The sequence below is a fragment of the Panthera pardus genome, unplaced genomic scaffold (genome assembly GCF_024362965.1).
Source record: "Panthera pardus isolate Hobbes unplaced genomic scaffold, ASM2436296v1 HiC_scaffold_12, whole genome shotgun sequence".
Lineage (NCBI taxonomy): Eukaryota > Metazoa > Chordata > Mammalia > Carnivora > Felidae > Panthera > Panthera pardus.
The window spans coordinates 3,926,133-3,994,788 of NW_026526677.1; the positions used below are offsets into that span (position 1 = coordinate 3,926,133).

Below are 68,656 nucleotides of genomic sequence, written 5' to 3' on the forward strand. Positions count from 1 at the left end.
GGGGCAGTGAGTGGGTCAGGACCTGCTCTAATGGGGGCTGGGCGGCTAGAGGCTGGGGTAGGCGGTAATGAAGGGAGGCCCTGTGGTCTGGGGTGGCTTTCACATCTGCCCCTTAGAAGCCACGTGGCCCCCTCGCCCCCAGAGCCTCAGTGTCCCCGCTGAGTGATACTGATAACATCCCCCCAGGGCACATTTTTAAGAATTACAAGTGATAACCTAAGAAGAGGTTCTGACACACAGATAAGTGGGTCCTTATCGTCATTATTGTGGCCTGGGGAAACGGAAGCTCAGGATAAGAATGTTCTAGCCCCGTGAAAGGGCCGCCAGTAGGGATTTCCCGAGCCCTGCGGCAGGTGGCCCGGAGCCGAGCTGGGAGGCGCGGCCCGAAGCGCAACGGCGCCCCCCAGTGGCGGGTGCGCGAACGGCCCGCGCGCGGCCGACTCTGGCCTCCTGCCTGCCGGGGTCCCCGTCCACCTGCCCGGTTAGTTTCGCGAGAACCTCTGATTCTGGACCCCAGGAGAGCGCGGAGGGAGGGGAAGGCTCCTTCCCTTCTTCCACCCGCTGTTAGACACGCGCCTGGAAAACAATACATAAATATACACGTTTATAGATATAAATCTTTATATTGACAAAAACGAACATATATGTGTGTATATCTATGAATATATTTATTGCACTTCCTGCATGCCAGGCACCCATCGTCCCATCATGCCTGCGAGGCGGGGAGGGGACCAGTATTCTTCCCATTTTACAGATGAGCAAATGGAGGTGATTCCCACTAATGCCCGGTGGGCGAGACTGAATTTCAGACGCTGAGAAAAGCTGGTTTCCTCGAGCAGCACCACACACCCGAGTAGAGGAGGGAATGGAAACAAGGGTCTGGGCTTTAGTGCTGCAGAGCTCAGAGTGAGTGTGCTCAGGTTTCGGGAGCCCCAGCCTCGCCTCCCGGGGTCACTGTCCCGTTGGGAGGCAGATCTTCAGGCCGGGAGATAGAAGAGCTCTCCCAGGCTGGGCAGGGGAGCGAAAGCCCAGAGAGGGGCGCTGGGGCCAGAAGGCCCCTGCAGGCCGTGCTCAAACATGCCAGGCAAACAGGGCCAAGGGGACGTCTGGCCCCTCCTCCCTCCCATGGCCCCGGCGGTGGAGGGGGGGGGGGGGGGAGGGGGGCCTTCCCAGCCAGCCACCTGCCAGCTGAGCTCTTCCGCTCATCCCTTCGACCCCATGTACGGAGCGTCTACGCTGCGCTAGACCCTTGGCAAAGTAAGCTCGCAACTTTGGCACCTGCAAAGATTCAGACGTTCGTATTTTCTTTGACACCTTCGCCGCCTTTGAAAATCACAGTTTGGGAGACCCCCTCCTCCTCCTCCTCCTCCTCCTCCTCCTCCTCCTCCTCCTCCCCCAGCCCCGGCCTGGCTCATGCTAGACTCCGTGCAAGTGGGAAGCAGCCAGCCCTTCGGGGCAGAAGCCACTGAGATGTCAGGGTGTGTCTGTCACTCAGCGCAACCGAGCCCGAGCTGACACAAGGGTGCGCGGGAGAGGTCGGTCCCCTCTGGGCGGAAGTAAGTACCGCTGCCGGATCTTTGTGCCACTTTACCCCCGATTGTCTCTGCCTCTCCATACGCGTATGACTCTCCCTCTGAGACCGGCCGGCCTTTGAGGACTTCTGGGGGGGGGGGGGGGGGGGTGCTGCCTGCCCAGACTCTCCTTGTCTCCTCCTTGCATTTGGAAGCACTGGACGTGTCCCCGTGGATCCCAAAGCAGTCAGGAAGATGGAGGGATTCGGAGCTGGAGGGCCTGGGTGGTGAGCTCCGACCCAAATCTCAGAGCGGGTGGGCCCCCCAGGGGTGGAGGCTGACCCCTGCCGGCCAGGGCCCTTCTGTAGGGCGGGAGTGCTGGGGGACGCCTCTTGGTCGCGGGTCACAGCACCAGACCCCCAGTCTCTCTGCATGTCTCCTGGCTTGTGGCTGTCAGAGGCTCCGAGCGGGCAGGTAGAAAACGGCCCTTCCGGCTGGGAACGCACAGGGGTGCGGCCACTGGAGAGAACAGTAGGGGGTTTCCGCAAAAAGCTAAAAATAGAACTAACCCGTGATCCAGTTATGGCGCTGCTGGATATTTACCCCTCGAAATACAAAACCGCTATTGCAAAGGGGTACGTGCGCCCCCACGTTTATAGCAGCATTACTTACGATAGCCAAATCGTGCAAGCAGCCCAAGTGTCCACTGGCTGATGAATGGGTAAAGACGACGTGGTATATATACACGATGGAATATTCCTCAGCCATGGAAAAGAATGAAATCTTGCCATTTGCAAGGGCATGGATGCAGCTAGAGAGTATAATGCTAAGCGAGATGAGTCAGACAAAGGCAAATACCATATGATTTCATTCATATGTGGAATTTAAGAAACAAAACAAATGAGCAAAGAAAGAGAGACGCAAATCAAGAAACAGACTCCTCATTATAGAGAATAAACTGATGGTCACCAGAGGGAGGTGGGTGGGGGGCATGGGGGAAACAGGTGATGGGGATTAAGAGTACACTCATGGGGGGGGGGGGGCGCCTGTGTGGCTCAGTCATTTAAGCGTCAGAATCTTGATTTTGGCTCAGGTCATGATCTCACGGTTTGCGGGTTCGAGCCCCGTGTAGGGTTCCACACTGTCAGTGGAGCCTGCTTGGGATTCTCTTTCCCTCTCTCTCTGCTTCTCCCCCCACTGTCAAAAAATAAATAAACTTAAAAAAAAACAAAACAAAACAAATAGAGTCCACTTATCATGACGGGCACTGAGTAACGAATGTATACAATTGTTGAATCACTATATTGTATACGTGAAAATTACATAATGCTTTACGTTAACTATACCAGAATAAAAATAAAAACTTAATAAAAACAATAGTGGGTTAAAAACAAGAAGAAAAAAGGAAACGGTCCTTCTGAGCAGGCTCCCGCGTTTTCTCCTTTGGGGAAGGAACAGAGGGGAATTAGCCGAAGAGCCTGCCAGGGACCCAAAGCGTGGATTCTCTGTCTCCTGTCCCAGGGGTCAAACTGGGATTTGAAAGCCTCCAAAATGCCTCTTTTTCCAATTGTGTCTTCCTTTATTTTCGATGAATAAAGAATGAGAGGGAGATTTATTTCCTGGAAGTCGTCGCCTAAGTGACTTCCTTTTAAGAATTTGAAACTGCTTTTTTTCCCTTCTGATTATACAAGGCACATTTGCTCCACGACGAAAAGAAAAATCAAACACAGAAACACATCAAGGAGAAGATAAAGATTACTTATCATCTCGTCAACCCATTAGCCAGAAATGAGCACTCCAGCTCTGTAGCGAAGCACAGAATTAATCTGTAATGGGATGAGGACCCTATGCTTGCAGGTTATTATTATTTTTTTAAAGTTTATTTATTTTGAGAGACAGCGCGCTAGTGGGGGAGAGGCAGAGAGAGAGGGAGAGAGAGAGAATCCCAGGCAGGCTTTGCCATGTCAGCACTGTTAGTGCACAAAGCCCAACACGGGGCTCAAACCCACAAACCACGAGATGGTGACCTGAGCCGAAATCAAGATTCTGACGTTTAACCGACTGAGCCACCCAGGCACCCCTGCAGATTTTTTTTTTTTTTTTTGACGTTTATTTATTTTTGAGACAGAGAGAGACAGAGCATGAACGGGGGAGGGGCAGAGAGAGAGGGAGACACAGAATCAGAAGGAGGCGCCAGGCTGCGAGCCGTCAGCCCAGAGCCCGACGCGGGGCTCAAACTCACGGACCGCGAGATGGTGACCTGAGCTGAAGTTGGAGGCTTAACCGACTGAGCCACCCAGGCGCCCCACCCCTGCAGATTTTGAAACATATATTGAAACTGGTCGAGAGGCCTGAAGTTTTTTTGGTCTTTTGTTTTTTACTGCCTTGGGAACAAATGACACATTTTGTTTTTATCTCGCCTTTTTTTTTTTTTTGTCTTAACAAAATGGATGTGTTTCCAGGTTAACAACTGTAAATCTGCACATTCAGGTTCATTTTGCTTAGTTTTGCAGGCTGGCGAATATTTTGCTGCAGATATAGGTAAAATTAAAAAAAAAATCAATTCCAGTAAGCGAATACTTTTCAATGAACTTGGATGAATTTCGTTTTTCTCTTATATTGACTTGGTTCCGTTTGAACCTGAACAAGAATACGTGAAACGTTACAAGTTTTTAAAGTGTGTTTTACTTGTTAATACGGTGGATTCCCAGGAGTTGATTATACTATCCCCTTGATATAAATTAAATATTTAATAATTTCTACCTACTTTTTAATGGGTTCAGGTATTGAAAAGGACACCACATTTGAAACTTATTTAAGAATTTTGAGGGACACCTGGGTGGCTCAGTCAGTTAAGCATCCGACTTTGGCTCAGGTCATGATCTCATGGTTCCTGGGTTCCAGCCCCGTGTCAGGTTCTGTGCTGACAACTCAGAGCCTGGAGCCTGCTTCGGATTCTGTGTCTCCCTCTCTCTCTGCTCCTCCCCAGCTCACTCTCTGTCTCTCTCACAAAAATAAATAAACATTTTAAACGATTTTTAAAAATCAGCTGAAGATAATCCTTATTAAAAAGAAGAATTCCGAAGTAAATTATTTGTACTTGAAAATTGCCTTTTTCTACCTTTGAGGCCATGTTTTAAAAGTCTTGTCCTTGTTTGAAAATGAAGCTACTTGTGAACAAGTACTGAAAATCCAAGATAACAGGGGTGCCTGGGTGGCTCAGTGGGGTAAGTGTTTGACTCTTAATTTTGGCTCAGGTCAGGATCTCACAATTCGTGGGTTCAAGCCCCGCATCGGAGCCTGCTTGGGATTCTCTGTCTCCCTCTCTCTCTCTCTCTTAAAAATAAATAAATCAACATTAAAAAAAAAAAAGAAAAGAAAATCTAAGACGACATAACCAATCTCTGACCCTTTAACGTTAAAACGGTCTGGGTTCAAGACAGTATTTTAGGAACATAACCATGGAACACAGTGGGGGAAGATCTCTCCAAAGTTGTTTTTTTTTCTTTTTTTTCCCCCCAAACAATAGTTTGAATCAAATTGTGTTGTTTCTGTAGCACATATAATCTTTCAAAGCTGTATAAAATCATTTAAAAGTTTGAAATGAAGATTCATACCGTTCTGTATACGACTTTATGCCCACAAATTTTATTCTGTAATTGGTCTCTTCCTCATCACGTATTCTTTTCCCATGGCAAAAAATATAGTTTATTTCATTTTCTTTCAGCTGATGAGGTTTATGTTCAAAAAACCTATTTTATGTATGTAACAATGAAAGAACCACTCCCTTATTTGGGACATATTTGTAATATAAAGTTTTATTACTCATTAATAGGCAGGGAGAAGGATATGAAATTGTGTGTGTATTGCCATCTTCACCTGAAAATTCGAAGAAAATAATGTAACAAAATTAGCAAAAATTAATTGGCGGCCAGAGTGCTGGGTGAGTGGATTCATTTGCTTGCTTGTTTTGTCCCTTTTCCTACATCCCAAATGTTTTGTGGTTTTATTTGCTGATAAAAAAAAAAAAAACAACCTAAAAATGAAAAGATATTTAAAGAACAAACTCATTTCATCTTCTGAAAATCATAGTTCATGGGGCTCTCTTAATGCTCTTAAGACTTATGTTCACTGTGCAACCACGGACACTCAGAAAAAAATATAAAAGAGGATATTTTAAAATTACCGTGATTCCAAAATCTAGATCTAGTCCCTGTGAACATTTTGGTGGCGTGCTTTCATTCTTTTTAAAAGGAGAACCGCTTAACGTAATTGGAATTGGAGGACACGTGGAATTCTTTTTCCCCGTGAACCTCAGGAGCATTTTCCATGACCTCACTTTCGCTTCCAACATTATTTCTGGCGGCCGCTGGAGTCGTCACGGTGCTGCGGGGAACATCAGTGCGCGTCCTGGAGGCGAAGTGACAAGGTCTCGGGCACAGACCCCCCCCGTTCTCCACACTGCCCGACCAGTGGGTTCCGCCCTCAAGCCCTGCGCCCGTTGCTTATCCATTTTAGTAAGCTCTTTACAAACAAGAAACGTGATTGCCTTAGTCATGACGTTCATGAGACACACACCTCTGGATTGTTCCTTAGCTTTTAACGCTATCGCCACTTTGGGCATGCACGGATTTGCATTCTCACGGAGTGAAATATACTGCTTTTCCCTTTAGGATTTCCTCCACGGCTCCGGCGTAGAAACTGCAACTCGCGCTCACCTGCAGTCGCGTCCCACCCAGAACGCGAAGCCTTGGGGCGCGAAGGGGCCGCTGGACCTCGCCGGCCCCGGCCCCGCCCTCCCGCGGCCGGCGCGCATGCGTCCTGGCGCCCCGGGCGCCGGCTGGGCCCTCCCGCGTGCCGTCCTTACCCGGCCTGCCCCGCGCCGCCGTCCCCGGAAGTGGCCTCGCCTCCGCGGCGGCGGCGGCGGTGAGTGGGCGCCCGGGGCGCGCGGGTGGCGGCCGCCGCGCGAGGGGCAGGGCGGGCCGGGCGCGCCCGCCATGGCCGGGAGTCAGGACGTGTTCGACGCCATCGTGATGGCGGACGAGAGGTGGGTGGCGGGGCCGGGCCGGCGCCCGTTCTCGGCCGCGGAGGCTGCGCGGGCCTGCCGGGCCGCGGGCGTCGGGGGGAGCGCGGTGGGGCCGCGAGGCTGTGGCTGCCCCTTTCCCGCTCGGCCGCGCGCCACGTGCCCAGCTGCTGCCCCAGACCCGCCTCCCGCTCCGGGGCGGCCCCGAGCATCTGCTCGGCCTGCTGACTGCCTTCCTCCGGGGACGCCCCGTACTTGGGTGGGACGGGCCTTTGCCATCTGGGCGCTGCCCCCTTTCCTTGTTCCGTGGTGGCGGGACATACGGCCGCATTCATGGGCACGCTGATAAATGTGTCAGACGTCATCCCTTTGCCTCCAGAGCCCCCGGGGGAGTGCCGAGGGCTGTGACGGCGGGGACCTGTGCGGCTTTGTGGCCGGCCCACTGGAGACACCAGTAGACCTCAGCCCCGAAAGAGAGCGGACATTGAACAATCAGCCGCTGACGTTTATTTAGAGCTTTCTGTGAACCCAACACTGGGCTAAGTGTTGCATCCGCGTGTACTGTTTTAGCCCTGCTTGTGAGTCAGACCCTATAGCTCCCCCTGCGTCGCGGAGGAGGCGAGGGCACTCCCCGCGGTCGCACAGCCAGAAAGTGGGAGCTGTACGTTGCCTCATCGGGGGCTCCAGCAAACTTACTTCGTTCTTGGTGATCGCAGGTTAGGATGATACCAGTTCCGCTGTTGAGCCCTCAGGGTCAGAGCCTTGACTGTGTTCCAGGCACCGCTGCGGCGGCGCATTTTGCGGTGATCTGATGGCATTTCTCCCTCCCGGTGAACTGGGTTGTGATGGAAAGCCCTGTGTATTCCGTAGGGTGTTTTGAAGCAACTGAGCTCATAGACCCACAGAACTGACCTGGCTGGAGACGAGCGTCACCTCGGAGGTTTCAAAAAAGTAGATTCCTGGGCCTTACTCCAGATTTACCAAATTATCGGCGGCGGTGGGGGCCAAGGCTCTTGAATTTGTATCTTTAAAAATTTCCTGTGGGGGCGCCCGGGGGGCTCAGTTGGTGAAGTGTCCGACTTCGGCTCAGGTCACGATCTCACGGTTTGTGGGTTCGATCCCCACGTCGGGCTCTGTGCTGACAGCTGGGAGCCTGGAGCCTGCTGCCGATTCCGTGTCTCCTTCTCTCTCTGCCCCTCCCCACCTTGTGCTCTGCCTCTGTCTCTCTTGTCTCTCTCTCTCTCAAAAAAAAAAAAATAAGCATTAAAATTTTTTTCCCTCTGTTTCTGGTATCTTACCAGGTTTGGGAATCACAAATTGACCCCCCCCCCCCCTCCACGTAGAAGAGGCAAATTGGGTTTCAAGAGGGGCAGTGACTTGGAGCGAGAGACCGACCAACTTAGGATTGGAACCTAAGTCTTCTTTTTGTACTATTTTAAACAGTTGCTCTTTTCTTTTCTTTTCTTTTCTTTTCTTTTCTTTTCTTTTCTTTCTCTGCTTTCTTTTCATTCTTTTTTTTTTTTTACGATTATTTATTTATTTATTTTGAGAGAGACAGTGAGCAGGGGAAGGGGCGAGAGAGAGGGAGAAAGAAAATCTCAAGCAGGCTCTACGCTGTCAGTGGGAAGCCCACCTCAGGACTCGAACTCGGGGATCACGACCTGAGCTGAAATCAAGAGTCGGATGGTTAATCAACTGAGCCACCCGGGCGCCCCTGGAACCTAAGCTTTCTGACTTACGTTCCACATTGTCTCTATTATACAGTGTCTCGCCTTGCTGAGTCTGGGTAACGTGGGAGAGAAGGATTTGTCCAGGAAAAACACTCTCCTTCCTGTTTGTTTGATCCGGCTGGTCTCTCCCTTACAGGTTTCATGGGGAAGGATATCAGGAAGGCTACGAAGAAGGCAGTAGCTTGGGTATAATTGAAGGAAGACGGTACGGCACGTTACACGGAGCCAAAATTGGGTCCGAGGTAAGCGAGAACCCCCCATTGAGAAATGAGCCCTTTTCGTGTAGTTGATAATTCGCTTTGATGTTCCATATGGTACAGCCAGAGCATCAGGCCTCCCCAAACAGCAACGGTCTAGACAGTGCGGATAGAGAAATGTTCTTGGTACGGAGCGACAGAGCAGATTGCCGTACAGGGACGCCTGGTCTCCTTGCGCTCTGCGGGTACCGCGGCTCGTACAGGTTGGAGTTCTGCGGCAGCCCCGGGTCGGGCAGGTCTGCTGGCGCCGTTGTCCCAACAGCATCTGCTCACTCCACGTCTCCGCGTCACACTTCGGTGGTTCTCGCAAGGTTTCGAAGCTGTTCGTTATTTTCTTTCAGGTTTTTAAGGTTTATTTAATTAGAGAGAGACAGCGTGGGTGGGGGAGGGGCAGAGAGAAAGGGAGAGCGAGAATCCCACGCAGGCTCCGCACCGTCAGCACAGAGCCGGACGTCACAAGACTGAGATCGTGACCCGAGCCGAGATCAAGAGTCCGATGCTTAACCGACCGAGCCACCCAGGCGCCCCTCAAAGCTTTTCATTATTGTTATTTTCGTTTTGGTGGTCTGTGGTCCGTGGTTATGCCTTGCTGAACGCTCAGGTGTTGGTTAGCATTTTTTAGCCATAAAGTATTTTTAATTAGGGCACGTACATTGTTTTTTTTTTTTTAAGGCAAAATCAATTGCACACGTAATACAGCACAGCGTGTTTTGCATAACAAGTTAATACATAACTTGCAAATGCACTGGGAAAGCAAAGCATCGTCTGTTGCGGCGGTCTGGAACCGAACCTGCAGGGTCTCTGAGGTGTGCCTTTATAAAGACAATGAAACTGCCGCCCGAGGAATGAGGAAACAAGTCCTCGGTCGCCTCTGTTTATGCCGGAGTATCCCGTAGTGTCTTAAGCACCCTGTGTCTTAAGCCAGCTGAGTCCTTACCTTGTGTCCTATGACAGCATTCCGTTTCCATTCCCCATAGTTTTCCTTCTCTTCTGCCCTTCGTGGCGGATGACCGGCTCTAAATGGCCAAGCCAGTGGCAGTCATGACTGCATTAGATGTCTGTTGCGGTAAAGCTGATCCCCACAGGCGCTGTGGGCCGCAGACAACACGTGCTCATCATGTCACGCGCATTCTGAGGGTCGGGAGTCCAGGAGCAGCGGGACAGGGTGCTTCTCGCTCCAGGCCGCATGGCGCTGGGGTCAGGATATCAGCCAGGCCTACAGCCATGTGAAGGCTCGACTGGGGCCGGGAGCCCCCCCCTTCCAGGATGGCTCGCTCACACCGCAGTGCCGGCCACGTGGACCTCCCCATAGGCTGCTCGAGTGTCCTGGTGACGCTTGGCGCGAGCGATCCGAGACAGCAAGGCGAAGCGACGCTGTCCGTCACGCCTAAATTCAGAAGCCGTGTGCTGCCTTCTCTTCCGCGTTCTGCTGGCTGCGTGGGCCGGCTTGCTGCCGTTAGAGGGGACCACACGGGACACGCCTCCCAGGGTGTGGGGCCCGTGGGGCCTTCTTGGGAGGCTGCCACCCCGCTGATGGCTCGGCCTCTTGACTTCCGTTGCGTGAGGCCCAGCAGATGCTTCCAGAACCTGTGGCGCAAGAGGCACCACTGCCCTCCGTCCCCCCCTTGAGTTTTGAGAGCGTGAAGATTAGATCAAGTGTAGCTGGTTGCTGATTCATTTCACTCTTAAATGTTTTTATAAATTCACAGATTGGGTGCTATCAGGGGTTTGCTTTCGCTTGGCGATGTCTCCTGCACGGTTGTGCCACCGACAAAGACAGGTAAAGTTGAAGATTTCTTTCTTTTCCAGCACGTGGACCAGGAGTCCTGGTTCCATAGCTCACTGTGACTTTGGACAGTTAATGCGTCCGTCTCCTCATCTCCAAAGTGGAAAAACAATCAGGCAAGACTTGAATGTTGTCGCGATATTTACAGGGAATGGTAAATAGAGAGTGCGGGCCCTGTTTTTGGTGTTCGATGAGCAAGGTTCTGATTACTTCTGAGGAGTTTTTGGCGCCCTCTGCCTTTTCCTGGAATCTTAGATACCCGGCCAGTAAGATAATGTTCAAATTGATGACATCTTCTTGCTCATCTTTCCCCTGGGCTTCTGATAAGCGCTGTAGGATGTTCTTGGTGTGAACGGGGCTCAGGAATGGTGACTGTGTTGTCATTAGTTTTTTTGATGCAGCTGCTAGGTCTGCCTGTGTGATAAGGCATTGAGTATGTTTGACCTGAGTCTGGCACTTGGAGGCACCTAGTAAACGTTGGCCGTGTTTTGTATCGTTCGTACTCTTTTTAAACGCTCCCTACTGTGTGCTACCTGCTCAAGCCCCCGCGGCCCCGTTGCACATCTGTCTTTGCCCTAAGCTGGAAACGAGCCTTAAGGCAAAAGGCACCCGTGGTCTGGCCGTCCTCCTGCTCGCGGGCCCCTGCGTCATGCTGTTGTCTGGTGGCTTTGCCTGGCCTGGGAGGGGCCCTAGGACAGTGGATAACAGAGCAGGGAGGGTGGCATTCCCCCGTCGGAGTGACTCATTGTCTCATTTGAAATAACTTTGAACTTCTAGAATTTGGGCCGCCTCCATATCCGAATGTGAGGAGAGGAATGCCGGTGGCTGACCGTGGGTGATGCCGAGATCGCCCGCGGTGGGCTGCCTCCATTGAGTCCCCATGAGTAGCCCAGGGTGGACCGGATGTGGAGTTAGCCCGGGGCACCTCTCCGGGGGTTGGGGGTGGGGGGGGGGGGCAGGGATGGTCCTCTGAGGACTGCGGGAGCAGTCGGGAAGCGAGCGGTCGGCGTCTTGTGGCACCCCTGGGCGGCAGTCCCAGCTGAGCTTGGCTCTCCGTCTGGGTCTGGTCCACGAGAGGACAGGACGGGGAGAGGCCGTGCTTGGCGCTCTCCATCAGTCTCCCCTTCTCTCCAGCTCCGACGCGTGCTGGCTTCCGGAGGAGAGCCGCGCTGTGTGCAGGGGTCCCACAGCCAGGGCCTGCCGCCCCCGCCCCCCATGGGGGCTCCTGAGTCCTTCCTTTTTGTTTTCTTAAAGTTTATTTTGGGAGCGAGAGATTGAGCCTGTGCGTGGAGGGGAGGGGTAGAGAGAGAAGGAGAATCCCGAGCAGGCTCCACACTGTCAGCGCAGAGCCCGGTGTGGGGCTCGAACTCACGAACTTTGAGGTCATGACCTGAGCCGAAATTGAGAGTGGGACGCTTAACCCACCGAGCCACCCAGGCGCCCCTAATTTCTTCAAGCCGTGCACGCAGCCCCTTGTCAGGAGAAAGCCCTTGCAGCCCCCTCGCTGCCGCCCCTGCTGCACCAGCACAGCCGGAGGGGCTCTTTGAAACACAGTCTAAAAGCCTTTCTCACCGAGCTGTGGTTCCCAGGTTTTTGCACTTAAAAGAAATTTTTTTAGTTTATTTTTGAGAGAGAAACAGAGCATGAGTCGGGGAGGGGCAGAGGGAGGGGGAGACACAGGATCCGAAGCAGGATCCAAGCTCTGAGCTGTCGGCACAGAGCCCGATGCGGGGCTTGAACCCATGAATCGCGAGATTACGACCTGAGCCGAAGTTGGGTACTCAACCCACTGAGCCACTCAGGCGCCCCCGCAGGTTTTTGCATTTTTATGTCAGTATGATTTTAAAAAATTTAAAAGTTTTTTTAATGTTTTATTTATTTTTGAGAGAGAGAGAGAGGCAGAACATGAGAGGGAGAGACAGAGAGGGAGGCCCAGAATCCGAAGCAGGCTCTGTGTAGGCTCTGAGCTGTCAGCACAGAGCCCGATGCGGGGCTCGAAGCCACGAACCACAAGACCATGACCTGAGCCCAAGTCGGACGCTTAACTGACTGAGCCCCCCAGGCGCCCCCTGTCAGTACAGGTTTTAAATGGTTGTTTCAATGTGCACACGTGTGAACAGTCTCCCCCAGCCCCCGGGGGTGGGCCCCGGCCTCCAGGGTCCGGGGGAAGCGGAGAGACTTAACCCTTGCAGAGTCCAGTACTTTCCCTCCGTCCTGGGTACTGAGCTTTATGGAGATGACTGTGCCCCAGAAAGCCTGTGATGCGGCCGGCAGGTGTGCGTGTTCCAGGCGAGGACGCCGAGGCTCAGACACGTCCCACAGCCGCCCCGCCTCCCGGCAGAGCTTTGTCTCGCCGGGAGAGGGGACCGAACCCGGACCCCTGACCCTGATGCCTGCCCTTGGGAGGGAGGGGCTTGCCGGTTTACCTGCCGCCCAACTCGCCAGGGCTGTGAGCGCGAACGTGTCGAGGTCCCGAAAATCCCAGGCCCCAGAGCAGGCTGGGTCGTGCCCCGGCACTCTTTTCTTGTCTGGTTTAGTCTGTCCCCGCGTCTGTGACCTAGAGAAGCCGTGGTTGCTGTGGTCGTGGCGGGCGCTTGCTCCCTGGCTGGGAGACAGGTCTCTCCGTAGCGTCATACACCCCGATGGCGAGTGTGGGGTGTGGGCGAGAGCACGTGGCTAGGTAAATACATACTATTGAGCGTAGCGAGAAATTAACCGTCTGGCTTCTGAACCCAGGCACGCTTCCCACGCCCACCGCTTTCAAGTACGCGATCGGCAAAGCTGTTACATAAGCGGAGCCCATTATGTAAAAGGGACTAAAAGTCTTTGTTTCTGTGCTTTACAGCAAAAAGATGAAGGCCTTAGAATCGTTGATTGGAATGATTCAGAAGTTCCCTTACGATGACCCTACGTATGATAAACTTCACGAAGACTTAGACAGAATTAGAGGGAAATTTAAACAGGTCTGTCCCCTGCACGTCTCTCTTCGATTCGGAAGCGCGTTTCTCCGGCGGCTGGTGCGTGGTCTCGGGGCTCACGTCGCTCGTGGTGTGGGGGCTGCGTGCGCCCTGTAAGCGGCATTTCTGCGTCTCCGTGTAAGAAAAGGGAAGACGGCCTAGAGAACGGGGTTAGGACTTCCTTAGGGGGTGGGGTCGTGGAGTCGAGAAGCTGCAGGTAGAAAGTTTTGTTCTGATTTGTGAGTAAAAATACATAAGGTTTTAAAAAATACATCCTTTTTCTTTTGTGTTTTCAGCTTTGTTCACTACTGAATGTTCAGCCGGACTTTAAAATTAGTGCAGAAGGTTCTGGACTTTCATTTTGAGGATGACAGATGAACAAAGACGAAACATCAAGGAACAGATGTCCGTATGTTAAGTGTTTAAAAATGTGATTCAAGGCAAAACAATGATGGAGTATTCATTGTTCTGGGGGGAGGGATCCAGTTCGGGCGGTGAAAGGGCTTCCTTCTCCCTGGGGGCCTCCTGTGTCGCCTCGATGCCCCCCCCGCGGTCCCTCTACACAGGCCCGGCCTTTGTCGGGTCCTGTCCACGCTGCGGTCTGAGCGGGTCCCCCCCCCCGGCCTCGGGAGGCCTCTCCCTTGCGGTGCAGGGTCCGCTGGCCTTGCGGCCCCCTCCAGTGGACGGGCCCGGCCGGTTCTAGACTGGGGGTGGCCCTGGCTGCGATTTCCCCCCCGAGCCTGAAATCAGCACTCAGAAGAACAGGTCTTTAACAGCCGAGAGCACCACGGCTGGCCTGACGGGAGATGGCGGCGGCGTGCCCAGCACAGTGACCTTCGTTGACCCATAAGATGTGCCACCGCCGGGTGATGTGCTTCCCCTGTTCCAGTTAATCCCTTCAGTGATCCCACTTCACAGATGAGGAGACCGAGACCCGCGGGGACTGCCCGGTCCAAGGGCGCCCGGCAAGCAGAGCTGGGGCTCCGTCCTGCGCCCGCCTGTCACCGCCGTCTGGTGCTGCCTGCCCTGGAACGCGCCTTCGCAGCCATGGAGCAGGGTCGCTGCTCTCGGGCCCGGTGTGCCCAGGTCCCCACTGGGGAGTCCACCACGACCGGCTGACGTGGGCACCTGGCTCGGAGCGGGTTCCGAGGGAGCCTGGACACGCTCTTCGCACGGCCTCTCTCCACATCGGAATGGGGCTTTGCAGCGTTGAGCGTGGGTAAGGGGAAGATACTTCAAGGACTAGATGTCAGGCCACTGTCGTGCATACGCAGAAAGTTTGGGAGCCTTACGTTGAGGACGCTGTGTTTTCCTGTCGTACGAGTTCCTTTTCCTTCTGCCCGTACCTGGCGGGCATCCGAATACACCGTGAGGTCTGGATTGCTGGAGCAGGTGACGCGAGGTCGTGGCTCCTGGGCGTCCCTCTGCCCGTGCGTCTGCGCACCCCTAGGGGGTGGGGGGCAGGGTTGCCGGCAGGTCCCGCCTGCTCCTGTCCGCGGCAGCGCGGCCGAAAGTGACTCGTGAGATCGATAAGGGGTCACCGCGAATCGTCCCGGTTTTTAAATACGTTCCAGAGCGTCTTAGCGACGGCTGTCGTGCCGCCCGGGCCGGTGGTTGTGAGAGCCTGCCGGGAGACCCGAGGCCGGGGGGCCTCGAAGGAGCGGGGTGCTGGGTGTTTTCTTTCCTCTGGTTCCGTTGCCCTGGCGAGTGTGCTGAGGACCGGAGAGGTGGCTTCGGCTGGTGAAGGTGGACACTCGGGCTCGAGCCTGCCACGCTGTCGCAGGCGGGAGCGTCACCGCGCACGTCCCTGTCTCCGCCCCAGCCGGCTTCCGGGGCGCTCGCCTGCTCGTGCACCGCCTCGCGGCCGGACCCTGCGGCCACAGACACCGACCGCGGGCGTCCCTCGCCGGTGGGATGGGGGGCTCTGGTGGTTTTCCCTGGGGGACTGTTTTCTGAGCGTTCTGTTTTGATAATGTATTACTGTTACAAGCGGAGAGCAGAATAAATAGATTGCAAAGCAGAAGGCCTTCTGGTCCTGTTTGTAATGTGCCATCCAGCAAATCAACTACTTTCTGGTATTTGGGATTTAGGTGCAAAAGCAGGGAGGCATGGAGTCGGCCCGGGCACAGCTTCCTGCCGTGTTTCTGTCCACGCGCCTCCTTAAAACACGGACAGGTGGTTCTTGGGAGAGAGTAGCGCCCTGTGATGTTTGGGAAGGGTCAGCTCCCGCCGCCCCGGGCCCGGCCACCTGTCCGCAGTGCCTACTGTTCCCCTGCCCAGACCCGCCGTGTCCCTCTCTGTCAGCCTCTCCCGCCGCGGGTGTTAGCGTGGGCCAGAGGCGGCCTTTCCCTCTTCCCTCTCCGCACGGGAGGCCGAGCTGCCTCCCCCGTTTCCTTCAGAGGCTCTGGACCCGGGCTGCCCCCGTGCCCGCCCAGCTCCTTCGCAGACAACTGGACCCGGTGTCTAGGAACCCTTGGCCGCCTCGGACGCTCCTTGATTATGGCACAGACCCAGGCCACCTTGACGCTTGCGCTCCGTGCCAGGGGATGTCATCTGCACTGACTGGTTCAGGCGTGAGCATGGCTCCCCTCGGCCGATGAGACGCGAGTGGAAGTCTTCTGGGGCTTCCTGGGAAAGGTTATAGCGCTCCAGAGAGAACATATCTGTTTCGGAAGCTGTCCCATGGAACTCTTGTCCCGTGGACGTGACCCACCCCTGGAATCGCGGCAGGAGACTTGCACCTGGCTACGGACGAAACCACACCTGGGCGTGGTGTGGCAGGAGCCGGCGAGGACCCGGCCCTGGTGGCACCGAGCAGCTGACGGCCAGCCCCGAGCCGCATTGCTTCTGGACTTGACGTTACATGAGCTGACGAATGTCCCCGAGTTCAAGGCTGTTGGGGTTGGGTTTCCGTTCACAGGCAAGGTTTCCTGCTTGTGTTCCCCCGTCCCATCCGATCCTGTCCTGGGCACCTAGTTCTCTCGGATGTTAACCTTTGTCCGTGTTGGCCTTGAGTTTGGGAGCTGTCCGGCTTGGGTTTTGTTTCTTTCTGGTGGGTTCATTGTTCCCCCAAGGCTTTGGCCTGCTCCCTCTTTCCTGTTGGAAACCCCCAGCATGTTTTGTGCCACCATTAGCCCACTGGGGCCACCATAACAGACACCGTGGACTGAGGCTCAGCCAGTAGACATGTCCTGTCCCCGCCCCCCCCCCCCCCCCCCCCCATCCTGGATGCTGGAGCCCGAGGTCCAGGCGTGGGCAGGACCAGGCCTCCCAAGGCCTCTCCCCTTGTGTGTGGACGGCCGTCCTCTCCGTGTCCTCACAGGGCCGTCCCTCTGTGCGTGTCTGTGTCCTGACCCCCTCTTCTTACAAGGACCCCGGTCACACGGGATCAGGGCCCACCCTTGCCTTAAGGTGAGCATGTTACCATAATCACCTCTGTGAAGACCCATCTCCAGATACAGACCCTCTGTGAGGTTCTGGGGGTCAGGGCATCAACATCGGAAATTCTGGGGACACCATTCAGCCCATAGCAGCCACCCGCATGGCTGCTGGGAAAGACTGCTGACTTAGGACTTGGGAGAGAAGGCGTTTCACCTGGAGCTGCTTCATCGAATTCTGGAATGGGAGTGATCGGGACCTAGGGCAATGCCTGCTGCCTAAAAGAGTGCCACTTTTCACTTCTTACTTACGTCGTATTCATCTCACTTTTTCTCTCCCCAGGGGTGAGGAAAGAATTCAGAGACGCTCAGGGAGCCTGTCGGTGGGGTGGGGTGTTCAGTATAAGGGAACGGGAAGGTGGGCAGGGAAGGCTTCCTGGAGGAGGTGCCCTTCATCCCACTGCTTTTGTGAATTTTCATTGGACCTCAGCGCCATGGAGAATCTCCCGCTGTACTTGTGAACAGCAGTGGAATATGGAGGTAACCAAAAATGAGTTAGCCTGGAGCTCATCCTCCTTCCTAGATCAGTCCCAGTCCTGGATGAATGAAGTGGGCAGCTGGTCTCTGACTCAGGAAACTCAAGTCACCAAGCAGGTACTGTTGACCAGAGAAGAGTGGGCGCGATGTTCATTTCCTTACAGGGTACGAGTCCCACAGTTGAGGGCCCTGCCACGAAAGGGTCAGTGGCTTGTCTGAGTTGACTAAGTGGCCCCGCTGGGGCTTTGCAGATTCATTGTCCGAATAGGAAGTTCACTCCTAACTTCGGGGGCTTCTAACTCTCTTCTTCGTGCCTGATTAAAGCCTCCCCCCCCCCACCTCCCCCTACCCCCACCAGCATCAAGGTGCTTGCCGTTTGTCCCTTGGGGACCCCTGTGGAGACCACACTTTGGCCGCGTCTCTTCGGGCGCTGTAGCAGATCAGCGGGGCCTTGGGTGGCGGGTCCAGACGTTCCGTCGTGGGTGATTCCCGAACGTGACCTTGTTTGCGCTGCTCAAGAGTGATGGGCCGGGGAGCGCAGGCACCCGGGAGCGCTCGCTGAACCCAAGGCTCAGTGACAGGTTGGCTCCGTCTTTCCCACCAGGATTCAGCGAGCATGTGCCGTAGCAGTGGGGGAGTGCCCCCGGAATGGCGGGGTGCTCGCTGAACCTGCCCCCCGGTTTGCGAGCTCTGACTCGTCTGTCGTGGGTTGAATTGTGTCCCCCACAAAGAGCTGTGCTGCAGTGCTCGCCCCGGGTACCTGTGGATGCAGCCTGATTTGGAAGTAGGGTGTCGGCAGGTGCGATTAAGGCACGAGGGGGGATGGGTCGCACCCAAGTGACCGGCCTCAATGAGGAGGGGGGACACACGGGGAGGAGATGCCGTGTGAGGCAGACACGCAGGCGGGGCCGAGGTCGCAGCCCTAAGATGGAGAAGACCAGGAGTGCCAGCAGCCACTGGAGGCAGGGAGAGAGCATGGGCCGTCCCACACCTTGGTTTCAGACCTCCAGCCTCCACAGCTCAGCCCCAGCATTTATATCGGCAACACATTAAATCCAGGAAAGGCAGAAAACGTATGGACACTGCTGGGGGTAAGAATCCTTGAAAACCAAATGACAGGATGCCCATATCAGACTGACTTAAACAGTAAAGGACAGCGATGGTCTCCTGGAACAAAAGGGCTCCCACTGGCTTCAGGAAAGGCTCGATCCAGCAGCTCGTCCGGAGAGCTGGTACCTTCTTTCTGGTTTCCCATAAGACCTGCTTCAAGCTTAGATGCCACCCCAAGGCCCACAGCAGCTCCCACAGGGTGGTGGGAGAGCCGCCCCAGTGCCCAGGGTCCCGTGGAGGACAGGGGAGGGCTCCCTTTTTCAGAAGCCCCAGGAAACCTCTCTCCCTGTGTCATTGGCTCTGTTAGACTCCGCATTTACCCTCGAGCCTGCCACCCTTCAACACCACCACCCCTGGGCGGGGGCAGGCAGATGTGCTGTTGGGTTTGAGCCCATCTGGGCCTGTCCTGGAGCTGGGGATGGGGTCATTCTCACCCACACCACAGAGCGGAAGGACCGGCACCGGGTGGGGGGATTGGGGCTGGTGCGAAGAACGGCAACTGTCCCCTTTATGAGCCCAAAGACGAAGTAAGCGTGGCCTTGCTGCTGCCACCCAGAGAGCCACCGTTGGGTTTGGGGGGTCTGTCTTTCCACACCCAGGTGACGCACGGGCTGATGATGGCCTCTACTGAGCAGTGACTGTGTCGGGCGCCGTGCTAAGTACCTCACACCCTCGGGCCATCTAGCCCTCACCTCCCGAAAGCACCGGGCTGAGGTTACTGAGCTCCAGGTCCGGGCTGGGCCAGGCCTCAGATGCCGAGCAGGGTGCAGACCCCACCCTGCCCTCCGTCCGGCATCCGTTCTCCTGGACACACTTATTCCCATTTTCCAGGTGAGAAAGTTGAAGCTCAGAGAGGGAAAGGTTGCAGAGCTGAGATCCAGCCCCCAGGCCTTTTACGCCCAGACACGCGTGCTCACGGACGCAGGCCCGCGCGTGTGTGAGCGTGCTCTCTAAACCGCCGTGGGTCACCTCGCACGTCCGCTGCCCGGAGGAGGGCAGCCTGGCTCGCCGGCCAGGACACCGCCCTGACTCTGGGGACCACGGACAGAAGCCTGGCACGGGGGTGGACGTGGCCTCGGCCGCTGGGCCTCCTGGCGGAGCTGAGCTTCAAGCGCACGCGCTGGCCGTCACGCGAAGCTTCGTGCGTTTTCTTCAGGCCCGCTTTTGAAGACTGTGCCCTTCTCTGCAAGGTGGCCGAGCCAGCGGACAGGAGTGCGGGCTTCGGACACACGATCTGGCCCCTGGGCCTGACTTGGTCGGTTCCTGGCTGTGTGATCCAGGCCCCGTCGCTTCCCCTCTCCGGGCCCTGGTCTCCTCATCTACAACAGGAGGCTGAAAATCGCCACCCTCGGCCCCTGTGCGGCCCACTGCCCGTCGGGGCCCACGAGGCCCGGCTGGCACGCGGCCGCGCTCGTTCATTTACCGTCGTCCGCGCCCGCTTCTGCCCAGGGGCGTAGTCGAGAGGGACGGAGGACACGTGGCCGGCGGTGCCGCAGCCACCGGCTCTGGCCCTTTGTGTGGACTCTGCCCACGCTTGGCCCCCAAGATGGAGAAGCTTGTAGCTGTGGGAACGCAGGGCCCGCTCACCAGTGGTTTCAAGAGCTGGGGAGGCTGTAAGGCGGGCCCCGTGCCTGGTCTGCAGCTCGCGCTTGGGGCGTCTGAGCTGTTACCCTCCCGTGCCGGACGGAGAAGGAACCCCTCGGAGGGCCGGGGTCTGAGGCGCGCAGTGATCCCCCAGGTTGGCCCGCTGGCTCTTAAGAAGACGGAGACGTTGGCCCGTCTGTGCTGCCTGCAGCGGAAAATTAAAAGGATTAACGGACGCGGCCTTCTTTGAGAGGCTCGAGGCCCACCGAAGCCCCTTTAGGAGGGCTTCATATTTCTCCCCCCCCCCCCCAACCTCCTTGTGGGCCCCTGGGAGTGGTGGTGACAATGCCCCCGGATGTGGGCCTCAAGGCCCTCGGCCCGGAGCTGCCCGCCCACCGTCCGCCAGCTATTGTCTGCCGGGCCGCAGTGTGGCTCGGGGCCGGGGGGCCGGTGGGCCAGGGGACTGTGGGAACGGATTAGAGGCCCTGGGTCCGAGTCCCCCTCTGCATAAACTCCTGATCAAAGGCATTCCTGGGATGACAGAGCCCTGTGTGCCGCAGAGGCCTGTCCAGCCCGCGGGGCGTGTGCTTCACGCGGCCAGCTACCCGGACACGTGTGGGAGCCCACGCCGCGAGCGGCCTGCGGTGTGACCGTCGTCCCCCCGCCAAACACAGAGCCAAGGCGCGGGGGCAGCGAGGCTTTCAGGAGGCCCCCGGCACCACGGGCTCGGGTGGGTCCCGGGAGCCTGAGGTGTGGCCGTAGTTCCCGGGGGCCCGGCAGTGCCCACCTCTGCAGACACAGCCGGCTGCTTGCCCCCCGGGGCCCCTGGGGCCGCTCCTCCTGACACAGGGGTTTGCCCATGGCGCCCGGGTTCGGCCAGAGCCGTCCCTCTGCAGCGCACGACACAAGCTGGGGTCGGCCCGCGGGCCCGGCCTGTTGCCCCTTCTGTCCTGTTCCCACTTCCGCTTCTGAGCACCCCCGTCTGCCAGGCTGGGAGTAGGGCGGCAGAGAAGGGACAGCGAGGTGTCCGTCCTCAAGGACTCCTAGCCCGGAGTGGGGAACACTCAGGTGTCGTGACTCCTGGACCTTCCAGAGCCACCTGCTGGGGGCAGGGGTGGCAGTGCCTGCAGGGGGGCCTTGAAGGGGAGCAGAGGGGAGGGCACTTCAGGCGCAGAGCTGGAGGCAGGAGATAGTCTGGTGTGTCTGTAGTCCCCGGGGGTGGAGACTCGGGTTGGAGCTTCTGAGGCTGGGGGAACGTAGGTTGGTGGGGAGGCTTGAGGGTGGGAGTGGGGCGTGAGTCTGGGAGAGGTGAGGTGAGGAGGGAGAGGTGGGGTGAGGGGAGAGGCAGTGTGAGGTGGGAGGGGTGAGCGGGAGTGAGGTGGGTCAGGTGGGGAGAGGGGGAAAGAGGGTAGACAGGGGTGAAGGAGGAGAGGTGGCTCGGGTCTCGGGCCCTTGGACCAAGCTGGAAGGAGCTAGAAGCCTCCAAAGGTCTGGGTCCAGGTGGTCAGGAGGCAGTGGGCCCAGCGAGGAGGGTCTTTCCGGCTGGGGAGAGGGGGCAGCACGGAGCCTTCGTCTCAGAGGCCCCTCAAAGGCCAGCTTCTACCCGGGATACAGGCAGGGGACAGGCCCTCACTGTCCCCCCCACCTCCTCCCCGGGGAGCCATGGGCACTTTGGCAGGGAACGCCTACAGAGTCCTTTCTCGGGGTCTTCAGAGACCGGAGGCAGGGTGGGGGAGGTGGCAGACCCCTCCACCTGCCGCCCCTGCCCTGCACAGGGGCTTGGGCTCCCCTCCCCCACTTGCTAGATTTCCGCTGGAACCTGATGCCGTGAGGTTGTTACCCCTGCCCCCCGAAACCGCTCCTCAGGACACACCTGGCTGGTCCCCGGGGCTGGGCGCCTATGATGGGGCACATCCGGACACTTGCAGGACGCCGCCCCGGCTCTGACCCCCTCCCGGAGTGCGTGTGGCATGGGCCGTGTGTCCGCCGTCAGGCCTGGGGCCACCGTGGGGAGCGCAGTCACCCTGGTCCCGCCACCCCCCGCCTGCTCCCGGCCGCCCCAGTGCCTGGAGCACCAACTAGCCGATCTGGAGGCTCCCCGCTGGGGTGAGGGGCACCCTCAGGGGCGGGGCTGGTATACAGCAGGAGCCTCATAAAGGCCACGGCGAACTGATCTGATAAGGAGCGCTATCCTTGGCAAGTGAACCAGCTTCCCTCCTGAGCAGTCACGAGCCCGACAGCCCCGGGGTGGGTGACACGTTGGGGACCTCAGACTCCAAGAAGAGACCCGGGCCCCATGGCGGGGCCCAAGGCCCGCTGACGCCTCCCCAGTCCGCTCCCCGCCTCCACCTGGGCTGGAAACGAGGCCGGCCACGTGCATCCGAAGCCAAGGCGGACGTCACAGGTGTCCGCTGGGCCTCCCAGGTCACTAGGTCCGTGTGAAAGGCCACCGGCCTGCGGCCCAAACACGCGCGCTGTGCTCTTCTCCCTGAGCTGGGGGCGCCTCAGGACCGTGATTCACCAAAAGCAAACACCAGTTTGCGCCAGAGGAGGGTTAGTGAATGCCGGCTTGTTTATTTTCCTATCTGCAGATAGCCTGGGAGGGGGCTGGCGGAGCGTGGGCCGGGAACCAGCCCTGAGCCGCCTGCAAAGACACTGACCAGCCGCTCTCCAGGGCTCCACCCTGGGGTCCCAGCGGCCCCTCCCACCGCATGCCCCCGTCTGGACTTCCTTCCTCCCAGCCGAGAGCATCACTTACTCCCCTCTGGGTCACCGGGGGACCTCTGGCAATGTTGGGTTCTGGCCGTGACACCTGGGGACTGTCCCGCCATCTGTTGGGAAGAGGCCAGGGACACGGCTAAATACCGCACAGTGCACAGGGCGGCCCCCACCTCCACGACAGGAGGACGTGGCCCCAGATGTGGACGGCTGCAAGGTGTGAACCCCCGTGCCCAGTCCGGGAACCGGCCGCTTGGGCACCTGTTCGTCAGCACCGGCCCCACCCCGGCCCTGGCTCCCTGCCCACCCCAGGAAACAGACAGACACGGCACCGGGGTTTTACCAATTTTATTTCTAGACTTTTCACGTTTGTCTTTTGTTTTCTGCTGGCAACGTGCCGGTTACACGTCTGTGCTGGGAAACGCCGTAGGGTGCAACCGAAATACACACAGACCACAGCTGCCCACCCGCCAAGAGACCCTCACAGACTTGCTGGTCACAGGACAGACCCCGCCGTGCTCCCCGGACCGGCCACGGCCTTCGAGCACACACGACGTTCACACCCCCCCACCAGGACCGACCGTCCCTCAAGGGCCCCGTTTGGTTCAGACACAGAGATGCCGCAGCCAGAAGGGTTGAGGTAAGCGGAGGCAGTGCTCCTGCAGGGGCGGGGCGGGGCGGGGCGGGTTCGGGGCCTGCCAGTGGCCTGGGAGCACACAGGCTGACCCCGCTGGGGCAGGGGCCGCAGATGGTGCAAATCCTTGGAGTCGAGCAGCGTGCCAGGCGACACGGGACCACGGCACTGTTAGCTGGCCTCACTGAGGCTTGGAGTCCTTTGACATTAGCATCACGCTGTACTGAAGAGAGCAACACACAGAAAACGCGGGTACAGAATGACAGATGCCACACGGCCGGAGCTGTAACCCGGTCCCGAAGCCGCTCTGAGCGTCCAGAATGACGGAGCCCCGCAGCGCAGCACCACGCGGCACGTTAGGACACACTCGTCACAATAATTATAATAATGCAACTTTCATAGCTACACGCAAAGAACGACGCGGCTGTAAGAACCACAGTGGTGGTACGTCCCAGGTCAGGAGGGCAGCCCAGCATCACAGGCGCAGGGAGGAGGAGGCGGACGTGACCCGGGCCTCGGGGATGCCGGGCTGCGCGCACGAACGCGGCCCGGAGCCCATCCCGCCGGGCCCGTTTGGGGACCCCGTCCGCGTGTCTGTTCGCCGAAGCAGGAGGCCGCGGGCCAGACGGGGCCTGACCGCCTGGTCTACACATGGCTAAGAGAAGCATGAGGTATCGTGAAACAGGAACCTTTTTGGAATAGAGCAGTAATCACATTAAGTCAAAATTGATCACATAAAAAAAAAAATCTACAAAAAAAGAAAAAGGCATCCTTAATACATTTTTCTATGAGAAAATTAAAACTAGAACATGGCAGTATATGACATCGTAAAACAAAACAAAACAAACTGATCCTCCAATAGCAGCAAAACAATGTGAAAGAGACACAGAAAAGCAACGTGAATCTGTTTCCAAACCGGGTGCTGGGAAGTCATCGGTAGCAGCGAATCAGGAAGCGGAGCGGCAGCCTGCCCGTCGCGTGGTCCCCGCCCTCAGCCCTCCGCGCACACGCACCTCGCGCCCTCGCCAAGCACCAGCCCTGGGCTCTCGCTACCTCCCGACACTCCCTACGCAGTCGTTACAAAAAAGGTACACAGCCAAGATGTGCAAATTGTCTACGGGTTGCTAACCTTTCTTAAAAGGAGGGGACAAGGGGACAAGAATGTGGGGGGGGGGGGCTGAACTGGTTTCGAGTACCCTAATTTTCCGCCTAACTGATGCCTCTCGGATCGGGTTCCCGCCCTGGGAACCCAACGGCACAATCCATGCTGTGTTTTTCTTTTTCTCAGGACTTTTGTTCTCTCTCCTATAAAAAAGGACCTAACGGTTATACACTGTGTGAAACCCTTAACACCAAAGGCAGAAAGTTGTGTGTGTGTGTGTGTGTGTGTGTGTGTGTGTGTTTAAATCAAGGGGAGATTACATTACTTTATAAATCATACTGGCCTTACGAACATCCTCTGCAATAAATATTCTTTTTAGCCTTAACTATAAATTATATATTTTAGTGTTTCAAAACCTTCCTAACCCTTAAACTACGCCTTCTCGAGGTAAACCTTTAAAGGCCCCTACTCTCAAACACCAGTTGGCACCAAAGGATTCCTAAACTTACGCTACCCTACAGAGAAAGAAACGCATCATCCTGGCAATGTAAGAATGCACTTCTTGACTGGAAGCTCGCCTTCGAGAACACCCCCTCTCGCTAACTCCACAGTGACATGCGCTTGCCTCACAATCCCGTCTGCACCCAAGTACGTGAATATTCCCAAACCATTCCATTAAGAAACTGCCCCCCCCCCTCCACACACAACATAAACAGAGAGATTCGTTGAAAGTGCTTTGAAATGGAATGGTTCTAGAATATCGAGAAGGAAAAAATGGTTCTAGAGCACCGGAGAGGAAAAATGGTTCTAGAGCTTAACGTTAAACAGGAAAAAGAGTTCTAGAATGTTAAAGAGGAGAAATGGTTCTAGAATATTGAAGAGGGAAAATGGTTCTAGAATATTGAGAAGGGGGGGGGGGGGCGGAAAGGAGCCGTGGATTTCACCTGGATGTGAGCAGGCTGTGGGTCTGTGGGGTGAGAAACCGGCATCTCCTAACAGGCCACTACAAAAATATGAAGATTATAAAAATAGAATATATTACGTCGCGGTTGCGGGTTCTCTTTTACGGTAGCGCAGGCCAGGAGTCGGAGCTGGATTTCTGCGGCCGCCGGTGCCCCGGCCACCCGCCCCGGGTCGGGCCACAGGCGGAGGGAGGGTCAGCACGCGGCCGTGCTGAGCTCTACGCTACGCTAACCGAGGTTACGCCAGCCACTGACAGGTGAGGAGGTTACGCGCCTACCTACGGGATAAAATGAACGCGCACAAATGACTTACTCATAAAGTGACTACATGCCCAAGCAAGCGAGTTGTGGGACGCCTAGAACCGCCTTAAAGCTGTGCTCCTTCAGAACAGCACACGAACACGTTTGCTACCTACGACCCTCTTCCGCTTCAGAAATGGTTTCTTGGCTTTTCTCTCGTTTTTACCGTGTTTTCATGCTTTTCTTTCTTTTTTTTTTTTTTTTTTGCCGTCGTTTTGTTTCAAACACAGAAAGAATCAAATCTAATCCTCCCCTGCAGACTTGTTCCTTGTGTTAATGCCTATCCTTACGACACAGAGACACAAACACGTTCGCATACGACCTAGTTGATTATGGGGTATAAGATTCTCTATTTTTGTAGCACAGCCTCCCCCCCACCCCCTCCCCCCAGCTCAGGGTTATGCAAATACTATTTTTTTTTCTCTCCTTTTTTTTTTTCTTTTCTTTTTTTTTTTTTTTTTAAAGACAGCTTCTTGGATACTTTTTTTTTCTTTTGCTTATGTCAGAGACGGAAGGGAGAAAGAGCAAAGGAAAAAAACCGACAGTAAAGGAGAAGGAAGCTTTCCCTTCTGGTCGTGACCGGTCCTGGCGAGGAGCGGTCCTGTCCAGGGAGCACCCCGGGGCCGGCCCCTCCCGCGCCGCGCACAGCGCGCCCCTCAAATGTTCACGTCTCGAACGTCGGTGGGTGTGCAGGCCAGGTCGGCCTCCTCCTCCTCCTCCTCCTCCTCCGCCGCCTTGGGGTCTAGGCTCTGCTGCTGGGCCTGGCGCAGGCTGGACTCCAGCAGGGCCTCGATCTGCTCCTGGCACGCCCGGAGGCAGTCCTGGCCAGACGGGAGACAGGGAGACAGGGGGTGCTCAGAAGGGGGCCTGTGGCCAAGGCCCTCCTGCAAACGCCAAGACCTGGACCACCTTGTGAAAGTGAGGCTAATCTAAGGCACTGCCTCCCCGCAGTCGGGTGGAACCCCAGGACCCACCGGCATGGGCTCTGCTTGGCCCCCGGCTGCCCCGGCCTGAGGAGCCCCCGTGCTTCCCGGGCTACGGAGTCCCCACTCGGGTCCGAAGGCCCCGGAGGCCACAGGGCTGCCGGCTGTCTCCCGTGCCCACCTGGTGCCTCCCTGGCCTGTCCCGAGCGCCCCCCTCTCCACCCCAGGACCCTGGCCCCCCGCTGGAATCCCTCTGCCAGGCTCTCATCCTGGCTCCCTGTTCCCACCAGCCCGAACTCAGCGCTATTTGACCCAGGACAGAGAGGCCCTCTGAGCCCTGCTTTTGAGACTTAACCTCTGCCGTGTCAGCCCCTGCGGTGAACCCAGCCTTCCGAGATGAATGGCTGTCAGAAGCGTTAGGCCGTGCATGACTGAGAATGAGCGTTGGGTGGCCCCGGGGGGACTCGGACCCTCTATCCCCCTCTGTCTTCACCCGCTTGGCCTGCACCCTGGGAGACACGCTGGCCTGGCCCAGCGTGCACCCCCGCAATCCCGCAGCCCTCCTCTGCCAGCAATCACCCCGAGTTCTCGATGCCCAAGAAGGGATCTTGGGGAGTCCGGGGCTTCTCGTGGTCTCGTGGTGGCCGGTCTGCCCGCAGCTCAAAAGTGCAGGTGTCAGGCTTTGTCCCAACCCTGGGACCCTGGGACCCTGGGACCCTGGGATGCCACACTGGGGCTTCTGTTCTGGAAGCAGGTAGTCTCTGGTCCAGCCCGGAAGACAGATCCGAGCCTTTCCCCAGAGGAACAGGTGCACCGCGGGCCCACCTGGGGAGGGTGCTGTGAAACGGGTGTCCAGCGCCCCAGAGAAGGGGATCCAGCCAGCAAAGCTTCCGAGCGAACCCTGGGGGACCTGCCACATTTACGGAGCCATACGCTTCTGCGCGGAGGGCTCTCCTACACCACCGGTTCAGTATTTGTCGTGGCTGGTGAGGAAAGCGGTGTAGGTGCAAAAAGCCAGTTTTACGGATGAGGAAACTGAGGCTCGAAAGGCCTGGTGTTGGACCCAGGGCAGAGGGAGGCAGCGAGGGACTTGTTTCCTCCTCGCAGCCAGCAGCCTCGGCCCAGAAGAGCCGCCTCTGGCAGCCGGGAGCCAGCTCGGAGCAAGGGCAGACGCGGCTCATGCCCCAGGAAGACGCGGGGCCCCGCCCGCCACCCAGTGTTTTCCGGACGTTTGTCGCCGGGTGACCAGACTAGCGAATTGCAGCCTCAACCGATTTCTCCCCCGTCCGTCAGCTGAGATCTTGTTTCAGATCTAATTGACACGATCTCTATGCAAATAAGGGGTCGTGCAGTGATTTCCTACAACTGTCTGTGCCCAGCACCGTCTGTGGGGTCTCTCTCTGAAGGGGAGAGGCAGGGGTCATCTTTCCAGGACACCCCATCCCTCTGGGGGCCCAGGAAGCACTGAGACTGAGGGAGCCCCCCCCCCAAACCCCCACCGCCTCCGGGAGCTGCCTGCTCCCAACAGGGAGATGAGCAGGCATGCCGCCTCCTCCAGGCAGCCGGCAGTGCTGGGCAGCGGACGGGCAAGCTTCTGCCCCGCAGCCCGGCTTTTCTTCCCCAAATCATGCGGGGAGGTGGCAGCCGCTAGGGCCCACGATGGAGCCTCCAGGCACTCGAGGGTGGGCCACCAGAAGGCAGCCCGCGTCCGAGCCAGACCCGGACCGGGGTCAGGGCGGTCACTGGCTCCCATAAGGCACGCCCAGCAGGGCCGAGGGCTGACCTGTCATCCTCGCTGGTCTAATCTGGTAAAGGCCACAAACCCTTGTAATTGTTATTTTCACTCTTTCTTTTAAGACAAAAACGGAATCGGGAAGAAAACAATGGCATTTGTAAGCAGGAAGGACACCACGGACTCCGGCTCGGGCTGTAATAGCACCAGGCACTCAAAAAGGGCCGTAAAACACAAGGTTGTCTCCACGGGCCTTTGTTGCGTCTGGAGACCTCACAGGAGCCCTTTTAAAGCCTCCATTTATGAGCCATCCGCATTGTTGCACAGACAAAGCTGGACGGGGCCACAGCTCCACATGCCATTAGGGCACGGATCATTGACGGGCTTGCCTTGTGGCCCCGCTCCCTGGACGGCTCACCGGGAGGGGTTTATGGCTCCTGCCTGCTCCTGGGAAACCTGAGGACCCTCCTGGCCTGCCAGCAAGTACTGCGAGATGCTTCTCCTTCCAAAGGGGCCCCAGGAGGGTGGGGTGAGGCCGGCACCCGGTCAGCCTGGGGCCAGAGCTCTGTATGACCAGGTCCCTTGCGTCTGAGCACAGGGCACCCCCCCGCCCTCCCCCATCACGTTTGGGGGCCTTGGCATGAGCCATGGCCTTTCCCATCAAGGAACTGGCTTTGGACCCCCGGGTGCTAGAAGTTTCTAGTACCCGGTGCTGAGCAGGCCAGCCAAGCCAGCGTAGGAGCGGCGCAACTGATGGCTTACCGCGTCGCACTTGATCACTTTGGAGAGGAACCGGGTGAGGCGCGGATAGGACAGGAAGCTGTTGGAGCTTCCCAGGGGCAGGCCTTGCACCGCGGCCAGCACGCTCCCCGCTGCCACCATGGAAGGCGGGTTGGAAATGAACTTCACGTCTGCAGAAGAGAGGGAGAGAGGCGAGGGGCTGTGAGCGGGTGGCGGCGGGGAGGGGGGCCTCCACGGGACCCCGTGGTCCCACCAGCCCCGCATCAGGGTGTGGAGGCCGGGAGAGCACAAGCCGGGCCTGGAGTGCACCCAGCTGGAGCTGGGACACCGGCAGAGAACAAACCGCCAAGGCCTGCGGGGAGGGGCGTCGCTATACTGGAGCCCTGGGAACGTGTTGCTTATTCACATTCTAAAAGGTGACAAACCTACAAGGGAGAAGGCATGCTGCGGGGCCACAGGGACTGGAGTCGGCCCGCCAGGCCTCCAGGGACCCAGCCTGTACTCTCGGAGGGGTGCACCTGTCTCACCTTCCCCAGGGCAGCCCTCTGGGCATGTGCAGGGGGCAGTAGTCAGTGGTCCCGCAGTGGTGGCCTTGGATGCTTATCCTCTGTGTATCTCCCTCCTGGGACCTGGCGTTACCTCATTACTCCACCCGCCAGCACGCCGTCCCTCTGCCCCAGGCACAGCTCAGCGAGGGCGGAACCCCTGCCTTTGCTCCGAGGGTGAGGCCAGCACTCGCCACACTTGTTACGGAAAGGTGGGAAAGCAGGAAGGATGTTTAAGCAGCCACGTGGTGCCCCGTGGGCTGCCGTTCTGTGACACAGAGCCAGGAATTCTTGGTGGGGGAGGCCACCGAGTTCCGAATCTCGATCAGGTGGCTCAGCCCCTTTGCCTCATCTTACACGCATGGGGCACAGGACCGGGCTGGGTGAGCTGAGCGTGAAAGGAGGGGACCTCGTGGGCCAGGGTGCGTGTCCCCAGCAGCCTAGCTGAGGCTTCATCCTGGGAGGAGACATCAGGCTGTACCGTTGCCAGCAAAGCAGGCTGGGGAAGAAAGGAGCCACCCTGGAGGGGGAACAGAGCCCGCTGCCGGGCACCGTGGAAACTTGAAAAAGAAATACCTAACAAGGCCCGCCCCCCTCTTTCCCTCTTTAAATGGGAGCATTTCCAGGGCGCCTGGATGGCTCAGTCGGTTAAGCGTCCGACTTTGGCCTAGGTCATGATCTTGCAATTTGTGAGTTTGTGAACTTGTGAGCCCCACGTCAGGCTCTGTGCCAACAGCTCGGAGCCTGGAGCCTGCTTCCGATTCTGTGTCTCCCTCTCTCTCTGCCCCTCCCCTGCTCGTGCTGTCTCTCTCTGTCTCTCAAAAACAAATAAATGTTAAAAAAAATTTTTAAAGGAAAAATATATTAAATAAACGGGAGCATTTCCACCCAGTCTGTGAGCGGAGAGCCATGAATGAAAAGCTTGTCATTGAGGCACATCAGGGCTGCAGGAGCCCCTGGGTGGCTCAGTCGGTTAAGCATCGACTTCGGCTCAGGTCGTGATCTCCCAGTTCCCAAGTTCGAGCCCTGCATCAGGCTTTCTGCTGTCAGTGCGGAGCCTGCTTGGGATCCCCTGTCCCCCCCCCCCCCCCGTCTCCCCCTCCCCTGCTCACACGCGTGCTCTCAAAAATAAACATTAAAAAAAAGTTGCTGCAGTCCCAGCAACAATTTGGTTGGAGCTCGAGACTCCCGTCCAAGACGGATGGTGTAACAGGGGGAGGGCTCGCTCCTGAAGCCCACGTCCCCACTGAAGCGTATGTGTGCGTTTGCGGTGTGGGGCTTATGTGTGTAGATAAGGAATGTGTGTGTGTGTGTGTGTGTGTGTGTGTGTGTGTGCGCATGCGCGCACGGCGGCGCAGGGCTTACATATGTAGGTAAGGAACAACCTGACTATATCATCCAACACTTCGACTCGGCGCCCAGTGCAAAGAGCCTGGGGCAGCCGCTGGGGCTGTGTGGGTTTGCTGACCCTTGCTCAGACCCACCCGCTAGACTCGATTTTTCTGTCCGCTTCCAACACCACCTGTAGTTTCTTTACCCAGCCCACTGCGATTCTCCGGAAGGCTCTAGTGCACACACAGGCATATACGTTAACAGAAAACCCACCGCGGTGCGGGGGATACGTGCACATCTGCAGATACGCGGGAGGCCCAGTTTGCAGGCACACACAGCACGGAGAGCAGAGTCCCCCCCCCTCACGGCACCGTTCAGCGGCACCCTTGCCCCATGGAGGACAAAAACATCTTTGGGGGCCTTTGCTTACACTTCCCCCTCACGCCAGTCTGTTTCTGTTTCTGAGCTGCCATTGCGTTACTCCAGAGAGAGCGGTCCCCTCGTGACCAAGGGCCCGGCTGCGCCTCGGCTATGTTGCAACCGTGCAGGTGAGGATTTGGACCGAGAATCTTTCCAAGGAGGGACGTGGACGGGCAGGTGACCCTCTCCTCCCCCGGTCGCCTGTCTCCCGCGGTGGGGGGCGGGGGGGGCCCGCCCTGGAGGTAATGCACGTGAAAAGCTGTCGCAGCCAGCCAGCCATCGCCGCACCTTCCCTCCGGGTGGACCCCAGGCACCGGGGCCTGGGATGCACCCTGTAGGCCCCAGGTTGGGGGCGGGGGGTGGTGGTGCTGGCCGGGCATGGTCTCAGAGGCCCCGCGTGCTTACGCACGGCGGCCCGCGGCAGCTGGACAGCCAGCACCAAAGCGCGTTTACGGCCTCCGCACCAGGCTCGCTCGCCTCACTGCCCGTGCCCCACGAGGGCTCCACACCCCACTTCCGCGGGGTTCTGGGAGAGGGGAAACTCCAGGCTGCCCCAGCCATCCTGGGGGGGGAGGGTGTACAAGAACCGTTCCTCGCATGATCTCCAGGAAACTTTGCCATTTCTCTGAACCACTTTCAGCTCCTTAAAAGGCTGCCTGGAAGTCTCCGGAGGCCTCTCTCTTCTGAGGCGCCCCAGCCAGAGAACGCCTCCCTGCCTGCTTGAGGGGCTGGCCCCCGGAGGCCGAGGGGACGGCCCGCGGGAGGCTCCCTACCCCTGCCAGAGGGCTGGAGCCACCACCCCGCAGATCCGTCGGGGCCCACGGTGTGCCCCCCCACTCCCCTTGCTTGGAAGGGCTCAGAGGAGGGGTTCGTGCCTCGTGCAGGAGGACGAGCAGGGTGGAGAAGCCGGCAGACTCTCGCCTGACCCGGAAATCCCAGCCACCAGAGCACCCGGACAGCGGGAGGGTGCCGGGAGATGTCGGAACAGGGGCTCTACCCGCTCCCGGGCAGGGAGTGAAAGAGGCCAACCTCCCCCCTTTGATGTCGCGTGGCCCACAGACTGGGGGAGCCCCACACGACGTGGCAGCTGAGGCCTGACCCGGGGCAGAGGTGGCCCCGTGTGGAGCTGGCTGGGGTGAGGACGTGGGTCCCCAGGCAGGGTTCTCCAGGTCTGCTGGGCCCAGTCCACGTGATCAGAGGGAGAAAGAAAGGGGTCGGCGTCAGGGTCAGGGCCCGGGGGAGACAAGGCAACACCGGGCGCGAGTCTGCGCGCGTCTGCCTGCCCTGACTTCTGAACGGCTGGCTGTCCCAGGGCCCGGGCCAGGGCAGTGTCAGGCAGGGGCCTCCAGGGACCATCCAGAGCCCTGCCGGGGGGGAGAAGACTGGCCCCCTGCTGCCAACCATGGCGGCCCAAGCCCGGGCCGATCTGAAGCCCCTCCCAGGGCTCAGCTGAGCCCAGCCGGCCCGAGGCACCCCTGGCGGGGCCTCTGGCGGCCAAGCTGTGCTGCTGGCCGCCCCCGCACGAGGGCTGCTGCTGGCCGCCCAGAGCACGTGGTGCAGGCACCGCGGGCCAGCACTCCCCACCCCTGTAGGCGCCCCTGGCAGGTGGCCCAGCCCGGGAGAGGCCAGAAGGGGGCCCCTTGAGGACATGGGGAAGGACTAGTGTGTGTGTGTGTGTGTGTGTTGGGGGGGGCGGGAGGACGGGAGTGGGGAGGCAGGCTGGGCAGCCGAGGTCAACCTCTCTCAGCATGGAGTGGCCGCGGCCTGGTCACCCACCCACACCCATCCCCGAGGCGCTGCATGGTGGCCGTGGCCAGCCTCCGCTGCCCGACCCCAGGAGGGCACCCCCCCCCCCCAGCCCATCTAGCCCCAGCGCACAGCCCAAGGAAGGAAGAGGAGCCCCTGTGAGAGGCCCCCCGGGAGACCGGGGCCAGCAGGACCCAGCTGCCCTACCTGTGGCACAGAGGGCGACGAAGGTCTGCGCGTGCTTCCGGATGATCTGTTTGTTCTCCTCGGCCACGGGCATTTTGGAGAGGAAGTGCTCGATGAAATCGTGCGGGGTCATCGCGGCCAGGTTCCACTTGAGCTTGTTCACCAGGAGCAGCTCCATTTGCTGTGAACGTGGGGTGACCCAGGGTAAAGAGAGGTGCAGGGGCAGCCCCTGCCCCTCCCCTCCGTGGGGCACGGCCCAGGAGAGAAGGGACAAGGGATGCTGGGGGCCCAGGAGGTGGGGGAGAGCAGGCCATCCCCAAAGAGGTCCCAAAAGACAAAGTGACGTGGAAAAAAAGGCCCACCGTTCCCAGGTCGGGCCAAAAAATGACCCCCACCTGGGACGCAAGACCTGGTAGCCAGCGCGGGCCGCCAGCGTCGTCGCCGCTAGAGGGCGCGCGCCGCCCACTTTTCGGCCGCGCTAGGGGCGCAGACGAGTGGGAGTCGGAGCGACCGCGAGCGGTGGGGCGCCGCAGCTGGGGGGCGGCGGGGGTCCCCGCCCGCTCCTCGAGGGGGGCCCCACCGAGCGGCCGCCCGCCCACGGGGCATAGCGCGTGTCGGCGGCCCGCGGGGCCTCCTGCCCTCTGCACCTCCCCCACCCCCGGGGTCCTGGGGGTCCTGGGGCGTCGGTGGGCGGTGGGGGGTCCCAGGTTACCAGCAGCTCGTCGGGCCGGATGGAGTTGTCAGTGTAGATGCACAGCTTCTCGGCCGTCAGCGGAATGGTCTCCTTCATCTTGGAGGCCACGAACATGCAGGTGGCCCCCAGCAGCTGCAGGCGGCTCTTTTTCACGGGCTCCAGCGACAGGAAGCGGTCCAGGTAGTTCATGGCCAGCGGGAAGACCTCTTCCTCGCACTTCTGCTCCTCACAGACCTGCCGGGGCACGGGGGCCGTGACCGCCGCCGCCGCCGGGCCCCCTCCGCGGAGACCCCGCGGTCCCCCCCACCCCCACCCCCACCGGGCTCGCGCTGGGGCTACGGGTCGTCCCGAGCGCGCGGCGGGTCGGGGCAGGGGGCGGCAGAAGCGGCGGCTGCCGCGCCCCCCTCCCCGGCGTGTCCCCAGTGCCCACCCTCCCCGAAACTGAAAGGGAAAGTCCCAGCGAGGCTGGCACGGTGGGGGCGGGTGTGGGCACGGCTGGCGGCGTGCGCCGCGCGCGGGCGGCCGGCCCCGGGGACCCCGGCCCGCGTGGGTGCTCCGGGGACCGCCGGGCCGGGGCTCGCTCCAAATGGGGTGCGGGGCCGCGGGGCGGGCCGCGGGGCCGGGCGCCGCGCTCACAGCGCCTGCGAGACACAAAGGTGGCGTCCCAGGCCGCCGCGCCGCATTTCCCCAGACGTCATCTTTTCAAAAAATATTTAAAAATATTAAAAAAATAACTGGGTACATAAAAAACCCCTGAAAATGACCCTCGGACGGCCCTTTACCCAGGCCGGGGGTCTAGAGCTCGTTGCAGACTCCGGGGAGAGCCCCAGGAATTCAAACTCGGTGGCCCCCCCTTCCCCCTGGGCGCGGGCGCCGTTTCCCTCTCGCAAGGGCACCACGCCGCACTTTCAAAAATTATTTTAAAATATCTGCGGGTCCCCTGGGCGCCCACCGGAGACCTGGAAATGTGCCCCGGGCCGCCGGCTTGCTCCAGGCAGGTCCCCCAAGCCGAGACCCCTGCAGACCGGGGTCAATCCCCAGCGTCTTGGGGGCCACGCGACCTTGCAGCTCGGCGTGCTCTCCGGCCCAGGCTGGCCGTGCGGGGCGCCCCGGGACTCGCAGCTTGAACAAAGGGGCCCCTCTTCCCGAGCGGGGTCCCCCCCAAGCTGCCCGCGCTCCGTCCCCGCGCCCCTCCCTCCGGTTCCCGGCGGCCGCGCGGCCCCTCGCGGCGGCCCCAGCGCCTCGCCGGCCGCTCCCCGCCCCCACCCTGCCCCCAATTATTAATAAACACTTTTGCTTTGCAATAAAAGAACAAAGATGGCGCATAATACTGGCACGAGCGGCCCTTGCATACGTGTCCGTGGATATTAATTTAAAAATCAAATCTATGCCCCCTCCCCCTGGAGCAGGCGGCTCGCGGCCGTGCAGGCAGAGAGGAGGCGAGGGGGCTCGGGCGCAGGCAGGGGCCACAAAGGGCGCCCAGGCCGCCGGCCCGCACCCTCGAGCCAACGGGGGTGCCCCTGGCATTGGCTTTCCCCGAAGGGGACCCCTCCCCGACCGCTCCATCCCCACCCCCCGCCAGGATAGGGAATCTCAATCGACCCCACCCCCACCTCCTCCCCGTTCAAAAAATACCCACAATATCTATATATTGTGAAAATGCGGTTTCTAGCAACACCCCGGCAAACTTCAAAGTTGAGGTGGGAGAGAAGGGAGGGAGACGAGCGGCAAAGAAATGTGGGTTTGGGCAACAAGTTGCAGGAAAGGTCCTAAGAAAGCGGCCCGAAGCCCCGCACCTCCAGCATCCAGGTGGCCACGATCTTCCGCATGGACGGCAGGATCTCCTTCTGCACACACTTGAAGTAGGACACCGAGGGCGCGCAGGTCTCCTCCGCCTTGAGCATGGCCCGCAGCACCCGGTCGTTGAGGAGGTTGGCATCGGGGTACGCCCGGCGGATGGTCTCCACCTCGCAGCATAAGAGTTGGTGTGCCATGGCTGGGGCTCTGCTGGGCGGCCTGGGGACGGCGGTGGGTCCCGGGTCGGTCCGCGCTCGGCTTTAGCTCCCGCTGTCCCGCGCTCCCTCGAGCTCGTCTGCCCCTCGCCGGAGCGCGCGGACGCTGCTGCTCGCTGCTACTGCGCCGACAGCCCTCTGGAGGCTCCAGGACTTTGCAACTTCCAACAAAACTCCCCTGTAGTCCGTGTGACGTTACTGTTGTTAAGCAGAGATCAAAGCCGGGCAGAGAATGGGAGCGGGCGGGGGGGAGGGGGGGCGGGCGCAGGGGGAGGGGGCGCGGGCTCCGAGCGCCGGGGAGCGGAGAGGGGCAGAGCCCAAAAGCCATCCCGGAGGCGCCGCGCCTGCCCCGCGGCGGAGTTGCCCCCGAAGCCTGGTTTTCATAGAAATGCAAATCGCCCGAGGCTGCCTTTCTCCCCGCCGGGGAAGAGGGGTGCAAGGGTGTCTGCCCTCCCCGTGTGGGTCCCCTGGGATTTGGGGAGTGGGTGGAGGTGGCTTTGCAGGGGGGACAACGGGGGGGGGGCGGGCCACACGCAGCCAGGGGAGAGCGCATGGGGGGGGGGGCGGACTCTGGGGCCCGGCGACACCCTATACACGAGCCGGGAGAATGGGCGCATTTCCGAAAACGCCACGAGGGCACCCACGGGCGGACAGGCGGCCAAGGAATCTCAGCGTCTACATCTTCTTTCATTTTCATTAACACGTGTAAATTTCAGGAACCATTTAGCATTCAGGGACGCGGAGCAGAGTCCGCGACCCTGGTGGAGGCTTCATTCCCGCGCCAGGGGGGGTCGTTGCAAATGCCCGAAGGGGTATCCCTAAACCCTAAAGGGATTTCAGCCTAGCATGAGCTCGCTCAAAAAATAAAATAAATAAAATAAATGCCCGAAAATTCCAGCAGCAGCCCAAGATGGTGGCCAGCATTTCCTTCATCCTGTCCTCCTCGCCTGGGGGATCTGCGAGTTGGCTCCCTACCTTGACCAGTACATCCTTTTAGGGATCCCCAATCTCCCCAGCCCCCCACCCCCGTCCCGGCAATTTAACAGCTAGAAAAACACCCCGGATGGAAGGCTGCGAAAACAAGTTGTCTCTGTCCTGCCTCATTTTTTAATTAAAAATAAATTAAATGGCTGGAAATATTAGTCGCGTCTCTGTGACAAGACCACCGGAAGCTTCCTAATCGGTTTTGCTGGGGGGTGTGGACACCTCTGCACCTTTTACAATCAGCCCTGGGCTGCATTCGTGAGCCTGTGGGGGGATGGCAGGGGCTGGCAAAAATTAGAACAATTCCAAGTTAAAGAAATGGGTGTACTGATCTGGTTTTAAACAAAATCTATACGTATTTGTGGTTATACCAGAGGGAACCCAATGTTATCGCTAAACTAAGAGATATACAAAAGAACACAGAAAAGTGGTCTTGAAAAAGTTTTTAAGATTTAGTCTTCTTCGGTTGCTTTTTTTTTTTTTTTTTTAATAAAAGGACATTTTGCCCTGTCTTAACTTTTAAAAAAAGTTTTTACACTACCTGCCCCCACTTAAGAAAACTGTCCATTTACTTCCCTCTGGACATAGTGGAGCGTCATCAAACCGTCGTATCCTCTTAGCAGTAAAGGCTCAAAAAATACGGATGAAAAAGCCCCCTCCCCTTCGCCAAGGGCACACGCAGCAAGACAGGACCCCCCCCCCCCCCCACTTCCAGGGCTGATTCTTCCCGCTCCCCCTCCCCCGCCGGGTATTAGGGTTACGAATATTCCGGGTCCAGGAGGGTAATTACCCCCGGCTCACGCCTCGTAAGCGGTGGGTGGCCCGAGCGGGGAGCGCCCACCGCCGTGTCCCCCTCCCCGGGCACCCACGCTCGCCTTGGCCCCGGGCACGCCGGTGCCTCGCAGCAGCAGCCCGCGCACGAGGGCGGCCCGACTGCTTTTTCATTCATAAAATCCCGACCGGGCGGCTGCCCCGATGATTTATGGGGCTGCGCGCTCTCACCGGGCCGCTTCTGCCCCGGGGGGCGAGGGGACCGAGCCCCGCGAGCGCCTCGGTCCGGTCCGGCCCGGGGCGGCGGGCGACGGCGAGGGGCAGCGGGTCATAAAGAGGCTCGCCCACTACGGCTAAACGGGCTCCGGGTCCGGGAGGGAGCTTCCCCCTAACCCGGGAGAAAGACAGAGGAAACTGGAATTAGCATGAGCCAATGGGGGCGCGGCGCTGTTACTAGGCGGACCGGGCAGATCTCGACTAGGAACTTCGTTGATTTCCCCGCTCAGGGACGGGCGCAAAAGTGCAAGCCCGGCCGGCGAGCGTGAAGAGCCGTCCAGGAACCCGCGGGGGAGGCGCAGGAATTTGGGGCCTGGCGGGGAACGCCAGCGGCCCAGCCCCCACCCCGGGGAGCCCAGAAACGCGTCCCTGGGGCTGCAGAGGGGGCCGACAGCTCCGGGCCCTTAAGGGCGGCCGCTTCTAGGAGAGCCGAGGGCGCGTTTTTATTTTAATGTGTGTGTGTGTGTGTGTGTGTGTGTGTCCCAAAGAGAAAAGCAACTTAAAAAAAAAAAAAAACAACACTTTTCTGTTGCAGTTTAATTTTGCACTGCCTTTAAAAAACCCCACCACGAAGCAGGAACTGCGAGTCCTGGGCTCATTTAAAGTGCTCTGCGCTTATTTCTCGGTGACTATTTGGAGACAAAGGGCCAGCGGCCCAATCGGGAAGGCACTACGTTGGTTGGAAAGAAAATCCCAAAGTGACCGAAATCACCTTCCCGCTTTCCTGGCCCCCTCGCTCACCACCCCCAGGGGAGACGGCGGCCGCGGTGGATCTTCGGCCCCGAGAGGGCGAATTCCGCGGCCGGCGCGTTTGCCACCGTCCCTGGCTGTGGGAACCTTCATTCAGGCGGGGGAAGGGAGCGCGTTCATTCAGGAACCGGCCCGCCGCGGCGCCGACCCCTGGACGCACTGCGGCTGCGCGCCGGCCCGCGGTGGGGCTTTGGGGAGGGGGGTGCGAGGCCCAGTGGAGCTCTTCCCCCTGCCTCGACCTCCCGCAGCCGCCCACCCCACACGGGACCCGAGCTGGCGCACCCAGGTGGGGTCACCTGCAGCCGCATACCTGGCGGCAACTTGAAAGGACCTGGCTCCAGCTCCGCGAGTTTTCCATTGTTAAGCCCTTAAGTCGCTCTGGAAAACGCTTCCGAATGCTGGCCACGGGGTCCCCCGGCGCGGGGGCTCCCCTTCCCCCACCCTGCTCGCCTCGGGCGCGCCCGGAGCTCCACGTGCCTGCCGCAGTAGCTCCGCCTGGGCTCTGCGGTGCCCACCCGGGCGCTCCAAAGCTGCGGGGCGTGCCGGGACGAACTCCGGCTCCGGCGCCCACCTGGGAACCGTCCCACGTTGGGAACGGGGGCAGCCGCACCTCCCACCGTCCCAAGCCGCCCATGTGCGTTTCCGCCCCTGAGAGTTAATTCCAGCCGCACACGGACTAACCCCCTACCCGAGTCCCGGTCGTCCGCCTGGCGGGATGCGGGGACGGGGCACTCCGCTCCCAGCTCTGAGGGCTGTGGGCACGATGTGCCCGGAGTTAAAGAGCAAACCCCAACAGGTGGGGTGGTGGCTCACAACGCCCCCGCTTTCCCTAGGAAGAAGGTGCAGTCTTAGGGGTGAAAGAAGAATCCGACGCCTTGAACTTCGTCCCTCAAAACGCATCGCCTGGTGTCCTGAGCTATTGTATGAAACCCCAAAGTTCGCTAGGAATTCCCTGGACTCTTGGCTCAGGCCCCTGGCCGGTCTCTAGCCAAGTGTCGCGGAGTGGGAGCCCAGCCCGAGCAGATAACCACCTCCAACCGAGGTAAAGAAATCGGTTGGGGGGGCGGGGGTAATGACCTAGGAGGCCAAGATGTGTCCGCGTGTCCCGGGGCCAGGCAGGGCCAAGGCCTACCCGAGGTGGAGCAGACCCCGCCCCTGACCAGGGCGCGGAGCGCCGCGGCGGAGACTCGCGGGGGCGCCGCGGAAGCAAGCGGGGTGGCTCATCGGCGCCGGACCTTCCCGGACGAGGACCCGCACTGATACCCTTGTGGACTCCCGCGTGCTCCCGCCCCGCCCGGGAAGGGCTCGACGCCCCCTCATTGGCCTTGGAGGACTTGTCACTCGCTCCCCAACCCCGCGCTTTCCCGGAGACCTTGTTGGGGGAGGACCCCACACCCTCGTGCCTGCTCTCTGTGCCCTTGGAATGCCCCAAAGCGTTCCCAGCCTTCGCTTTGGCCTTGGGGGTGGGTGGAGGGATGGCCGGGGTCTTTATTATGGGGAACCTCCGAGTCCTGGGGCTCCAGACACTTGCCAGGAGGGGAAAGGGAAGGACGATTTTTTTTTCCAGGTGCGCAAATTGGGGTTGCACGCCCAACGCCCAGCACCCCTGCTCTTGGGTCCCTTGGCCTCGCGCCGTCAGGGCTGGGGGCGGATCGCGGGTCTGGACCCTCTGGGGAGTTCTGGGCATGCGGAGTCCGAGGGGCCCACAGGGCCGCGGTCTATCACCAAACCCCGCCGGGGTGCTTGCGCGGGGTTCGACCTACTCCCGCGAGTCCTGGGCGATGCGGCGGGGGGCCGGGGTGCAGTCCGATTGGGGAGAGATGGGAGGCGAGAGCGCGCGCCCGGGAACCTGGGCCTTGGCTCCGGAGCAGCTCAGGGCCGCGCCGCGCATTCCGCACATTCCCGCCCGGCCTCGGTTCCGCCGCCACGTGGTTGCTCTGCGCGCCGCGCTTACCGTAGGGCTTGGAGAAGGCGCGCATCCGCGGCCCCGGAGCGCGTGCAGACCTCCCAGGGTGCGGGGCGCGGAGGCCAGTTCCAGCCGCCCTACCCAGCAGCCCTCGCCTCTCTCTCCTCTCCAGAGATCGCTTTTCTTGTTGTTTGTTGTTTTTTGTGTTGTTAAACGTAACGAGAGTTGTACTGCTGGAGTGATGACATACTCATTTGTAAAGGCGGGCCGGAAGAGTCTCAGGCCCCACTGCTATTTGTAATTGGGTGACTGTCCATCTGAGGAGCACGACCGAACCAGACGAGTGAGTGCCTTCCCAGCGGTGACAAAGCTCGTCAGAGGAGCTGCGGCTTCGGATCGTTTTCTCCTCCTTTTCCTTCTTCAAACTCAGTGGGTGGCTCAGTCGATTGGGAAGCTGGGAGGAGCTTAGCCCATAGGGAAAAGCCCAATAAGCTGGCTGTAACTATTTTTTTTTGTGTGTGAAGTCCTTAAGGGTCTTTTTCTGAGGATCGGTTCCAGATAAAGAGTCCAGCGTATCCCTGGATCCTGAGCAGCAGACCTTGAGGGACAGGATGCCTGCCTCTGCCTCCTGGGTCCCACTGGAACCCATAGGACTGGGGCTAGGCTGAGGTCCCTCCCCCCTGCTGGGAGGGGTGAGAGGGCTCCAGATAGCGCCACCCCTCCCAATCCCCAGTGGACAGATGGCTCTCCCCACAATCACCAAAGGGGGGATGGGGGTGGGAGGGAAAGGCTGTCCCCCTCCCCCCACCACCACCAAAATGTGAGGCATGCCCATTTTTGCCCAGGACCTACTGCAAAGTTTGGAGAGCCATCCTTCACTCAGGTACCTGTCCTCATTCTCGCTTCTCCTGCAAGGTACCCCCACCCCCAAGCTCATTGCTATTATGCATTTAACCTTCCAAACCTCAGAAACACACTTGGTGGGTGGGGAAACTGAGGCACCTTATCCAGCCTCATGCGGCCGGGCAGCATGTCTGTGCCCTTAGCCTGCACCTCCCTCGGTGTCGTGGTCACCGTCAGAACAATTTCAGGGGCCTTTGAAGCCGATAAGGATAATAATCTACTTTTTCAAGAATTCACGCAAAGCCGAGCCCTTTTTTCAAGATATCAGGAAGCTTGCAGCCACGTTTGCGAAGCGGCCAAGCCCGTCACCCACGTGCATCTGCCAGGAGCCGTGCAGTCTTGGGGAAACCCCTGTCTTCATGTGTAAAACGGGGTATGGCCTCACTCTTCCCAAGGCCACGGAGCAGGGCAATTAAGGTAATATGTGTGAAGCAGTGAGCAGCCCGGCCTGGCCTGGTGTATGTCAAGGCCTGTTAAATGTATTCATTCATGTATTTGTTCTTGTGCAGAAGGAAGGCCATGTGATGCGTGGTGTATGTGGAATTGATTAAACATCTCCATTTACATTCAGAAAGGGGATTTAAAAATGATTCTCTAGTCTGTAAGCTTGCTCTTACTTGCTGAGTTCTCCTGAGCTGGCCGTGGACAGGAGACCCAAATCCTAGAATGCATTTTTAAATTAAAGAGAAGTCGAGCCGTATTAATCTTCCCTCCTTCCTTCTCACCCTGGAAAAGGAGTAGACGAGCTTACTTAAAAAGGAAGCGTGTCCATCAGGGGCACAGGCGGCCATACAAGAACGAAGGATATAAAGTGGGGGGGTGGGGGGGTGGTTCTGCTGGGTCCAAGAGGGCCGGTCCCGCAAGGCACTGCTCAGGTCTCTGGATGAACAGGGCTTGTGCCTGACATCCCTTTGCGTAAAAAGATCCACTCTCTACTCAAGGGGAAGCGGGGAGGCAATCACAAGTGACATTGGCCAAAGGCGTGGGTCAAAGTGACGTGGCTAGAAGCCGAGAGGCACAAGTGGAAGAAGCCGGGAGGCTGACCGTGTCAGCCCACGGCCGGGGCACCGCCTGCCCACGGGGAGGATGGAGAGGGTCAAGGAGCCTGGCGTAAACATTTAACTGTAGTTGGAGCCTCGGGAGGAGAGAGGGCCCCTGGGCCTGCCCGCCTGGCGGGGGGGGGGGGGGGGTGCTTCCTGTGCCCCCAGGACCCTGGGTATCTATTGCCCTTTGCGCCTTTGGACTGAGCTGCCTGGTTTCCTTCTGACCCAGAGACAAGGCTGGAAGTGCCAGCTGGAGAGCTTTCAGGCAAAATGCAACGTTAGATGCAGCCGACAGCTGACATCCCGCCAGCTCCCAGGGCCTTCCCGGCTCCCTTCCCTCTCCTGCTTCAGTACTGAGCATGTAGGACGCCCTCAGCAAGGAGCACCTTGCCCGGGAGGTGTCTGTCCTTGACCCAGAGGGATGCGCTGACCTTTAGTCCTCACGCTGGGGGCGGGTGACCGACTCCTGGGCAGCTGGGGAGGATGGTATGGGGATTAGGACCCTGAGCCGGGTGTGGAATAAAGACCTCGGTATTACATCCAGCCCCATGGTGTTTCCTTAGCCGACCATCCACAGAATATTTACCAATACCAGAGAGAAGGGGTGGGGTAGGGTGGGCCAGCTGAGTCCTCAGCCTCTACCTTCAGCCTCAACCCTCCCTTGGCCTTGGAGAGACCGCTGTTACAAAGGGCCACACACCGGGGGCCTTAAAATGACGGACATTTGTTCTGTCGCGGCCTGGAGGCCAGTGTCCCAAATCGAGAAGCAGGGCCACGCTCCCCCAGAGGCTCCGGGGGAGGCTCCTTCCTGCCTCTTTCAGCTTCTGGGGGCTTCAGGTGTCCCTGGGCTGGTGGCTGAACCCCTCCAGCCTCTGCCTCTGTCTTCCTGTGGCCACTCTTCTGTGTTCTCTCTTCCTCTCTTATAAGGACACTTCCTTGGATTTAGGACCCACCGGGTAACCCGAGATGATATCATCTCAAGATCCTTCGCTTGGTTACATCTGCAAAGACCTTTTTTTTTTTTTTTTCCAAATAAGGTCAGATTCGCAGGCTCTGGTGGTGGGGAGGTAGACATGTCTTTTTGGGGGGCACCGTTTAACCCGCTAGGGCTGGGGAGAGGGAGAAACAGGGGGTGTGCTTGGTGGCCGCTTAGAATAGACAGTCACATCCTTGTGTTTGCCAAGGACTTGGTTTGAGTCAGGCCTTATTAACTGTTTGGGGGCAGGGAGACAGACATCAAACATGACTGAGTCACAGTCTCTGTCCTCCAGGGGCTTTCCATGGACACCTGAGATATAGTGCCTGGAAATTGCTTCTGAGTGAGAGTTCATGGCCAAATTGGCAGGTGCCTTCTGCAGGCCACCACTGTCCTCTCCGGACATAGAGGTACCGAGCATTCTGATTGCCATTAGCATTCGGACGGGGGCGAAGAGAAAGGCTTCACCCAAGAATGAGGAAGGGCACAGAATGAACAGGCAAGGAGGCAGGAGAGAATGTTCTAGATGTTTGAACAGCACAGAGAAAACCCTAAGGGAGAAAAGTGCAGGGTATTCTCTTCCCTCAAAAGCAAAGAGTCTCGGGGGCCTGGGTGGCTCGACTGGTTGAGCGTCCGACTTCGGCTCAGGTCACGATCTCGCGGTCTGTGGGTTTGAGCCCCAACTCGGGCTCTGTGCTGAGAGGTCAGAGCCTGGAGCCTGCTTCGGATTCTGTGTCTCCCTCTCTGCCTCTCCCCTGCTTGTGCTCTGTCTCTCTCTCTGTCTCAAAAATAAACATTAAAAAAAAATTACCCCCTTTACCCCCATTTTACAGATGAGGGAATTGAGGCCGGCAGGCTCATGTGGCCATGGCAGAGCTGGGATGCCTCCTGGCTCTGTCTGACTCTAAAATCCAGGAGGAAGAGGCACATCACAAAGCACCTAGAATTGCGAGGTTCACTTTTTTTAAAAAACAGCTTTATTGAGATATAATTTACATAGTGTAAAGGTCACTCATTTAAAGTGTACAAGCCAGTGGTTTTCAGTCTATCCCCAGAGTTGTGCAGCCATCACCAAGATCTCATCATAGGACATTTTCGTCACCCCCCCAAAGAAGCCTTGTGTTCACGTGGTGGTCCTTGGGTTTTTCCTCACACCCCCCTGCCCCCGTCAGAATCATGCCCTCCTGAGTGCCCATGAGCAAGGGTTCGTGTGGTTTCTTGTGTCTCTTTTTGTAGCAGGGCTCATCCTGAGCGCACCTCCGGTTGGGGGTCGGTTCTCGGGCGTTAGCTCTCTGGGACCCAGGAGAACCGAGACAGACGTGGACACTTTGAGAGAGGATCTCTCAACCATTTGGTGCCTCCTGCCTCACCCTTGTCCCTGCTTCCATATTTCCTCCTTTTCCTTCCACAGGGAGCTCAGAGCATCTGGAACCACAGGCATTTATAAGGAATGTTTTTGGCTGTGACTTAAGAACCTCTGTAGGATCAGCTCCTTAAGTAGCCGTGCGTCCTATGTAGCCGTGCGTCCTAAGTAGCCGTGCGTCCTGTGTAGCCGTGCGTCCTGTGTAGCCGTGCGTCCTAAGTAGCCGTGCGTCCTGTGTAGCCGTGCGTCCTGTGTAGCCGTGCGTCCTAAGTAGCCGTGCGTCCTAAGTAGCCATGCGTCCTAAGTAGCCGTGCATCCTAAGTGGCCGTGCGTCCTATGTAGCCGTGCGTCCTAAGTAGCCGTGAGTCCTGTGTAGCCGTGCGTCCTAAGTAGCTGTGTGTCCTGTGTAGCTGTGCGTCCTGTGTAGCCGTGCGTCCTAAGTAGCCATGTGTCCTAAGTTAGCCGTGCGTCCTGTGTAGCCGTGCGTCCTGTGTAGCTGTGCGTCCTGTGTAGCCATGCGTCCTAAGTAGCCATGCGTCCTATGTAGCCGTGCGTCCTAAGTAGTCATGCATCCTAAGTGGCCGTGCGTCCTATGTAGCCGTGCGTCCTAAGTAGCCGTGAGTCCTGTGTAGCCGTGCGTCCTAAGTAGCCGTGCGTCCTGTGTAGCCGTGCGTCCTATGTAGCTGTGCGTCCTAAGTAGCCGTGCGTCCTGTGTAGCCGTGCGTCCTATGTAGCCGTGCATCCTATGTAGCCGTGCGTCCTAAGTAGCCATGCGTCCTGTGTAGCCCGTGCGTCCTGAGTAGCCGTGAGTCTTATGTAGCCGTGCGTCCTAAGTAGCCGTGCGTCCTATGTAGCCGTGCGTCCTATGTAGCCGTGCGTCCTAAGTAGCCGTGCATCCTAAGTGGCCGTGCGTCCTAAATAGCCATGTGTCCTAAGTAGCCGTGCATCCATCCATGCCCTGTGAAGCTAGAGGGGAGGCTAGACATTGCCAGGAACCCTGGCACAGGTATCTACGGTGCCTCGGCTCTGATTCTCACTGACTCAACCCGCACCTTTAGCGTCCCAGACGTAAACCCAGGGGGTCAACCTGAAAAAGAGAAAATAATCTCAGAGCCTCTGTTCAGAGCAGGCACCGTCCCCACTGTCAAGGAGCGTGGATAAGTGGACCTACCCACAGGGGCCGCGTGAGTCCCATAACAGGGCAGTGGCCAATGGCGGGGGAGCAGGAAGGAAGAAACCAGGGAACCTCCCGCGAACTCGCCCGAGGGTGATTGCGGGTGTGTATGAGTTACCTACTGCTGTGTAACAAATCAGCCCGGCACCCAGCAACGTACAACAGCCGGCATTTTCTCGAGCAGTGGCTGAAGGTCAGGAAGCCGGGAGATGCCTGGTCAAGCGGCCTGGCTCCAGGTGCCTCATGAGGCTGCAGTGAGGTGTCCGCGGGGCTGCCTCACCTCCTGGTCCTCCTCACACACGGCTTGGAAATGGAGACAGCCCAAAACAGAGGCTGCAGCCTTTCACGGCCTCATCGGAAAGGTGGAATGCTATTGCTCTGCCACATGCTGTTGGTCACATAGACCGGTCCTGGAGCACTGTGGGGGGGGCGGGGTGCTGCACAGGGACATGAATGATGCAGGAGGCCATTCCGGAGGCTCGTGGAACTGGGTGGGGTTTCCAGGTTGAGGAAGTGCGCGCATAGGGGCACAGGTGGGGACAGAGCCGTGGGCGCGGTGGGAGACGTTGAGTTGTGCCTGGTCTAGGTGCGGCTTAAGCTGATTGTTTCCCGCATGAATCCCGCAACTTTGTCCTTGTCAGGTGCACATGCAAGTGCGGGGTTGTGTCTGTTCTGTCCCTGAGGTCACGGGGTCTGGTGACAGGGCCCGGGCCGGGGCAGTCATCCACAGAGTCGTGGTGGGGACGGTACAGAGTCCTCGCGGGGCAGGACGTGGGGCGTGTCTTACTTCCCCCCGTGCCTGCCTGTTTTCTGCCTCTGGGTTTCCTTTTCTACCTAAATCCATCAGTGCTGGTGTTTGTTGATTGCCACACAACCCGACGAGCCGGGCACCAGCGCTGAGAGCGCTCTCAAGCTGCGTCCGGCGGGACCCACGGCACCCCTGCCACGTATGTGCCTGTGAGAGTCACCCTTGAGGCGAGCTCGTGTCCGATAACCGGGGGTGGGGGACAGAACTTCTGGTGTATTCGGAGGATGAGAGAACATTAAGGGGAAAAAGCAAGACACAAACATATCCAGGCATCACTAGCTCAACTGTAGGACAGACACAGCTGGCTCGAAGGACGTAGGACGAGACGGGAGGAGCTGAGACTTGGGGGGGGAGGGGGGATGGGAACGATGTTTTCCCCTTCCGTCTATATTTTAGTTTTATGTTCTTTTTTGTTTTTCTGTTCAGATAGCGCATGACTTTTGTTTGTTTATTTATTTGAAAGAGAGAGGACGCAAGTGAGGGAGGGGCAGAGAGAGAGAGAGAGAATCCCACAAGGGGGAGAGAGAGAGAGAGGAGTGGAGCTCACCCAAAGCAGGGCTTGTGTTTTACTCGAAGCGGGGCTCGAGCTCTCCCGACGTGGGACTCGAACTCACGAACCGTGAGATCATGACCTGAGCCCCACAGGTGCCCTTATTTTTATATTCTATGTGTTTTCCATCCACTGTATTCTCTTATGAACAAATATTATTTTAGAAACGAGAAAAAGGAATCCAACCAGAAACAACTCCAAAGATACTTGGGCGTTTTCCAGCAAACCCCCCCACCCGTCCCCCCAGTGGTTGTCCTTGGAACCCCTGAACCAGACCCTGTAGTTCATCAGGCAGTAACCACATGGGGATCCTTTCCATCTCAGATGAGCGGCCCCGGCCCCAGTCATCAGCTCGGGAGAATCCTAAATTCTCAGGACAAATTCTTCCAGCGGACGAAGGAGCGGGAGGCTGGTGTGTTAGGTAGAGTTTAGTCGGCCCCAGGGTAGACACTTTGTAAATGCGAAGCCAGGCCTTCCCAGCACCGGGTGGTGACCACTTAGGAGCAGGGGAGGCCTGGACTCTGCCTCCTAGGATGCCGGGCGTGGGCTGAAAGCAGGAGGGGTGCAAACGGGAACCACCAGATGCAGCCTAAAATGTGCCGTGCTCTCTCCTCTCTGGCCACCTCGGCTGGGGCCGAAAGAGCGGCCATATTTCCTGAGTAAACTTAAAAAAAAGTGGGGCTCCTGGGGGGCTCCGTCGGTTGAACGTCTCACTCTTGGTTTCAGCTCAGGTCACGACCTCACGGTTCGTGAGTTCAAAGCCCTGCATCGGGCTCTGTGCTGACAGTGCAGAACCTGCTTGGGATTCTGTCTCTCTTTCTCTCTCTCTCTCTCTCTCTCTGCCTCCCTCCCCGTATTAAGTCCAATAGGACTTGGGATTCTGTCTCTCTCTCTCTCTCTCTCTCTGCCTCCCTCCCCGTATTAAGTCCAATAGGACACGTACGAGATGTACCCGGCGAAACGCACGGAGCTCTGATGAGCGAAATCGAAGATCTGACCAGGTGAGGAGAGATTCACGTCCACGCCCGGGAAGACCACCGGTCAAGCTATCGGCTCTTCCCAGCTTGGTGTGCAGGTTCGAAGCAGTTACGATCCAGCTCCCGGCGCGTTATTCTGCAGACGTTGGCACAACGTCCTTGGTGACGCGAAAGACGCAGGACAGCCAGCTCAGTGCTGAAGCAGGACCCGCCGGAAGGCCCGTGTTCCTCAACTTCAAGACTGACCATAAAGCCGGCTCGTAGAGTAGAGCCCCGGTTGTGACCATCGTCCCCGGGTCTGTGTACCTGCTCCCTTCCCCCACCCGCCCTGCCTGCCGCCCTTGAGCACTCTGCCTCATGATGTCACTCCCCGGTGGGTGCCCTCGGTGGCTGCCCAACCCCCTCCCCGCCCAGAAGATGTTCTACAATCACCAGCCCGGCCTTCCCAGGAGCCCACGGAAGGAAGAGCCCCCCACGAGCCTGGCCTCCAGGAAAGACCTCTCCTGGGAGGCTTTGGAGTCTGGAAAAGCGAGCTCTGGGCTTTGACACAGAGGCGGGCTGAGGGCTGGGGATCTGTCTGCCAAGGAGGCTCTCGGAAATCACAAGAGCCCAGGGGCTCCTGGCCTTCGGGGTCCCCTCGACGACGTGCCCCGCACCGGAGCACCAGGGCCCCAGGACGGCCCAAGGCCGACCTTGGCGGGGCGGGCGAGGCGTTGCTGGCACCCGTCCGGGGCCCTCCGCGTGGGCGTTTGTCGTGGGACCCCCGGCTTGCGAGGCACAAACCCTCGTCACAAGAGCGCGGGGAGGAAAGTATAGGGAGGCTGCCCGGGAACTTTGCAAAATTGGGAAAGTGAGTGTGTTCCCCGTAGCAGAGCGCGTTGGGCCGTCCCCTCGCCCCTGATTAAGGGGAACTGGTGTTTGTGGGGGCGTTCAGCAAGAGGCCTCTGATTGGGAGACAATTTTGTGGCTTCGGCCTGTAATTTGGATTCGAGGGATTGGGCACAGTTAATGTCATAAACTTGCAAACCTCCGCCTGGGACCAGACGCCGCCCGCACAGGGGGCCATCAAAGCTGGCAGTCCAAAGGCTCTGCTCCTGGGGCCGCGGCCGGCCGGGGAGGCTGGGCCCTCTCATGGCTGGCTTTGAAAATCCGGAAAGACAAGCCATCGGTCTTGTTCACCGCCAAGATGGAAATGCACGCCGCTGTCGGCTTTCGCTTCTGTTAGATGTGGGTGTTCGAGATTATCCGCGTCCTCAACTATACACTTTTTGAGGCAGACGGGAGCCATCCTTAGCCCACCTGGGGGCCTGGCACGCTATCGGGCTTCGCACAGCTATGCTGGACCAGAGAAGGAAGGAAGGAAGGAAGGAAGGAAGGAAGGAAGGAAGGAAGGGTTAGAAGATGTGTGTTTGGCTTGAAGAGCGATGGCTACGGCCCGTCCAGGTCGGGTGTTGGCCCCAAGAGATCTTCCTGATGGTCAGGGTCATCTGAATGTCACCAGGAACACAAGGGCTCTTTGTGGCTAGTGACCACATCAGTACATTTCTCCTGCTTCCTAAATCACCGATGTTGGGCCACGGAGAAGACAGACAGACGCTAAGCATCTGTGTGCGCGTGTGTTAAATGTTGTGGGTAAATTGGGAGGAGGGCAGTGATGGTTGGGGAGGCTGACGGAGAGAGGGATGGGAGTGGGGAGAGGGAGGGGGGTGGGGGTGGGGTGGAGGAGTCAGTAGCCACCTGTGGGAGCCCCTCGCTGTCCCTTCAGGCTCCCCGGACCTGCATTCCCCACCGTCGCCCTCGAGAACATACATATGTTCTACGCTGGTACCTGTATGGTCTCCGATGGTCTGGTTTTATACCTGTATATCTTTGGTTCAGCTCCCCCTACCTCCCATGTGACCAAAGTGGGGTCAATTCCCTGCTCCCCTCCATCTGGCCGGGGGAAGGGCAGGAATTTTCCAGCAGGCACCCTTACCAGGACACAGAAGGCAGACAAACCAGCAGCCCAGGAGACTCCAAGAGACGCGAATGAGTTTCTACGGTGCAACTTTCTGGTCCCGACTCAAAGTCAGATCTAATCAGGGGCCGGTCGGTTAGCTGAGCTGACACTATCGATGGGGAAGCAGGCTCCGTTTCTTCCCCTTCCTAAAGGTTAACAAAGATACGCAAACATCTAGGGCTAAGTATACCTTCCGGTGTGACTTCAGCAGGGCATGTGATTTTTGATAACATCTCTGGACCCGATGATAATGGAGTCCAAGTTGGTTTTCCCAGTTAAGCGGGGACCCTGAGCGATGGCAACCGGGGGAGCGGGGCTCCAGTGACGGACCACCACGCTCTCCTGCCCGACTCTGCACAGTGACTTCAAGAAGAAGTAGAAAGAGCCTGCTTATCTACCTGGCCAACCGGAGGGGGCTTACCCTTTTACTAACTACAGCTGAACTGGGTAAGCTTTCCTACGCTGGGGTAAATTCAGGTGGCTTCAAAGTTTGCACTCTTAGAAATAACATCCTTGTACAAAACACGTCTCTTCTGCTCAGTCTGATTTCCAGCAGGCTCGTGAGACTGCCCTGTGAGATGTTCATAAAGTTACCGTAAAAAGATTGGGAGATCAGGGGCGCCTGGGTGACTCAGTCGGTCGGTTAAGCATCCGACTTCGGCCCAGGTCGTGCTCTCACGGCTTGTGGGTTTGAGCCTCGAGTGGGGCTTTGTGCTGACAGCTCAGAGCCCGGAGCCTGCTTCTGCTTCTGTGTCTCCCTCTCTCTCTCTCTCTCTCTCTCTCTGCACCTCTCCTACTTGGGCTTGGTGTCTCTCTCTCTCTCAAAAATAAATAAACATTAAAAAAAATTAAAAAAAAAAAAGATTCTGAGATCAAATTCATTGGGTAAATCCCACCTGCTCTCGGAGATTCTCAGTGCACGTTGTGCGAAAAGGCACTGAGAAGTCCTGCAGCACAGAGGCATGCTTGCTTGTGACCAGGACACTTTTTGTGTCACATCTGCTGACATCCTTCGTCAGGCTTCCAAAAGTCTTGCTTGGGAAACACTACCTCGGAGCATATTTTCAAGAGTCACATAAAAGAGTACAAATAGCTTGTCTTTTCTCCTCAGTGGGACGAAAAGGGCGGTCAGAGTACTCGCCGGACAGAAGCAGATTGTGGTGGACACAGTCGGTGTGGGGGGGGGGGGCGCTGATTTCCCGCGGCTCCCTCACCCCAGGGCCCCACCACTTTGTTTCTTTTCGGCTGGATTCACAGCCCCAATCGTGACACTTCCATATTGTTCAGCGTTCTTTAATTGCCAGTGAAGAAGCCTTGCATTTTTCCACATGCCTGTTTGTTATCTGAATCTTCTGGCGTAGAATTTGTATTTCCTTCTTCTTTGACCGCTTATTGAGTTGAGACTGGGTATCGATCTCGTATATTTTATAGTGACGGTTCCTTCATAGACCTGGAGGGTTCACCATATTTATCTATGTTTATTCCTCACGTTCCACACCCTTGCTGTAACTCTTTTTTTGCATTTTATCACTCAAAAATACGGTTATAGAAGGAGCTCATTTTTTAAATTTAATTTACATCCAAGTTAGTTAGCATCTAGTGCAACAATGATTTCAGGAGTAGATTCCTTAGTGCCCCTCCCCCATTTAGCCCCTCCCCCCCCCCCCCCCCCAGTAACCCTCTGTTCTCCATATTTATGAGTCTCTTATGCTTTGTCCCCTCCCTGTTTTTATATTATTTTTGTTTCCCTTCCCTTATGTTCATCTGTTCTGTGTCTTAAAGTCCTCATATGAGTGAAGTCATATATTTGTCTTTCTCTGACTAATTTCACTTAGCATAATACCCTCCAGTTTCATCCATGTAGTTGCAAATGGCAAGATTTCATTCTTTCTGATGGCCGAGTAAGACTCCATTGTATCTATATACCACATCTTTATCCATTCATCCATCGATGGCCATTTGGGCTCTTTCCATCCTTTGGCTGTTGTCGATAGGGCTGCTGTAACCATGGGGGTGCGTGTGTCCCTTCGAAACAGCACGCCTGTATCCCGTGGATAAATGCCTCGTAGTGTAATTGCTGGGTCGTAGGGTAGTTCTATTTTTAATTTTTTGAGGATGCTCCATACTGTTTTCCAGAGTGGCTGCATCAGCTTGCACTCCCACCAGCAGTGCAAAAGAGACCCTCTCTCTCCGCATCCTCGCCAACATCTGTCGTTGCCTGAGTTGCTCATGTGAGCCATTCTGACCGGTGTGAGGTGGTATCTCATTGTGGTTTTGATTTGTATTTTCCCGATGATGAGTGATGCTGAGCATTTTTTCATGTGTCGGTCGGCCATCTGGAGGTCTTCTTTGGAGAAGTGTCTATTCATGTCTTTTGCCCATTTCTTTTCTGGATTATTTTTTGGGTGATAACTTCTTTATAGATGTTGGATACTAACCCTTTATCTGTCATTTGCACTTATCTTCTCCCATTCCGTCGGTTGCCTTTTAGTTTTGCTGATTGTTTCCTTCGCTGTGCAGAAGGTTTTTGTTTTGATGAGGTCCCCATAGTTCATTTTTGCTTTTGTTTCCCTTGCCTCTGGAGATGTGTTGAGTAAGAAGTTGCTGCGGCCAAGATCAAAGAGGTTTTTGCCTGCTTTCTCCTCGAGGATTTTGATGGCTTCCTGTCTTATGTTTAGGTCTTTCATCCATTTTGAGTTTATTTTTGTGTCTGGTGTAAGAAAGTGGTCCGGGTTCATTCTTCTGCGTGTCGCTGTCCAGTTTTCCCAGCACCACTTGCTGAAGAGACCGTCTTTATTCCATCGGACATTCTTTCCTGCTTTGTCAAAGATTAGTTGGCCATATGTTTGTGGGTCCACTTCTGGGGTCTCTATTCTGTTCCGTGGATCTGAGTGTCTGTTTTTGTGCCAGGACCATACTGTCTTGATGATGACAGCTTTGTGATACGGCTTGAAGTTGGAGAAGTTCATTTTTAAAAAACATATTCAAGCCCTTCTGTCTTGTCTCCAATGAAATACTTCATTTCTTTTCTCAGAATTTGCTTCTTTTACATGGATGGGAAAAACGCTATTCTGTGTTCCTTTAAGCTTGTTAGAATAAATCTGAGAAAATAAAATATTCCCAACATACAAGTAATACATGTTCATAATGGAAAAAAAAATAAGAAAAAAAAGAGAGAGAGAGAGAGAGCACTGGTCATATCACCGCCCAGATCCATTGGCCATAGTTTTTTGTAGCTCTTCTCAGACTTTTCTCAGGGCTTATATACGAGTGTAGAAATCTTTCAAACTTTAATTTCTTCCAGTGAGCACACCCATGTACATGCATGTACACACATGTTTACACGTGCACGAGCACACACCTGTGCGTGCACACACCCTTCTCCCTCCCGCTGCTTCAAGGGGAATTTTGGAATTTCAAGGGCAATCGTAGATCTCACCACGAATGGATCGTATTCCTTAAAGTACCGGTGAAAAAGCTCCGGGCTTTAGTAAATCGGATGGTGTGCAGGGAAACGGGCTCGTTGGGAAGAGAAGCCCCGACTCGTGGTTTTTGCTGATTGATCTCTGTGCTGTAAACTGACCCCCAACCCCAAACCCTGCCGAGTTCAAGCTCTGAATGACCTTCACGAGGGCTTGTGAATTTCCTGGATTTTCTTAGCCATCAGCTCTCACCTGTCGGCAGGGACGGGCTCATCACCGTTACTGTTTCTTCTGCTCTCTGCTTCCCGTTTCCCTCTTCTTAGGCTCTTATGGCCGTTGAATAAGCGTTTTGCGTTCCCCGCGTAAACAGATACGCAGTTATTTGATTTTTAATTGCTCTCGAAATCTCTTTTAGGTTACATGCACATTCCAGTTGCGTGATATGCCCGTAAGGCACGGTTGATACACGTTTTTTTTTTACGTGCCGTCATCTTCCCGAATTGGTTTACGAGGCTCTGGTTTTAGGAAAGGGTTGAAACGGCTCAAGGAAGGGCAGGTGAGGCTCAGGTCTGCATCGGGGTGGGAACGGCAGCCAGAACCACGGGCGGCTGGACCTGGTAGGCGAGACGGGGGCTTTGTTGAGAGGGGGGCATTCTGAGAGCGGAAAGACCCTTGCCCTGTCCCCCTACGGCACCCAGGAAAGTGGCAGGCGCCCGACAGGTTGGCTCTGAAGGCCAGGCTCGGGGTTGGAGGAGGGGGTCTGGGGTGGGACTCAGGGCATCGGATCCCCGTGTCCATACCGGGCGTGGCAGGATAGAGCCCCCCGTCAAATGGCCAGCGAGGCCAGCTTGCGGGTGACCCAGATGGCCCAAAGGTCAGGAGCTTCTGTCCCATCCCAGGATTGTGTAAGCAGATCACCCCGGCTTGGCCTGTTCAGCCAGGACTTGGCCCGGGACCCCCACATTCCTGTGTGGTGCCGCCATTTTACATGTGCCCCGGCCACCTGCGTGTCCAGGCTCCTGACACCGCCCCCCACCTCCCCACCGGCAGCCTCCCCGTTGGGGCGGGTCCTCCTTCCATCCCTCCAGCTCCAGCAAAAAGTTGGCGGTCAACCTTGACCCACGTTTCCACTCACACCCGCGTCTAGGCCAGCGGCGAGGCCTTTCCGCCTCACTGCCCAAGTCGGTCTAGACCCTGGCCACCCCTCACCCCTCCCCTGCTGTTTTTCTCCCCGAGCCGCCACGGCCTCTGGGCCGGATCATGGTGATGTCCCCCCACCCCACCATGGCTTCTCGGTCGCCGAGTCAGGCTGTGTCCCGCTGTGGGAACAAAATCACCACCCTCGCTGTCGGAGACAACAAAGCCCTCTTGCTCGTTTGTCGAGTGGGTCAGCGAGGGGCTCAGCTCCGGGCCGTCCCAGGGGCCCAGGCACGACTGTCTCAGACGAGGTGGCGGGTCACGGAGCCAGAGGGGGCACGTAGCTGACCAAGCGCGCTCTGGCTTTGAAAGTGCCCGTTCGGGAGGGGCACTGCTTTTGCAGACACTTCACTGGTCTCCAGGTGCGGTCCTGTCCTGTGCCTGGAGGGAGACAGGGCTGGAGCATTCGTGGCTGGCTCCGATCCCCCTGCGGCCTCTGCAAGCAGTTCCCCATGTCGCTCAGAGGAAAGCCAGAGTCCTCCAATGCCCCCAGGTCCCGTCCTTCTTCACCCTTCCTGCTCTCCCTGTCCTTCCCCACTGTGATTTCCTGTGGCCCAGCCTCCTGGCAGGTCTCCCAGCACATCAGACAGGCCCCTGCCTCAGGACCTTTGCACTGGCCGCTCCCCCAGCTCTCAGCACAGCTGGCTCTCTCATGGACTTGAACTCTCCAGATGTGACCTTCTCAGTGCAGCCTTCCCTGCCCAGAGCACCCCTCTGCCCAGCGTGTGCCGCCCCCTCCCCACTTCTTTTCTCTGGGATGCATTGCTTTTTGACATGCCCTGCAAGTCGCTTATTTGTGTGTGCACTTGGATGTGACCTCCACGGGGCGGGGCCCGGGTCCGTCCAGGGCCACCTGGTCCCCTCCTGTATCCCAGGGCCGTGACTGGCTCCGGGGAGTCGTTCTCTGCCTGCCTGCTGGAGGGACGAATGCGCTGAGTACTGAGTGCTGAGTACTGAGTACATCAGGGATTTTACTAAGTGATACATTTCACGTGTGTCTTCAAGAGGTAGCCCCGCCTCGAATATCATTCCTGAGACTGGATTTCTTGCCCCCGTGGGTTCGAAGTGAGACCCGCGTTTGATGTGGAGGGAACTCGTGGCCCAGAAAGGAATGCTGGGGAGCAGCTGGAGACTGCCAAGGCTTGCGAGCCAGGAGATGAGGGAAGGCCACGCGGGGCCCACGCAGAGCCCCGGGCTGGGCTGTCACGAGCCTGCTGGTCCTCAGGACGGGGGACATTTTAAAGCTCGAGAGTCCGCTGGACGGCCGCCTTCTCGCCGCGTGCTCACACGGTGGAGAGAGAGCGCGAGGGAGCTCTCGTCTCCCTCTTACGAGGGTGCGAATCCTGTCTCGGGGCCCCCCCACCTTCGTGATCTCATCTGACCTTAACCGCCGCCCACAGACCCAGCTCCAAGCACCACACATGGGGGGGGATGCCCTTCAACACAGGGATTTCAGGGGGACACAGACTCTCAGTCCACAGCAGTCCACTTGGGCTCACGTGGCTCAGTGGTACTGGGAGGTCCCCTCCTCAACCCAGGGGCTCCGTTCTGGGCTACGAATGGGAGACATGCGGAGACAGACCACCCAGCAGTTGAGGGCTGGCAGTGTTAGGTGCCCCCCAATGCCTCCTGGCCCCTCGGGAATTTGTTTATCATCTCGTGGCTTCTGCAGACCAGCATCGAGGCATCTTCGAATCTGGGAAGCCAGCCTGTCCGTCTGTCCCCCTGTAAGTGGCGAGGCGGGGCCTCCCCAGGCGCAGGGCAAAAATCACAGTTCAGGAACTGAAAATAAGGTGGTTAGCAGTAACGAAGAAGGCTTTGCACGGAGCAGGACTTAAAACAAGAAAAAAGAGCAAGAAACAAAAAGCGAGCTCGTAAAAATCTGTTTTAAACACCTCAGCGGAAGTCATTGCTTTAAAATACTCGCGTTGTTCCTAAGTTCAATAAAAACTTTATTAACTTAATTATTGCCGCCCCCCCCCCCCACACACACTCTTATATTTGCTCTCAATACAAATATCTAAACGACTCTTTCAGACGTTCCCAAATCAAGCCTTTCATCTTCCCGGGGCAAATGTCACCTGCCGATTTGCCAGTGGGCTTGTTTTTGGTCAACAGACCGCAGCACTCGATGATGCTCGGCAGAGTCTCTGTCTGTGCCCTGCTTCCAGGCCCGCTGCAGGCCCGCTGGAAGAGGCTCGGGCAGAACTTCAAATAAGGCTTTTTATTTATTTGGTTTTTTAATTGATCGAGGGTATGTGTCGTGGGGGAGCAGAGAGGGGAGACACCAAGCTTCTTCTTCGTCCTGTCTTAAGCTTGCATCGCTTGGAAGGTTGCAAGGCAGGGGGAGCTTGGTGTGGCCGTCCCGGGGGGCCTCCCCGCTCTACGGCTGGACCTGGGACCTCAGAGGGGCGTGTGCATGCCTGCTGCCCTCTCTCAGCCCGCTCGGGGTCCCTTCTGATGCCCCCAGCCCTTCTCCCCCTCTCCCGTGCCACCTGCCGCCGTCCCCGGCAACCTGGGTCAGGCCCTCGCCTGAGGGCTACCCAGCATCTCCCGCGCCGGGCTGGGTGGGGGACCATTTGCTTTCCCTGCCTGGAGCTTTGGGCCAAGTGGGGACGGGCTCCCATGCAGACCATCACAAAACAATGGGCCACGATCAAGAGGTAGAGGCCGTGCTTGGTGGAGAGGGCAGGTCAGTTTGGGGGATGAGGATCTCCTGTGAGTGCCGTCAGAACCTTCGGGAGGGTCAGAGTTCCTTGGGGGGAGGGTGGGAAGGGCACGGTAGGTAGAGTAGGAGGCATGACCTCGAGGGGTGGGCTGAGCCAGAGCTGGGAAGGGGGGCGGGCACCAGGCCAGGGAGCTTGGGTTTCTTTCAGGGATGCTGAGGGGACGCCCAGCGTTCTGGGGCGAACTTCTTACGGGGTGAACGGGGCTGAGACAGGAAGTCCTGTCGGGAAGGGCGGGGAGGGATTCTGACTCTGCAATAGAAGGCCCGGCTCCTGGGCCCGTTTGGCCCCCTCTCTGAATCCTCATGGGAAGATCCCTCTCCTCAAACAGTAAAACGAGAACCTTCTTGAGGAGAGGAGGGTCGGGGCACCTGGGTGGCTCAGTCGGTTAAGCGTCTGACCTCGGCTCAGGTCACGATCTCACGGTTCGTGGGTTCGAGCCCCACGTCGGGCTCTGTGCCGACGGCTGGGAGCCTGGAGCCTGCTTGGGATTCTGGGTCTCCCCGTCTCTCTGCCCCTCCCCCGCCCTCTCTCCCAACAATAAACAAACCTTAAAAAATTTAAAAGAAAGGAGAGAAGCGTCTCATTGGCTCCGTGTCCTTCCCCAGGAGGGACTGTCTCTGCGTATCCAGCTGGCCTCTGTTAGCCGCCGTCGGTTCCGGGGACCCCACGTGCCAACGCATAGTGCCACTGTCACGATGCTAAAGTAAAGCAGAGCCCTGTCCCGTGCAGGCACCTTTCTGTGCCAGGTGTCTTTCCAGCTGGCCAAGTGCCCCCTAAACACCAAGGCGTGAGGCCGTGGCCTCCTTGACACGACCACCCACTAACACAATGGCGGTGGCACAGCCCTTGGGGGTCAGGGGTCCCTCACCTGGGGTCTGTGGACTTGGAGGGGATCTTCGTTTCTGCGAACCCCCGGCCGCTCGTGGGTATTTTGAAGGCGGGCGGCGGTGAAGCGGCGGAGTGAGTGTCTTTGCGGCCAATAGAAACCGCGGACGGCTTCACACCACGGCGGTTGCAGATGCCTTGAGATGTCGTTTTCGCTCGGCACCCCTCGAAATCATACAAGTTTCTCGACCTGCCGCTGGGTTTTATTCGAGGTGTCCGCAAAGCGGAGCAGTTTCTAGATCACGCGTTAATTGGGAGAAAAGTCTTTGGTTGGCTGCCTTGGGTGCAGTGCGGTTCGCCTCGTCCGTCGTCCCACACGTTTTGTGTTCGGCATTTACCAGCAACGTTCTGAGCTTTCCAGAGAATTCAACGCCGCCCAAGAGTCCACGCTGCAGAAAAAGGCTCGGAGCCCCTGCCCTGGTTATCTCTTGGCTCCTTACTAAGGAGTGAGACCTGTAGACCTGAGCCCTGGAGTCAGAAGCCTTCCAGGTGATTCTGTGTGGGTGTGATGCGCGGAGGAGGACATGATCGCTAGAATGAACACAACATTTAAAAACGTTGCGGAGGGGCGCCTGGGGGGCTCTGTCGGTTCAGCGTCCGATTTCGGCTCAGGTCACGATCTCGCGGTCCGTGAGTTCGAGCCCCGCGTCAGGCTCTGTGCCGACAGCTCAGAGCCTGGAGCCTGCTTCCGATTCTCTCTCTCCCCACCTCCTCTGCCCCTACCCCACTCTCTCTCTCTCTCTCTCAAAAATAAATAAACATCTTTTAAAAATGTCACGGAGAGACACGAATAGCCCACGCACCTGAGAATATGCCCCAGGCCATCTGCTCACGGCAGACGGGGGACAGGTTCACCTGGGCCTTGCCCATCGGGCCACCTCACCCTCATCCGCCTATCCAGACGTTTCCTATCCTTCAAAGCCCTGCTGGGCCTCGCCTCCTTCAGGAAGGCTGCCTGGAGTCGTGGCCAGGCCCAGCTCCCATGGTGGAGGGATGCCCAGGGCCCTGCCCACTCACTGCTGGTCCTGCCGGAGGCTCACGGAGGGTGGCGGGTCTCCCCACCCCCACCGGCTGTCCTGGCCGGTGAACCCTTGGGAAGGGATCCTGCTCGGAGAGAGTCCCAGCGCCCACCCCTCTGCCGGATGCGCGCGGTGCAGGAATACCCTGGCGACAGGTTCGGGAAGAGACCTCCCATCGTCCCAGGAGAGTGGGGAGAGCCAGGAAACAATGGGTCTCCGGGCACTTGCTTACCAGGCTGTGCGGGCTCCGCCTCCCTCTTCACCAGTGTTGCCGGGCCCCTCGGCCTCACTCACCGTCGCTGAGCCGGTCACGTCCAGTGACCATGGGAAGTGTCTAGCGGCTATGAGCAAGCACAGGGCGTCCCACTATGAATACCCCGGAACCCCCAGATCTCCCTGAGGCCCCCCAGACCCTGTGAGGTTCCCCCAGAACCCCCAGACTTCTGTGGTCCCCCAGATTCTCCTGGCCCACCCAGACCCCTCGAGGACCCCAGCTCCCAGATGCCCCCCAGACCCTCAGGCCCCCTGCCTGGGCAGGTGGTTAGGATCGGCCTGGCTGGGGGACCCTTCCCATCCATGAGCCCCCCAGCCAGGGGCTTCTCCAGCCAAGCGGGGCTTCCCTCCGCCTTCAGCCACGTCCTCTGGTGGTCGGCACTTTTTCTGGGCCAGTGCGGAGCAGAAACGCGGCAGGGGATCTGGGGCCCCTCGAGCTGGCTTTGAACTTGAGCCCCGTCCCTCCCGCACCGTTGCCAGCTCTCTGGGCCTCACTTCTCCACCCGTGGAAGTGGCCAAAGGTGGTGAGCCCGCAGTGTGTGAGCCTCAAGGGCTGAGCTCAGGACAGGTGCATCCGTGTCTCCCCTGTGAGCACCGGGGTCCTGCCTCTGGGAAAGGCCGGGGACGTGGACACCAGTAGAGAGATCTGTCGGAGCCAGAGCTGTTCTGCTCCCAGGTCCCCTCTTTCTGTTCCCTTCTAGGGTGGCAGGCAGAGAACTCACAGCTTCCCTGCCGCCCTGGGTGTCCAAGTAGGACATTTATTTATTTTTGAGAGACAGAGTACAAGCGGGGGAAGGGCAGAGAGAGAGGGAGACACAGAATCCGAAGTGGGCTCCAGGCTCCGAGCTGTCAGCACAGAGCCCGACGCGGGGCTCGAACCCACGGACCGCGAGATCGTGACCTGAGCCAAAGTCAGACTCTTAACTGACTGAGCCGCCCAGGCGCCCCTATGTGGGTTTCTAGTTAAAATGTTCATTTTTAGCAAATTGTACCATCAGAGAGGAAACTCCCAAAGAATGGAGGAGGAGGGGGAGGAGGAGGATGAGGAGGAGGGAAGGGGGGAGGGGAGGAGCAGGAGGAGCTGTGTTTACACTCTAGAAAACGACCACTTGCAGAAAGCAACCTTCCCAGCCACGGTGGCCGGAGCGCGCTTCTGACTTCGGACGCGGACGAATCCACTGACTTAACGGGCACCTTCCCTTGAACCGCCCCCACCCTCACTCGCCCTACCCGAATCGCTCTTCAGGCAGTTGGGGTCTGTGTGGGCTGTGGTCCCAGATTCTCAGAACCAAGTTTTGAGGCGTGGGCTAGCAGGCAGAGCAAAACCTTTGGAGTCAGGGGGCCCCCGGCGTGCGTTTCACAACTCGCAGCGGATTCCCGTGGGTCCTGAGATCTGTGGTGCTTTCGTGGACCGCGTGGGCCGCGTCTTGTCTGACAGTCCCGGTTCCTCGCCGTTGCCTACCCGGAAACCCCAGGCGCACGCTGTCTGGGAGGGCCGGCCGGGCGTGGCCCCCCATCACGAAGGCGACGGTCGCACGTACACACGGGCTCCGACTTGCTCTGCCCCTTGGAGTCAGGGCACGGAGGCCAGGGGGAGAACGACCCTGAGCCCAGACGCTTCTGGGCTCATTCTCTGCCTGGACTCTGGTCCCCGAGTGTAAAACCCGGGCAGTTGCCTCAGTCGGCCGCGTCGCGGTTAAGACGTGACCTCCAACGTTTGCCCATTTCGCCCCCAGATGTTTCCTGGTTTGAAGGGGCTTGAAGGGGCTCTGCCCCCGCTCACTGCGTCTCAGCTCCCAGCGTAGGACTTACAGGTAGGCCCGGGCATCAGGCATCACCAAGCGCCCCTGGTTAAGGTGGTTGGTGCAGAGTAACCCCTGAGAGCAGAGCCCCCCTGATGGGATTTTGGTGTTCGATCACTCCCCACGGCGATGAGGATCCCGTTCCTTGGCAGGGGGGCCGGGACCAGGGCGTGATGATCCCGGACCACGACCTCCAAGGCTGTCACCTGTGTTACCCGGGGTCGGGGGGAGGTGCACAAGGGAAGCGGGGCGTTGGGCTGTGTGGGCAGGCGGTGGCCCTCGAATAGTGTGGAGTGGACTGCCCCCTGATAATGGCTCCTACGAGCCTTGGGACAGGAAGCCACAGGTTTAGAGCGGCTGACGGACAATTCCAGTCACCCTGGGGAAGCCCCGGGGGGCCTCTGGCAACATTAGGAGATTTCCGTCTCCTGTGGGTTGGATCTCCTGGAAAATCAGACCCAGGATCTGGTTTTGGGAGGGGCAGAGTTCAAAGGAGATGACTGTCCAACCTCGACAGGTGTGCTTGGTCCCCGTCAGGTCCCGACCGGGTGGGAGCGGTCCTTTGAGACAGGGGGATGGGAGGAGCCAGGGAACACTGCACCCCCAGGCTCCCCTGAACCCTCTATTCCAGCAGAAACGGTCTCCCTAACCCTCGACAGAGGGGAGATGCCCCTTTGCCAAGAGATCCCACAACATCTCACTCGTGATGCTTGAGACTTGTCCTGGCCATCACCCCTCCATACATCGAGGCTGATAAGCTGACCAGGCTGACCACTCGGGTCTCAGCAAGACCCGAGGGGAGAGATACGTTTCCTGCTTTGAGAGGAAAGAGCCTATGCAGAATGAGAGAGGGAGAGAGAGAGAGAGAGAGAGAGAGAGAGAGAGAGAGGAGGAGCTGGCCAACAGATACTAATGGGAACCAGGGAAATATACATGGCAGCTCGGGTCACAGATGCCGATCCCATTCATTAATTCACTGACTGATTAAAGGAGAGTTGAGTCCCCTGGAGGAAAGATCCTGTAATGTCACTGCCAGTTTATGGCAGTAGTCATTTCCCTGACCCTTCCCCAAAGTGACACGTGCCCGTGCACTGAGGAAAGGGGGTACCCAGACTTGCAAGGATTGTTGGATGGAGGGTCTGAAACCAGGAGACCTGAAGCCCCATCACTTACAGTGGGGGGCTTGTGGAGGCCAGGTGATAAGTGGGGTTCCTGCCCAAGCCTATCCCACAGTGGATGGGAGGATGCACCCTCTGGTCATTTCCCCAGCCCCTTATAGTGTTTTTGGACTAGCTGGACTTCCACGTTGGCAGGATCTCGACTTTGACGCAAAAGTCCGTCCCCCGCCCCTGCCCCCAGCTTGTGGAAAAAGAGCCACTCGGTGGGAAGAGCCAGGTAGAACTGCCCCCTCCTGGAGAAGACGGCAAATCAAAGCAATGACACAACCAGGAGTAATCGTGAAGATTTCGCTCATCGCCAAAAACTTAAGGATGCCGGGGTGCTGCCTCATCACATCTGTATTTCCCATCCCCTGGCCCCTGAAAACACCAGGTAGGTCACGGTGCACCAGGCTCTCGTAAACCTACCCCCCACTGCAGCTGCTGGGCCAGATGTGGGGATTCGCAGGAGCAGAATACCCTGGTCGTGAAGATCTCCTGGTGATACATTTTCTCAGGTGCGATTGGTCCGAAAACATCTTATTTCAATTCTTTTTTTTTTTTTTTGACAAAACATCGTCACTAGATGTAGCATTCTGAATTGACAAGTCTTTTCTTTCGATATTTCAAATGTCTCTTACTGCTTTCCACGGGGTCCTCTGATCTCTGTTGTTTCTGAGGAGGTGCCAGCCACCATTTGTTGCCTATGTGCAATGTGCTTTTTGCTCTGGCTGCTTTTTAGATTTTCTCCTTCTCTTTGTTTTTCAGTGGTTTGACTACGATGTACATGGATGCAGTTTGTGTGTCTGTGGGGTTTGTTTTGTAATTCTCTTGTTTGGGATAAAAGCGAGTTTCTTGGATCTGTAAGTTGGTTTTGTCTTCCCTTTTATATGGAGATCATCAACTTTGGGAAATTTTTTTATTTGATTTCTTCAAACATTTTTCTCTGCCTCATGTTCAGCTTTTTCTTTCTGGGGTGCAATTATACAGATGCTGGGCCGTTTGATTTTGTTCCGGGGGTCTTTTTTTTGTCTTTTTTTTTTTTATTGGATAGTTTCTATTGATCTGTCTTCAGATCACCCCTTCTTTTATTTCTAATCTTCTTTTAAGTAAATCCATTCACTTTTTCATTTATTATTGAAATAATAAAGAGATTTCCAAGATTTCCAATCCTCTCACTCATTGGGACCATATTTTCCTTTACGTCCTTGAACTTCTTTGTAATAATAGCTTCAAGGTCTGTATGTGCTAAGTCTAACATCTGGGCCATCTCAGGGTCGCTTTCAATTGACTGCTTTTTCCCTTGAGTATTGTTGTTTGGCACGTCTGGAATTTTTTTGCTATTATATGGAGCTGCATATTGTATGTGGCCTTGTCTATGACACGTGGTAGATATTTGGGATTCTTAGACTTGCCTCTGAGTGGTGCTGGTTTTTATTCTAGTAGGTGGTTGGATTCTTGGCTGACAGTGTGAACTTGCATAGACTTGGATCTGGTGTTTCCCCCTAAGTCAACTTGACTCGTCCTTCAAATTCTGCTTCCCAGCCACATGAAAGGCCCTTGTTGAGACTTGTTTTAGGCTGTGTTAGAGACTCAGACCAAACCTTACTCTACGTTATGGTTTTTACTCCTAAGGCATGACTTCTCTGATGTCTCTTAAGTCTGGGACATAAATGAAACCTCTCCTTTCTTGCTGGCCTTTCTCCAGTATGTCTCAACACTGTTTGGCCTCGCAAACCCATAGCAGCTGCTGTCATAGAATTCTCCTGTAGTCTTTCTCTGCTCACGCACAGCCCCGCCCGTGGCCAAGGATTTGCAATAACCACAGAAATGTCTGAGGTGCCCTCGCTTGGCACAACTCCCTCCTCTGGTGTCCTGACCACAGATTCGAGTTATTTTGGCAGCCTCTTCAGTTCAGTGAGATCTCCAAACTCCGCTCTGCTCCTGCCTCTTGCGCCACATTCAGGAAATTTTCCCTAGGCAGAGGGCCAGGGAAGTGATGGGATCACCTCACGGGTATTCTTTCTCTTGGGGATCACAGTCTTTGCTGCCTGTTGCCCAGACATAGTCATTTCATATTCTCCCCTCCCCATCCCCCCCACAACTTTGTAGTTGTTTATAGCGGGAAGTGTACTCTGGTAGTGTCTTCTCCATCCTGGAGCCAGAAGAAGTTGGATGAAATGCCTCTGTTGATACAGTGGATGTGTTCTCCTCCCTCTCCATCAGTGAGGAGCGTAAAAAGTGACTTGTCATTACGTGGGAAGGACAGCAGTACACATTCACTATCTTACTCCAGATCCAGGAGATTAACGCTCCTGTTCTCCAAACAAGATACCTCACGGGGTCCACAGCCACCTCGATATTCTGTAGACAATGCCTCTCTGTTAAACTGATAGCATGTGATAACTGGAGCTGGTGAACAGGGAGTGGCAAGCACCCCAGAGGCCCCGGTAAGATACGTGCGTGCCCAGCAAGTGGGAGACAAACTCATGAAAACATGAAGGGCTGCACATCAATGAAATGAGTGGGGATCCAGTGTCTGGGGCCTGCTGGGACAGCCCCTCTAAGGCAAAGGACAATCTGTTGTCCATCTAGCATCTCCTACCACGAAGAAAGGAGTGAACATGTAATGTCTTTGGATGGGGGGGGGGTGACATATATCACACTTCAGAATTCTGAAGTTTGTTGAGTGGCTCAGAAGGTGGTCTGTGGGACCTGGCAATGGACTCCTCGGCGGGTGGAGGCTGCAGGACAGGCTTCTCTGCCACGAGGGACATGTGATTTATCAGCTAGTGGGTCCCGATTGTCTCCACAGGCAGGGCGTGCAGAAAGCCTCTCTGAGACAGTCTCAACATGCACCTGTCGAGTTCTGGACCAGACGCGCTTTTTACAACAGAGATGACTTGCCCTTGAAAAACAGCTCATGGCACGTCATTGGGCTGCAGTCGCGATCACGCACCTGGCCATGGGGTCCTAAGCGACTGCCGCTGGAGGTGATAGACACAGTGCCTCAGGGACTGGATGTCAGCAGCTCTGGGAGGCGTGAATAAGTGACTCAGACAGGTACGGGGACTCCCATGTTGCCCGCCTCCGGTGTGCCTATATCTCTCCCTTAACTCGCACCTATGACCTTTAATTGTTTTTAATATTTATTTTATTTTGGGGAGAGAGACCGAACGTGAGCAGGGGAGGGGCAGAAAGGGAGGGACACACAGAATCCGCAGCAGGCTCCAGGCTCCGAGCCGCCAGCACAGAGCCCGACGCTGGGGCTCGAACCCACCAACCATGGGATCACGACCTGAGCCGAAGTCGGCTGCGCCCCCCAGGCGCCCCATCCTTGTGATCTCATGAAGATGTGCTCTACGACAAGTTGGTCGAAGAGAGAAGAGCTTAAACCTGGTTCACAGAAGGGCCGGCACAGTAACTTGATGCTCGCTGAAAACTGACTGCTTTTATTTTCCCTTTCCCAGTTTCTATTTAGATTCTAGTTAGCATGCAGCGTACTATTCGTTTCAGGGGTAGGATTAGAGATTCCTCACTTACGTACGCTGACTTCTTTTATAATACATCGGCACCGAGGAGTGGCCCTGGGAGAGAGTGGAGCGGAGGAATCTGCACGGAGAGAGCAGTGCCCTAAACTAAGAATATGCACAGGGCTCTGGACACGGGGAAATGGCTCGGCTCACTGGACAGGAGCCTGGAAGGAACAAGCGGGTCTAGAGGAAGGGCCCGCAGACGGACCTGTGTGAGTGGGCAAAGCTGTGCGGATCTTCGGTGCCCAGGGGAAGCCTGTCCCCCAGAGCAGGCTCTCCACGGCCAGGTGAGCGGATGACAGCCAGTCTTTCTCTAAATACTCCAATACCCAGGCTGGACGTCCGCCCTTTCAGCAGCACAGACGAATGTCGAGCCTGCAACCAGTGCCCGTTCGTGGAGGGCACCAGGTAACTAACTACCTCATGGCAAACGGCTTACGTCGGACGTCTTACAATCTGGAGGAGAGAGCTACGACCCCTCCAGATATGGATTTGCCTTCTGTGCTCCGTGCGTGGCTGGCGTCGGAGGGCTTACAGAATGTACCACCACCGCTCTTCTTCCCAGCCTTGCTTGCTGTCCTCTACGGCGCGTTCCCCCCGTAAGGGACTCCCACTGAAGCCTTTTCTCCAGTCTCTGCCTTCTGGGGACCCCGAGCTAAAAGAGTTGGAAACTAGAACCCTACGCCACTGGTGGCCAAGGCCAGCCCTCTGACAGTGTTTCCTGGGTCCTCACCGTGTGCCAGGTAGAGTTTTAGAGCAAGGGGTGCACTGATGAGTTAGACAGACGGCCTCTGCCCCCACCCCGTGGACAGGGCGTTCTAGAGTGGGAGACAGACAACACGTACAGGAAGAGATAATAAAGCAAAGGAAATAGGGCCATGGAAGAGATTGGGGGTGACAGCAGGTGATGGTGGGGGAGAAGCTGGTGGGGGCCGAGGGCATTTGTGGGGAGCTCTGAGTCGGGCAAAGGACGAGGCCAAGTGACCCTCGGCGGTGAAGTGTCCTGTGCAGAGGGGACAGCAGAGACCTCACCGGGCAGATGACAGGCACTTTCATTCCAGCCTGTTGGGTGTATGGAACTAAAAAGTCTTCAACTTCACCTAATACTCCTGAGAAAGTGGCTTAGCAGGATTACACAGCGGCCCGGAGCACGGGAGAGCTGGGAGCTTCAGAGCACACATGAGCCTCTATCTGTTTTTCCTGCCAAGTGGACACCAGCCGAGCAAGAAAACCACGTTTCAAAGATGGCAGATCAAAAGGCTGAACAAAATGATGTGCGTCCCAAACCCCTTTATTAGAGACCAGTCTAGTTAAGATGAGTCAGGTCTTTCCACCTCATTATGGTACGGAAGGATGAGTAGAAGACGGAGAACCCAAGACCGCTCCTTGGCTGTCCATTAAGGTGGACCGTTGTGTTTCCGAGCCACCTAAGCCAGGAGCGGTGGGTACCACAATCGTCACAAAATGATGCTGTCGGTGGTGGGGACGTGAACAGGAATCCGCGGGAGCCAGCCAAGGTACAGTGCCCTTCCCGGAAACTATGTCGGGAAGGAGTGCGTTCAGACCTCACGGCTATCGCGTGGCACGGTAAGTGGCCCATGGAAATCAAGAGGCTTTGTGAGGGTTCAAAAGCCGGCGTGGCGGAGACAGGGACGTCGCAGGGACCGCCATTGCCGGAAGGGACAAAGTTCAGACAACGCCCACGGCATTTTATTGCAGAAAGGAAGGCATCCGATTGGATCCCATAATAACACTCTACGTTTGTGGTCTATTTTCCTCTGAGGATCTCAAAACATTTTCAAGCATTAATTAAGTTTCACAACGATTCGATGCAGTGGGTGGAATCAGACCCATTTCTCAGCCGGGTCATCTGAGGCCCATTACGGTGAGCTGACCCGCTGAGGGCCTCGGGCTCCGACGTTTGTGTCTGCAGCGCCGCCTCGCCTGCTTTGTGTTCATGTCTCCAGATCAGAGAGGGCCGTGAACGAACGTTTCCACAAAGGTACTCGGAAACCAGTTGCGTAACAAATTCCCCGGGCAAGCCCTTGGCGGGCGTCTGTGGCTGCTGCGTGATCAAGTTCGGTCATCACAACCAGTCACCCGAGGTATTTTTTACACGCCTCTGTGAAAAGTCGTTGCAGGGGGGTATTGGACAGCGGGAGGTTGGCCCCCAGGAGCAGCGCGAAAGGGCCCCTTTCTCATGGCCCGACACAGGCTCCCTCCCGGGCTGTGGGAGCCAC

The 68,656-nt window shown here is 57.5% G+C and overlaps 2 protein-coding genes across 4 annotated transcripts; one reads left to right on the plus strand and one right to left on the minus strand.

Annotated features, from left to right (window-relative positions):
- The first annotated feature begins 6,443 nt into the window (after nucleotides 1-6,443).
- LTO1 (LTO1 maturation factor of ABCE1) lies at nucleotides 6,444-15,287 on the plus strand. Of its 3 annotated transcripts, none has more exons than XM_053899346.1 (6): nucleotides 6,444-6,558; nucleotides 8,401-8,506; nucleotides 10,231-10,301; nucleotides 13,153-13,270; nucleotides 13,561-13,673; nucleotides 14,167-15,287. In XM_053899346.1, the coding sequence occupies exons 1-5, from the start codon at nucleotides 6,509-6,511 to the stop codon at nucleotides 13,627-13,629; spliced, it is 414 nt and encodes a 137-aa protein (XP_053755321.1). In that variant the 5' UTR covers nucleotides 6,444-6,508; the 3' UTR covers nucleotides 13,630-13,673; nucleotides 14,167-15,287. The 3 variants fall into 3 exon arrangements, with proteins under 3 accessions (XP_053755321.1, XP_019270806.2, XP_019270805.2); XM_019415261.2 differs by having other exon boundaries at nucleotides 14,183-15,287; XM_019415260.2 differs by lacking the exon at nucleotides 14,167-15,287 and having other exon boundaries at nucleotides 13,561-13,713.
- Nucleotides 15,288-22,923: 7,636 nt separating this feature from the next.
- On the minus strand, nucleotides 22,924-36,101 carry CCND1 (cyclin D1). Its single transcript, XM_019415259.2, has 5 exons — nucleotides 35,704-36,101; nucleotides 33,926-34,141; nucleotides 33,235-33,394; nucleotides 29,006-29,154; nucleotides 22,924-26,409 (listed from the first exon to the last, which is right to left on the minus strand). Exons 1-5 carry the CDS (start codon nucleotides 35,899-35,901, stop codon nucleotides 26,245-26,247), a joined length of 888 nt encoding a protein of 295 aa, XP_019270804.1. The 5' UTR covers nucleotides 35,902-36,101; the 3' UTR covers nucleotides 22,924-26,244.
- Nucleotides 36,102-68,656: the final 32,555 nt, after the last annotated feature.

Excerpts from the sequence above, each read along its gene's own strand:
- CCND1 (XM_019415259.2), bottom strand. The coding sequence starts at position 35,901 with ATGGCACACCAACTCTTATGCTGCGAGGTGGAGACCATCCGCCGGGCG. Across the intron at positions 33,395-33,925 it reads TCCGGCCCGACGAGCTGCTG|CAAATGGAGCTGCTCCTGGT; the intron begins GTAACCTGGGAC and ends CCACGTTCACAG. Across the intron at positions 29,155-33,234 it reads CGTCGCCCTCTGTGCCACAG|ACGTGAAGTTCATTTCCAAC; the intron begins GTAGGGCAGCTG and ends TCTCTTCTGCAG.
- LTO1 (XM_053899346.1), top strand. The coding sequence starts at position 6,509 with ATGGCCGGGAGTCAGGACGTGTTCGACGCCATCGTGATGGCGGACGAG. Across the intron at positions 6,559-8,400 it reads ATCGTGATGGCGGACGAGAG|GTTTCATGGGGAAGGATATC; the intron begins GTGGGTGGCGGG and ends TCTCCCTTACAG. Across the intron at positions 8,507-10,230 it reads GAGCCAAAATTGGGTCCGAG|ATTGGGTGCTATCAGGGGTT; the intron begins GTAAGCGAGAAC and ends ATAAATTCACAG.